This window comes from Pseudogymnoascus destructans (genome assembly GCF_001641265.1).
Source record: "Pseudogymnoascus destructans isolate 20631-21 unplaced genomic scaffold scaffold_7, whole genome shotgun sequence".
Classification (NCBI taxonomy): domain Eukaryota; kingdom Fungi; phylum Ascomycota; class Leotiomycetes; order Thelebolales; family Thelebolaceae; genus Pseudogymnoascus; species Pseudogymnoascus destructans.
In genome coordinates this window covers 1373182-1435452 of record NW_020167526.1, presented here as the reverse complement: position 1 = coordinate 1435452, position 62271 = coordinate 1373182, and the positions used below count along the sequence as shown (strand labels likewise).

At 50.1% G+C, this 62271-nt stretch overlaps 12 protein-coding genes across 12 annotated transcripts; 6 read left to right on the top strand and 6 right to left on the bottom strand.

Moving 5' to 3' along the window:
- Nucleotides 1-235: 235 nt before the first annotated feature.
- Nucleotides 236-5616, bottom strand: VC83_03135 (uncharacterized protein; the record flags this gene model as incomplete). The annotated part of the gene is made up of 7 exons (XM_024466784.1): nt 236-1342; nt 1401-1709; nt 1861-2058; nt 2116-2697; nt 2749-3663; nt 3721-5454; nt 5503-5616. The coding sequence occupies 7 exons, from the start codon at nt 5614-5616 to the stop codon at nt 236-238; spliced, it is 4959 nt and encodes a 1652-aa protein (XP_024325272.1).
- A 7523-nt stretch (nt 5617-13139) lies between these two features.
- On the bottom strand, nt 13140-14904 carry VC83_03134 (uncharacterized protein). Its single transcript, XM_024466783.1, has 2 exons — nt 14592-14904; nt 13140-14540 (listed from the first exon to the last, which is right to left on the bottom strand). Exons 1-2 carry the CDS (start codon nt 14680-14682, stop codon nt 13405-13407), a joined length of 1227 nt encoding a protein of 408 aa, XP_024325562.1. The 5' UTR covers nt 14683-14904; the 3' UTR covers nt 13140-13404.
- Nucleotides 14905-16013: 1109 nt separating this feature from the next.
- VC83_03133 (uncharacterized protein) lies at nt 16014-20547 on the top strand. The gene is made up of 3 exons (XM_024466782.1): nt 16014-16446; nt 16504-18665; nt 18720-20547. The coding sequence occupies exons 1-3, from the start codon at nt 16241-16243 to the stop codon at nt 19823-19825; spliced, it is 3474 nt and encodes a 1157-aa protein (XP_024325246.1). The 5' UTR covers nt 16014-16240; the 3' UTR covers nt 19826-20547.
- Nucleotides 20548-22787: 2240 nt separating this feature from the next.
- On the top strand, nt 22788-25990 carry VC83_03132 (uncharacterized protein). The gene is made up of 7 exons (XM_024466781.1): nt 22788-23025; nt 23095-24181; nt 24325-24379; nt 24429-24508; nt 24561-25052; nt 25115-25300; nt 25348-25990. The coding sequence occupies exons 2-7, from the start codon at nt 23784-23786 to the stop codon at nt 25619-25621; spliced, it is 1485 nt and encodes a 494-aa protein (XP_024325245.1). The 5' UTR covers nt 22788-23025; nt 23095-23783; the 3' UTR covers nt 25622-25990.
- An 846-nt stretch (nt 25991-26836) lies between these two features.
- Nucleotides 26837-28123, top strand: SDH2 (succinate dehydrogenase complex, subunit B). Its single transcript, XM_024466780.1, has 3 exons — nt 26837-27400; nt 27475-27626; nt 27677-28123. Exons 1-3 carry the CDS (start codon nt 27019-27021, stop codon nt 27995-27997), a joined length of 855 nt encoding a protein of 284 aa, XP_024325561.1. The 5' UTR covers nt 26837-27018; the 3' UTR covers nt 27998-28123.
- VC83_03130 (uncharacterized protein) lies at nt 28124-29027 on the bottom strand. Its single transcript, XM_024466779.1, has 3 exons — nt 28806-29027; nt 28363-28755; nt 28124-28315 (listed from the first exon to the last, which is right to left on the bottom strand). Exons 1-3 carry the CDS (start codon nt 28982-28984, stop codon nt 28297-28299), a joined length of 591 nt encoding a protein of 196 aa, XP_024325560.1. The 5' UTR covers nt 28985-29027; the 3' UTR covers nt 28124-28296.
- Nucleotides 29028-29497: 470 nt separating this feature from the next.
- FAP1_2 (FKBP12-associated protein) lies at nt 29498-31796 on the top strand (the record flags this gene model as incomplete). Its single annotated transcript, XM_024466778.1, has 2 exons — nt 29498-31240; nt 31290-31796. 2 exons carry the CDS (start codon nt 29498-29500, stop codon nt 31794-31796), a joined length of 2250 nt encoding a protein of 749 aa, XP_024325357.1.
- Nucleotides 31797-31849: 53 nt separating this feature from the next.
- On the top strand, nt 31850-32887 carry FAP1_1 (FKBP12-associated protein; the record flags this gene model as incomplete). Its single annotated transcript, XM_024466777.1, has 1 exon — nt 31850-32887. The coding sequence occupies one exon, from the start codon at nt 31850-31852 to the stop codon at nt 32885-32887; it is 1038 nt and encodes a 345-aa protein (XP_024325358.1).
- Nucleotides 32888-50077: 17190 nt separating this feature from the next.
- On the bottom strand, nt 50078-51340 carry VC83_03127 (uncharacterized protein; the record flags this gene model as incomplete). The annotated part of the gene is made up of 2 exons (XM_024466776.1): nt 50078-50387; nt 50586-51340. The coding sequence occupies 2 exons, from the start codon at nt 51338-51340 to the stop codon at nt 50078-50080; spliced, it is 1065 nt and encodes a 354-aa protein (XP_024325322.1).
- Nucleotides 51341-53308: 1968 nt separating this feature from the next.
- VC83_03126 (uncharacterized protein) lies at nt 53309-55376 on the bottom strand. The gene is made up of 4 exons (XM_024466775.1): nt 55263-55376; nt 55156-55210; nt 53516-55105; nt 53309-53465 (listed from the first exon to the last, which is right to left on the bottom strand). The coding sequence occupies exons 1-4, from the start codon at nt 55287-55289 to the stop codon at nt 53377-53379; spliced, it is 1761 nt and encodes a 586-aa protein (XP_024325323.1). The 5' UTR covers nt 55290-55376; the 3' UTR covers nt 53309-53376.
- Nucleotides 55377-55515: 139 nt separating this feature from the next.
- On the top strand, nt 55516-57958 carry VC83_03125 (uncharacterized protein). Its single transcript, XM_024466774.1, has 6 exons — nt 55516-55725; nt 55919-56056; nt 56108-56218; nt 56270-56397; nt 56452-56980; nt 57029-57958. The coding sequence occupies exons 1-6, from the start codon at nt 55651-55653 to the stop codon at nt 57743-57745; spliced, it is 1698 nt and encodes a 565-aa protein (XP_024325324.1). The 5' UTR covers nt 55516-55650; the 3' UTR covers nt 57746-57958.
- Nucleotides 57959-58244: 286 nt separating this feature from the next.
- Nucleotides 58245-61039, bottom strand: VC83_03124 (uncharacterized protein). The gene is made up of 2 exons (XM_024466773.1): nt 60198-61039; nt 58245-60142 (listed from the first exon to the last, which is right to left on the bottom strand). Exons 1-2 carry the CDS (start codon nt 60530-60532, stop codon nt 58714-58716), a joined length of 1764 nt encoding a protein of 587 aa, XP_024325325.1. The 5' UTR covers nt 60533-61039; the 3' UTR covers nt 58245-58713.
- Between the last annotated feature and the right edge of the window lie 1232 nt (nt 61040-62271).

The following is a 62271-nucleotide window of genomic DNA, read 5'->3' as shown; positions in this document are numbered from 1 at the left end:
ATAGTCAGAAGCGTGTATGAGCGTATGTTAGGGCTATAATACAGGGTTATAATATCATTACAATATAGAGTTTACAGTGGAAGCAGTTTCGGGAGGTTCTAGGAGAGAATCGGATCCATTTTCTCTATTTACTGTATTCTAATATACACTGTCGGAAGTAATTCCAGACGTAACCGTTTGATCCTCCACTAATGGCCATATACCAAACAACAATAGTACTCTGCTGCTGTTTGCTTTATCCTGACCCTGAAGGGGTTTGGCAAGCGCTCAAAGGGCTGTTAGAGGAAAGATGGGTATCAATATCCGTGGTATCCCCACTGACTTTTCCTTCGGTATGGACAACCGGAGGGTCCAACGGAAGAATCAGTTCTGGTAGAGCAAGCTCTTGTACATGTTCAGAGCTGGCTGCAGGGTCACCAATGGTTGCAGCAGCAACCTCCTCTACCAACGCTGTAATAGGAGTTGCTGTAGCAGCTTCGCCCCTTACAAACCGACGGAGTGCAGCACTCCGATCCTTGTCGGTAGCAGTGCAGTACACTGGGGCAGAAAACGGCCCGTCATCCTCTTCGTTGCGATTGAGTAGAGCATTGTACTTGATGTGGGGTGACACCTTCATGCCAGTCCTAGTTTGTCCAGAACGGTGGGCAATAACGAGTCGCAGGCCTCGTTCAGTGATGGCGGAGTCAAGAGACTCTTGAATCTCTTGACCCGTATATAGATGATCTGGATCCATGCTTAGGAGAACAAGGAAGTCAAGTTCGTCTTGATCATAAAGGGCTTTATCCTCTGGCGACAACTTTACCCAGGCCTTCCTGAAGTCCGAAATGTATTCGTCTGGTGTAATACCCTCCCCCTCGTCGCTGTTGTCAGAGACCGCATTACTGTGGTTGGAATCGTTATCAGTGTCGTATTTCGCAGGAGAATAGGTTGGATCAGCAGATTCAAGTTGATGAGATAGGTCGTCAACTTCATCATCGGTATTCTCAAGCTCTTGTAGGACACGCTTCCGCTTTCGCATGTTCCGACCCGCTGGCAAGGCTTCCTCTTCTGGTGAAACCAAATTAGGATCCTTAGGAATAGAAACCTCGCCCCAAGCGCGAAGCTTCAATGGTAGGATCTTTCGGCCACACAACGCCTTTCGGCCCTCTTTGGAATTGTGTGCAGCCAACACTTCATCCCGACTGCTAATCAATGTGTCTGCAATAGCCTGGAATGACATAGGTGATTGGAGCTTGGTCAATACATCTATAATGCTCTTGTCGATCTGTTTGGTTTCGCGCCAGGCATCATGAGAATTCACAACCGAGAGCCTCACAATTGTAACCTTTTCCTTTTGAGACACCTATATAACGATTAGACCTCTTCTCTGTACATGTTCCAGGTAAGAGGGGGGCACTTACTCTGATAGGTCGATAGTGTACCTGCAACTCTGATGGCAGGTTGATAGCTGTGGTAATCGAGCACACACGATGACATGCTCCATCCAGGTTAGCGCCTTGCGAGGAGACCTGGTACATCATAATCAAGACCGTAAGGTTGGAGTGGGGGTTGTTGAACTCCTGAATAAGCGCAATGCGCTGGGCATCGGTAAGGCCAGCATGCAGAACCTCTGCCCGAATGTATACTGACTTCAGAACTGTCTCGATAAACCATGCTGACACTGGGATGTCCTCGGAACACAACAGTTTGCTCCGTCCTCCGTCTGGTTTCTGTTTGAGACAATGATCTGCAGTACGAAAGAAGCGACTCGATGATACAGTGGCAACCATCAATATACTTCGTACACAGGGCTTTACAGGTTTACAACTGGCGCACGCTACTCTGCGAGCTGGCGATCGGTTAATCAAGGACGCTACTGACCTTCTTCGCCACCTTACCTTTGGTAGTCCGAAGCTGCGTTGGATTCCTTTGGTAGTCCGAAGCTGCGTTGGATTCCTTCAAAATCCAACGCAGCTTCGGACTACCAAAGGTAAGGTGGCGAAGAAGGTCAGTAGCGTCCTTGATTAACCGATCGCCAGCTCGCAGAGTAGCGTGCGCCAGTTGTAAACCTGTAAAGCCCTGTGTACGAAGTATATTGATGGTTGCCACTGTATCATCGAGTCGCTTCTTTCGTACCGTTGTATTCTCCAGGGTGTCGTGAAATCGACTTAGCATAGTCGAAACTGCATTAACTGTCATCTTCCTCAATGGGCCAGTCACACAAGGAAAGCTCTTGATCTCTGACGATGGATCAATACGGCTCTGTTTCTGTTCTGTCCACAGCGCAAGACCTTCTTCGTAATCCTTTACAAAGGACTGATGAAACATCTGGTACTCAGCAGCTTCAGCTGAGTTCATTCGGAGCTGGACAGTGGTAATTTCGTACGGCGGCATCAGATTCTTCAGCGACAAACGTCCTCCGTGGCAGTCCGTAGGGATTGATGTTGCAGTTGACCGACGAAGGAGAAGCAATTGCTCCAAGCATCTGTACAACTTGTTTATAGTTGTCTTGTCCTTACTGTTGATAAGTGTTCGGACACGATAAGGGTCTGTAGCGATGAGGTTCTTCCACGACGTGTGCAGTACATCTGGCAGAAGTAGGAGCTCGAAGTCCTTGTAATTGCCGTTGAGTGAATCTACCCATGTAGATCTCTCCTCTGTCGAAGAGAGGGACTTTGATATCTGAGGCCATAGAATGTTGAGAGGTCCAAGAATATCCTTTTATCAATTAGCCTAGCTCTGTACATGTACAGGAGTGGTCTGACTTACAGAGCTCTGATTCTGAATTGGTGTACCAGTAATAAACCAATGATGCCGCGCGTTCAACCTTGCAACTGCCACATGGATGTTAGTTAGAGGATTTCGCACTTTGTGGCCTTCATCCATAATAACGGTGTGAAAGACACCCTTCCATCTTCCAATCCATTCTGACGGCTTAAACTGGGTAGTATCGCCAGGCTGTCGACGCGGTTTCTGAAGTGTTCGAGCGGCAAGCGTGTCATAAGACGTAAGGATTACTGTCTTGGCAGCCATTCGGTTGTTTTGGTCAAATATAAAACGGAGACCGGCCGGAAACTTCTTCGGACTATGGGGGTGGCTTCGCATTGCCTTGGATGAAATCCACCGTAATGAGGAAGCTCCGTCTGGTGGCGAGTCCCCGTATGCAAGGATCAGGTTGATTCCCTTGAAGTTCTTTGTTATGTCGAGCCTCCATTGCTCTATCACCGGCCCAGCTGGCGCCAATATCAAGTGCGGTCTGTAATTACCTGGCGTCTCTGGTGTAAAGAACTGGATGACCCACTCGAGATACAAACATGAGGTGTAGGTTTTCCCCAAGCCCATATTATCGACAAGTACCCCGCCATATGTGCGAGCTGTTTGAAGTTCGTCGGCTTGAAGTTGCCCTTCCTTTGTTGGAGCGTGTGTATAACCGTAAGCTTTGAGGATCATCCACAAGAACCCGGTAACCTGGTGGCCAAGAGGCCGGATTTGTACTGTTGGGAGTGACCGTAGAACATATTTGGCAAGAGTGTGCTCCTTATCATGCCATGTGTCGAAATGAGCGTCTGCGATTATAAGGCAGGCATCGAGAGGAGGGCCTGTCTGGGACTCATCCCCCGTGAAGAGCTTTTGCATCTTATAAAAGTCTTCCATACTTGTTGCATCCTCGCTTGTTACTGGAAGCTATATCGCAATTAGCGTTAGTGGTGTCTCTGTACATGTACAGAGTTGGATGCTTACGTCTGCATTTAGAGTTGTAGAAGTGGCAGCAGCCATTCCACTCTGAATCTCTTGCTGAACAATTGAAGGCAGGCCAGCCAAGTTTAGGGCCTTCTTTGGCGCAACATTAGCAACACGTAGAGTACCGATAACCTTTCGGATAAATGCCTCAATGCCAGCTGGGGTTGATACGTCGACACCAAGGTGCCATGCTTGCGATTCTGCAGAGTTGCAATCACCAAACAATTTCGTAGGAGTTACCATGCCACGGATCCCGTGATGGTTTGATCCTGAAAGGACCCCTTCCAAGTATGATAGTGCAGGTTTATCGCGCATCATCTTCGCTGTGTGTGGACCTGTTGGGACCTCAGGGCCTTTCCCCTTTATGTCATGTTGAGTGGGAGGGAGTGGAGGCGAAGGGCCTACAACGGCTGTAAAATCTTCTCCGGTAGTAGTCTCTCCAGTAGATGCGTTATTGACTGTAGCTATTGTGCTCTCGTTGATGCTACAAACCTGGATAGGGCCCCCATCGAACTCATAAGGATACGGCCCATCCTCATCTGCATCAACAACTTTGAGGGAATAGTCGATGCGGAAACAGGTACCAGATTGAAGGATGTCGAGCACATCAGTCCATGGTATAACAACATCAGGATTGTCATTGTCGTAGATGATCCATGAGCCCTCCTCTGGAACATGTACAGGGCCGCAGTCTGTATCAGGAAGAGTAGTTGAGACCAAGGTAAGGGTGCTGAAGTCGCATCTGAGCCGCGGGAGCAGAAGCTCATGGCGTAGGTGATCACGCCACTGGGGTGCGATCTCGAAGTCTCGAATCTCATGCTTGTAGTCAACGCTGTCCTTCAACAATCGGATCTTCTTTCGCTTCAGGTATGAATTCATATGACGCAGAAGATCCTCATTATCGTCTGTTCCCTCCTCATGGACAAACTGGAGGGTAACCTGGAGTGGGATGTGCTTGTCTTGGTTCATAAGACCAATGATGGAAGTCGCTCCAGGAATCTCAACCACAGTATCACTGCCCATCCAAGATGGGAGCCTGTCTTGAAGTACACTTCCAGATTCTAAATAGGTGCCCTTTGTAAGTTTGCCTTTGATCGTAGCAAACTTCGACGTTGTAGTATGATAAAGTAGGTAGCGAATACACGTATAAGCTCTTGAATACCGCTCCATGGCATGCTCGCTATGTAAAACAAGCGGGCCAAGTGTAGGGGCAAGCACTGCCTTCATGTCGAACGCTGGGACAAAGAACCCCTTCACACCTGACTGATGAACGCGTAGATTGGTAAACTGCGCCTTTAGCTCAGGGTCGTCATGGGTCAATAGGTCCACATCTTCAAGGGCATTGGCAACGTGGTGTATAATCCCAGCAAATAGCAGTGTAAGTGCTCGGGTTGTGTTCTCCGTATCTGCGTTGTCCTCTTCGGTTCGAGCATCGAAAGCTGAAATAAGAGTGTCGATATTGGCCTCAAATTCATATGCATCAGCATCGTCGATTGAAGCCTCCAATATGGAAGTTGCATTGGTCTGTAGCTTGTTCTTCAGAGTGGTTTCGAATACCATTGCTCCCTTCATTACAGGCCATGACCATTTCAGGTGGCGTAAGTGGATGGTGTCGGTATAGCCAAGGTATCCAGCAACTGACGATTCGGCCAGCCTTGACATGTCGTTGAGTGGGTTCCCCGGTGCCCACTTTGTCACCTGATACTGCAAGGCTGCAGCGCGCTTCCTTGAAGTCTATTGCTGTATTAGTCCCGTGTACATGTTCAGAGAGGGGCACCTTACCTCATTCTTTGCAGAGCTGCTTCCGGATGGGTTTGGCTCCTTTTGAGCCTTTGGTTCGGATTTCTGAGGAATGCCATGCGTCTTTGCGCGTTTGGAAGGGGGTGTGGTCGACATAGTAATTGTTCTAGAGGTATTAGAACCATGCCTCTGTACATGTTCGGGATATTCTAGGGTTCTCACCTTCAATTCACCCGGGTGAATTTCAAAACAGCGCCAGTGAGGTTGTTGGTGTGGAAATGAGGTAAAACAAGTTGGTCGCACAGTGTGTTGGTGTTGGAGTGAGTGAATTTGAGTATTGGCAATGATGCTCTTCGATATTTGGCCAGGTTTGGCCAGTTGGCCTCACACCAGCTTGTAGATAGCTTCGTTTGGTCAGTAAGATGAATGTAAAAGGAAATAAACAAAGTAATAGATAGTTGCACTTACTCGAAGCTATTCCAAGGGCCAAAGAACAGCCAGACAGCACATGTTGTTGTTGTTGTTGTTGTTGTTGTTGGTGGTGGTGGTTGAAGGAAGAAGTTGAGAGTTGATATCCGGAGGTTGATTTGGCCAATAGACCCCACCAAAGTGATGGAACATGTATAGAGGGCGCTTGACAATCCGCTTACTACTGGAAGTGTACGTCCCAAGTACAACGAATATACTGATTTGGATAGAGTTCGCTATTTGGAGAGGGTACCATATATATCTCATCTGCCTTAAGTTGCGGCAGGGTGACAATTTGACGGGCTGAGGTTTGGGTAAATATAGGAAGGTTAAGCACTGTATCTGAGTTACTATTCTGAACCAACTTATTTATAAGAATGAAGACGTGGGGCAACTGATCAGGACTAGGGGCATAAGTAAACAAGCCAATTATCCTGCCAAACGTGCTGTCAATAGTTAGCACTATATCATTCTGCTGTAGTGTTCGCCGTCAGGAACTATCTATAATAGAATATGTCAATTTCTCATACCAGCGGAAACGGGTATTACCAAACAATACCGAGTGGTAGCCATATTTAGTAAGGGTTCCTTCGAACATATTTAAAAAGGGTATGGTAAACTGTCGAGCTTTGATAGGCAGTTCCTGTAGGACGCATGCTTTGCTTGATAACTCACCCTGTACTCGGGCATCAATATGCAAGTTGTTAGAATGTATATTCCGGTGAACCCCTGACTGTGATGTTAATACTCGCCTGTCAGCAACAGTTAGTAGGGTTTCGAATACAGCTGGGCAGCTGTCCCGAATCCTCATAATCTGAGCAGAGATCTCTATACATGTGTGGAGGAAGGCACCACACAGAGTATACCATAGCGTTGAGAATATACACTCCTGGATAAGTAAGTCACGCTCGGGTCGTCTATGATTTGTCCGAGTAACTGCCTCCTTGAAAAACTTGTGCTTATCCTCTCCCCAGAACACATTTGTATTCCAGACAACCCCGTACTCCTCCATCATTTGGTTAAAATGTAACGCAATATGGTAATTCGGAAGTCTGCCTGCATAACCAGGAATACAAGAACTATCTTGAGTATTGTTGCCTTGGTCGTCCGTACTTGTCTCAGTATCGGAACCACTTTGGACATAACTATTCGAGTATAGAGGGATAGACAGCGCAGGGCTTCTCCTACTACGAGAAGGTTGTCTAGTTTCTACACTCTCTGACGACTTCGCTGCAGCTTTCATAAGACATAAAAAACTAGCTCTCCCCTCCAATATGACATTGTGGAATTCTAGCCGCTCCTTACTCGTGAGGCTAGTTGAGGACACGAAGGAATTACTCCGTGCAATATGACCAAAGGCACGGACAATGAAATCTACATCAGTTCTGGTATGTATAGGCCGGTGTGTCACTGGACATTCGCGGGCAAGGGCTAGCTGGAACGTATGCCGTATATGGATAGTCTTTAGCCAACCGCGAAGTATTAATGGCACGATAATTGACGCCTTCCCACACTCGCTCATTGACCAGGACCGTATGTGCTTCTCTGGCGATTGGATTCGACTCCAGCCAGGCGGGAACGTATATGTCTGGAACTGTTTAGTAAACTCAACCTGGGCAACTGGAGTTAGCAATGGCCCATATAATATTGGATATAGTCTCCGAACGATACCAAGGAACTCACTGTGTGCTGGATCGGGGGGGCGGCTTATAATAATGTCAAGTGCTGGTATTACAGACTGTAAGGCAGATGGCTGGTCAGCTAACCCATGTCGGCGACCAAATTGTAACCGAGTTGACTTTGAGGTAAGTTTATCCATCTGCATGCGTAGGTCCTGTACTTGGTAGTGGAACCGACCATGGCGTGCAATATCTCTTCTGAGATCAGCCCTTGTATCAAGGCTTGCATCACAGAACCGACAGCAGAGGTTAGCCCTTGGGGAAAGAAAACCAGCTGACTGTTGTTGCCCTTTCATATCACCTAGAATAGTAATGAACGGGGCCCATACTACTGTCTTTACTCCTCTAATAACCATTGGGCTTCCACGCTCAAGGGCCCCTATACATGTTCAGAGGACCGATACTGTAGCATCAAGCTGAGAACCATGGGGCCCAAGGGTTAGAGTATGACTATTCATGCTCCTTTGTCGCTGCTCAATACCAAGCCCAGCTGGCATCATATATACTCCAGTAACTGAGCGGTACATGTTGCGGTATAGTCCAAAATCGTCAATAAACATAATGAGGGGCAGTGACAGTACTCCTGACATAACTGTAGCCATAAGGTACTCTCGGCCGTATTGCTTAATCTCTAGCCCCCCACGTATTGGTGTACTCTTCTGGATATCAACGATGCCATGGGCCTTGGTAAAGATCTTAGTAACTGCCCAGGGTGTCCGTATAGTACCATCACCCCACTGGATGCTAATATCGGGTCGACGGTGTAATACCTGGTTTGGCTGGACCCAGACTAAACCCTCGTTGTCAATAATGCGCTCACTTGTTGACAGCTTTCTAATTTCCTCCTGTAGTCCACGGGACTGGTATAGTATGTCGTTCCGATGCAATAAAGGCCTGATATGAAGGAGTACTGTATTGATAGTAGTAGACAGTTCCCGTCTATCACGCCCAACAAACACTACCTGCCCTGTATGCTTGGAGGTGGAGCTACAACAGGTCTGACTTTTGCACTTATACTGGACAAAGTCTGAGGGAAATATTGGCTCTCCACCTTTATATAGGGCAAAGTCGCTGCCACAGGTCCGAATTGAAGAGCCCCATGCACGGGAATGGTAAAACTCGGATGGATTGTCTACAATCTCGGCCATTCCTTGGTGTATTGGCTGACCGAGTGTTGATGATAGTATAGTGGCAGCGATAACCCGCGGGTCAAAGAAGTATATATAGCTTTGGGACGTTGCTGCATTGCCTGATGGCTGTTTATCCATCCGGACATCAACAACTGATCTTTGGAGCGGTAGTAAAGGAAGGCGACGACGGCACCACTTTTGGAGTGTTGCAAGGTTTTCTGGGAGCTGTCAAAACTCCTCATTTGGAAGAAGTCGTAAAACTTGGAGTAAAGCCTTATAAGTCTGCCGGGTAACCCGGTGTGTATCGCACCAGAGTCCGAATGCCATTGTAAAGTCAGATACTGGCGCTGAGCGAGGGTTCAGTGCAGATAGATCAATGACCTCATTGCTTGTAAAATGAATCTTGGGAGTGTTTTCACTCTCTACAGAGTTACTATCCGAGCTGTTGTCCCCCATAGCCATGCTATTATAATCGTCACAATAAAGAGCGTCCTTTGAACATGTATAGGAAGAGCCTGGCTCCATAATTGGCATATTAGATCCTGTGTTGGCCGGTTGATCGTTGGAGATAAAGGCAGGACTACTATTGCTGTCACTATCATACATTGTGTAGTAGTCTTCTGGCTGGTTTAATGTTAGCGAGGGAGGTATTATACAGGTTTGGATGCTACTTGTTTCATTATTAGGAATAGGAAGCTGCAGGTGTCGTCTCCGTACAGCCTCTGCCTGGCCTATTTGTGTAGTCCGATGTGCAACATGTCTTCGAAGGTTTGCACTATAAGTTGGCCACTTGCGCCTTCGCCGACGATTTGGATTGCCAAAATCCTCAGCTGTATATGTTGTATCTGGGCTTAAGTCCATTATGATTCACTATATGTTGCTTGAAGACCTCCTGTTGAATACGGGGGTTATATTATAGTAAGAGCCGCATACAGAGTTGGATAATACTACTGTGTTAGTCATCTTGGGTCACGTGCTCACATATATTTGCTCCACACACGCGTAATAGAGTGTTTGGAAATATACACGTACAACCACAATACTGTGTTCTCAAACTACTATATATTATGGTATAATTACAGAGTGTATAAGAATATACAATCAGTGTTTGTGCCCCCCTCTTGTCATACTGACATTCGTTGCACTCAGTTTGCTATCAAACTCAAGAGCAAACTTAGAAATCTCCTCCTCAAACCTACAAGTCACCATACATATCTTGGCTTATCACACCAACAACAGAAGCAATACTACTCAACGATTGCTGCAAACTCTTCTACTACATCTGTTTATGCTACATACATCACGGCATATCATTTGGACACTCATTGAACAAGTTATTAAGAAAATCTCCTCCTTAAGGGGGTGGGCCAATACTACCACATGGCATATCTCTACCAACTAGAGGCCTAGGAACATGAACGATAGCTCTAGAAGCTTCTACAACCCTCTATAATTCATTACACGTCATCGCTCCTTAGTTACCCACAAGATTGGTTAAGTTATGACATAATTTGTCTATAGGTACTCTGACCTTGGACCTCCTTTTCACTTCCTATAGGCTAGGAACCCAAGAGATGGTTCTATGGGATTCTCTTACGTTCACTACATGATTAGCAAGCTAGTTGTGGGTCGCACTTGATTTCTAATACATTTACCAAGCCTGGTTAGTCATGGAAAGTCATGGAAAATGAGAGAACTACACTCCTTTGGCATAAATAGGATTGCCCTTTCCTTAAGAAAGGGCAAGCAGGCAATACAGTAAATCGACTAGCACATACTTCTACGTCTTTTCCAAGCTTCCAAGCATTGATCTTGTTATTCTCTGTTTTTGAAAAGTCAGTGAGGTGCTAACCTCTGACTTACCCCTGAGTTCTCAGACTCAACATTTGTTGCAACTTGTCTAAACCACTTCACCACATCATACACCTGATTGCTGCGTTGTGGAATAGTCTAAGCTACAACCCTTTGGCTCTGTTTCCTAAGACAGTGTGTTGTCTTAGTAAATTCATCCCTTCCTTGGGTGGCTAGATTCTCATATCTGGTGCACCCACCATTACACCTCTGAACATGTACAGAAGATAGGCTAATTCTTGGGTTGTAGGTTCCTTACTATGCCAAAGACATCACGTCGACCAAGACGCATTGCTAAGGGTGCAGTGCAAGCCCACAGCCAAGAGGATTACAACTACGGAAACTCCCAGCTACAGAATGCTCGGAATTCTGGGTCTCAATACCCATATGGATTAGGCCACCTCCTTCCACGCGACTCAAATAGTCCAGGGTTGTCCCAAAGCCAGCATTCTCCAGACTCGGTTGTTCAAGGAGCCCCGTTGACATCAATGAATTCACCTACCTTGCAGTTACTACAACACGATACACCCAATACAACTAGCCCCTCAATGTCTCAAACTGAGCGTGTCCAGGGGGGGTTAATGAATGCGGCCTCCTCTCAACTCCCTACCCAGCCAGATACTACGCTATCCTTTGAGAATGGTCATTTGGACCTGACTCAACAGCTTCGGTCGAACAACAACTGTCGAAACACTGTTGCATCTACGCTTCAACAGAGTAGTAGAAGTAGTAATTCTACTGGATCTACCAACTCATTACTAGCCTGTCGACCTACTGCAAAGCATACTAAGCAATACACCCACAGTTCCCATAATAGCACTATGGGACCGTTTCAACGGTCAGCTAGCCAGACGAAGCTCTTTGACAACAATGCGTGGAAACAAATCAGGAAGAAGTTGGATCCTGAAATACGACGACTTACCCTCCGATATGGGCGAGCAACAGACAAGGAGCTTGAGGCTATAGTAAATGACGTTACACTATCTGTTGACTTCGATGAGAACTTTGCGCTTCAAGACAAGGCTCTCTATAAAGCAAGAGGCAATACAAATACCTGGAAGCACCGGACTATTACCTGCATGATGGTATGACCCTCCAACCCAAAATATAGTAGCTTGTCTGAACATGTACAGGAATGGGTTGGTAAAACCCTTACAAAACCATCCATGTCGTTTCTGCTGAATGAACAAGACCTATCTCGACTCTTTGAAGTGTTCGAGTCTATTTACAGCGTTGTTGATGCAGAGAGTGTCTTTTGCTGGGCAAGTCGATATATACTGTTCTACGAGAAGATTGAGTCAAGTGAACTGCGTCCTAACGGAACAGCGTCAATTGCTCCAGGCCCGTTCTGGATTAAATGTACGTTGTTTATAAGTGGTTACTGTTTTGTGCTAACTATATTAGACTGGTTTGTGTCACTAGCTGTAAAGGTAAAGCTCCACCTTGACTTCGAACAGAACCATGGTGTTCGGAATGGGGTACCCAGACAGGTGCTCCTCAACTGGTTTGATGCCTACCCAAGAAACCAGCATACTAATATCGGCCCAAAACGATTGAAGTTCAAGGATATGTATGGACGACGGAGGAAAATGCCCCTTATAGACGACCAGATTGCACAGCAATCTATTGGAACACTAAAGGATGACATTGACTGGGGTTCGGCAGACGAGGATGGAAGTAGTAACGACAGGCCTGAGCAATTTATGGATGATGAGAATGACGATGACGATGACGATGACCACTACGACGACGATACCAACGGTGCTTATAGCAGTAGACGTAGTTTACAAGACGTATTCGAGGAGGGGTTATAATAATATAGTATTTGCTTCATTAGTATAATATAAACACTGTCTCCTTAATTATACCCTCGTAATAATAGAGTTGACCATATATCACGTGTATTTTGCCAATGTGTCACGTGTTTATTTTTGGGATTATTTAACTCTGACAATTGTCTCTTATACAGGTGTCTATTTATTAACGCTGTTAGTGTAACCCTGGTTTCAATACTATTCCTAGCATAGTGTCTACTACTACCTTATTGTGTAAGCGTGTTCCTTTATATATTATGATTGGCTGTTGGAATAGTGCCAAGTGGGAATAGTGGCACAATAGGCTTGGCAATAGAATATGTAGCTAGGTACAGCTTACGCAGCCAATAGATTGGCTGCGTAGCATGGTGTATATTGGTATTAGACCATTTTTTACGATAAATCCTGTCCAATGGAATCGAAAAATGGGCCAACCCCCCTAAGGTACGTTATGTATGTTTCGAACAATTACATCCTCTAGTTTAGTCAATTTAGACGCTCCTAGTCGACGTTCGCTAATAGGGGCTCGGCCGTTTATTCTGTTACGTAACGTAGACTCGGGGACTTGATAGATTTTTGCAGCAGCTCGACAGCTTAAATTTTTGGATGTTCGGATAGCTTTGATAACTATAATAATTCGTGCTTCGTTGGTTTGGATTTGCATGACTGGTTGTAGAGAAAACACGTATTAGAGTTAGAAGTAGGTAGGTAGGGGGAAAGTGCGCGAGGTACTGATATGCGCGAGGTACTGATATGCGCGAGGTACTGATATGCGCCAGGTACTGATAAACCACGTTATATAAGCCGTATTAATTAATATAAGCAACTGCCTAAGGTATATAGCAGTGGCCTTTTGCTGTGAAAATAGCTACTAAGAATAGAAGTTCGCAAACTCTATAGCAGGATGTGACAACAGCAGCGAAAATGTCCACAGCAACAAGCCCCTATGCATCTAGTAAAAAGCACCAGCTAAATTGACCACATTAATAAGCCCCTATGCATCTACAAGAACGCGTACCTATCGACCGGGAAACCATGCTCTACGTAATCGAGAAGCCTATTGCGTATAATATCCCTGCACTGGCATTGACCACGAGTAGACCATTCATCATAAGCTTCGCAGATTATTTCTTCGGCTTCGGTCAGCGAAGGCTTGGCGTTTTCGTTGCCCTTGCTTTTGCGCCAGCTTGCGAGCTCCTTATCAACCATCTCCATCATGGTACCCGGGTCTGTATTCGGGAACATAAATTCATCTATCTGAAAACCCGACGTCCCATGTCTGGGATCAGGCTTTAGTTTCTTTGCTGTATTAAGGCACTCGTCTTCTGTATCAGAGAGCTCCTGATTCAACTTCCTCAGGTATCTTTTTCTGCTTTTCGCTCCGTGCGTGCTGCGTTCACAGTTCTCTTCAACATATCGATCCATTAGCTGGACAGCATGGTCAACTGTACAGATCGCGTTGGGCTCGAGATTGTTGGCCAAGGATATCCCGGCTAGCTGGCTGAGCCAGCGTGCGCTCACCAGTTGCCCATTTGGACCGTTGTCCTCGAGTTTATGGGCAAGACGCCGGAGAGCGCATCCGGCAGTTTCGTAGTCAACGGGGAGCCTGCACTTTGCACCTACGTATGTAGGGAGTGGAGTTTCTGGGGACTTGATAATCTCGCATTCCACAAGTCTATTGATACTGTGCCGCAAAATCTCATATCGGGCGGCGGAAGAAGGTTGGGGTATATTAATGTGGCGACTACAACGATCAACAAACGCGGCATCAAGTGAGCCGGAAAGATTTGAGGTGCATATAATGAACACATTAGCGTCGTCCTTAACCATGTCGAATCCGGTGAGAAGGGCATTTGTAGCGCGCACGGCATCGTGCACCTCGCTCCTTGCACTGGCCGTCTCGCGAGAGGCTGCAAGACTTTCAATCTCGTCAATCAGCAATACCATCAAAGTATTTGGTAGTTCTGCCGACTGAGCCGCAAGCTCTTCGAAGATTGAGTGGATTTTCACCGCACTCTGCCCGAAATAGTGCGATAGTAGCGTTGCAGCATTCAGCTGCAAAAGGATCGTCTCTCCGAACTTTTTGTTCATGCGTATCGAGAGTTTTTGAGCAAGGGAAGTAGATAATGACGTTTTTCCTTATTTAAATCAGCGCCTAACGACGGATAAGTGGATGGGCTTCGAAGTACCTGTTCCAGGCGGGCCCGACAACAGAATGAGGCGGTTGACAACTGACATCGGGTTACGCCCCGGCCTGTATGAGAATCTCACTAGTCCCATGGTTAGATTCTATAGAATATAAGCATGTATATACTCACGGATATTTGTCATAGAAACGACAAGGTTTTGCTTTATTTCCTCATCGAATATAAGCCTAAAAAAAGTTAGAAGGGTAGAGGCAAATATGAGCTTCCCACTGGCCTTTCCCAAGCACCGTCAAGTCTAACGCTTGGAAGGAGCATAGCTTCGCCGCATAGAGACAGGGCTTCGTGGGTCTCTGCTGCCTTACGATCTTCCAATTTATACGAATTGATCACGATCGTATATCTTTTGGTCAAGATAACTTCGTCGCCATCTTTGGCGCCCACTATGTCGACTGCCTTGAGAGACTGCAGGCAGTCTGGAAAGAAGCATTCTGCGTCTAGAAAAGAGCCACATAAGAGTAGTTCCTTTCAAAAAACAGATATATGCTTACATGAAGCGGCACCAATGATCTCGTGATCAATCTGTATAGTCTGAACGTATTCCGAGATGAAGATTGCTTCAAGCATGGCTGTGAGCTTCACCCATGTTAGTTGGGTACAAACGATGGGCTTGGGACTGCAGTTGGAATGGAACGATTGCATACCTTTGCCACGTTCCCAGTATAGTCTGGCTTCACTTGAGCCTCGATGTAGATGGTTCCCATGGGAGAGATGGTCTCACCCTTGGTGGGCTGAGGAGGTGGGTGGTCATCAGGACCGTTGATAATCTCAAAGTCACTCACATCCACGGCAGCTGGCTTCGCCACAGGCTCCATTGTGGAAAGAGGCCAAATGAGGGAGGAACCAGTTCAACAGGAAAGGGTGGGGAAAGAAGAGGTAGCTGGGGGGAGCTACTGGATTCTAGAAGGAGAAATGAGAGAGACGAATCAGAATCAGAGAGAGAGAAGAGACAGAGAGAGACCGTAATGTATTGAAGCCACCACAATTATGAGGGAGAAGGAAATCCGATGATGGGATATAAGAGACTGATACTTTTCTGGGGTGGTGTTGAAATTGGGTGTTGAAATGAAGGAAGAAGATTTGTGAGATGGAGAGAAATGGACTGAAAGTTACCAACAGTGAACTTGAACGTCACAAACTCTGTGATTGACAAACAATATCTGAAAAGGTATTCTGATAATAAAACAGAAGAGACTAGTACTGTTCTGCAGTGGAGTGGTACTGGAATGGATGAAAGAACGAAGAAGGAAGCTTGTGAGAGACAAGTTATCCTTAACCTTGACAGTGGGGGTGGTCCCTTGCAGCCTTACCCGGCAAGGCTCCAGAACCCCAGCCGTCAGATCTATGGGTGAATAAAGCTCGGGCCTCAATTAAAGTCTGGAGGCGGGAGCTTCAATAAATCATCGACATTTTGCTCTTCAGCGGATTATTGGCAGTACTCGCATTTTCACTTCCATTTAACGTCTCAATACTCCACAAGACGAATCCTACCATCAGCGTTTATCTTTACAATCTCATCCGATAGGAACCATCCCTAAATCGTCACCACCCGCACGAATTGCCCTGCACAATTCTTGCGACTCCACCTTCAACCACATCCCATAAAAAATGTGCCAGACATAAAATCACACTCAATGGATCCTCCGCCACGGCCGTCGATGGATCGCTTCCGGATCCGCGTTGCAGTCTTTTCTCCGGAAGAGGCTCATAATCTGGAGGCAGTCCCGAAACATACTTTCGTCATTGCGAGGAGCCAGGAATTCCCTCTCCAAGATCTCCCCCTCCGGGAACTGCGTGACGTTGCGATAAGAAGATACAAGGACATATACCCCCAGGAGTCGTGAGTCCCCCCGTTGAAGTTTTATCCTGCGGTGCCACTGACTTTATTTCCTGCCAGGCTGTTCCAAATCGCCCAGTCTACAGATGCCTATGGCGCCGACCTATACCTCAACGATCGCGTGGGCGACATATTCGCGGATAATGAAGTCTTGAGAGTGATCAAGGGCTCATCTATCAGAGACTCCCTGCCCCCAGACTACGTGAATGGGAGAGCCGGCACTGTCCAGCCCAGCTATCCACTACAGCGAAAGCGATCCCCCGCCACCTCGAATCTCGGAGACAATTCGAGGGCTGGCAAGAGGCAGAAGGTTTACAGGCCAGACGATCCACTCCCGTCACGCGAGCGCGACCCATCCGACTCCGAGGCAGAGATTGTACCGCCAGAAGATATACCCATTGACGAGGTCATCCCCGACTCTCAGGTAAACGAGATCGAAGATGGCGGTAGGCATATCAAGCAGGAGAAGCCCTCCCAAACAAGCCGACCAAGTTATAACCAACCATCTCCAGTCCTAGGCGGAGACGATGAGGAAGTCGTTATTTCAGACTCTCAGGGGAAAGAAACTTCGGGGCGAAATACCACCCGCCAGACCCGTCAATCACTTCGAAATACCACCGAAGCCCGGGAAGATCTTCAAATAGCTGCTAAAACTACCCCAAAACCGAACAATGGCGCAGCTCACCGTCCGTCGAATAAAGGGCGCGAGCGGTCTGATGACATCTCGGATTTCGAAGAGCATACGTCTATCACACCGGCCATCACGCCGTCCCGAGGAATCTCAGATACTTATAGTGGTTTCGAGACCGACATCGAACAGCCTTCCAGTTTCCTCAGGCAACGTGGTGGTGTTACTCCCCTGGGCAAAAGCAAGAAGGCCTCACCGATCTCTACAAAGCCGAAACTAGTACAATATAGAGGGGCAGCAACCAGGAGCAAAGCTAGAAGCAGTTCAAACAACTCAACACCTAAAGCAATTGCAACATCCGCTCCTCCAATCACTCCTCGTTCGGCAAGTATGGCTAATGGTGGCCCTATACTGCCAGGTATGACTCCTCAGGACGACAGTGCTTCAGCCGACAACGGCGATGACAAGAGTGACGGGGGTGTGGACGCAAAAGCCGAAGAGACTGCACAAGAGGTTTCAAGGCTCACATCTGAATCGGCGGGAAAGAAACGCGCCGCGGAACTAGAACAAGAGAGTCATCGCACAGTTCAATCCGAAAAGAGACCAGAAGCAGCAATGGATCAGGCTCGGATTGAAAGAGAGGCAGCCAAGAAGAAGAGTGCTGCGATAGCCATTGCCACGGCAAAGATTAAGACAGCTGCTAAGAGAAGGAAAGCTGATGCTGCGCGAAAGCGATTAGCTGAGGAAGAGAGACTCAAGGAAAATGCCGAGAAAGAGGCTGAGAGGGAGGCCGAGAGGGAGGCCAGAGCAGCTGAAGCGAAGCTGAAAAGAGATCATTTGCTTACGGAGGAAGCCCGGAGACAAACGGAAGCAACTGAAAAGGCCGAGGCCGAGGAACGCGAACAAGCCAAGAGACGAGAGGCAGAAGTGACAGTAAAGGCAGAAGCTGTTAAACGCGAAGAAGCCGCCAATAGCGAGAAAGAGGCCAGGGATATCAAAGATACAGAAGTAGCTAGCACCCGCAAGAGGTCTACGTCTGCCATAAGCCCAGGAGGGATGCTTGGTAGGGCTGTAGCGAACTTCAATTCCAAGACAGCGAGCACTAGCCCTGGTGCAAATGTGGTCGATAAGCCGCCACCTCCAGCAGCTGCCCGCGGCCGTCAATCAACTTCGCCAGCACTCACTCGAAAGAGATCTGAAGATATCAAACCTGCACCAATCCTACCCCGTCACGGATCTAGTGACATCCGACCGGCCCCGTCTGTGGAGCCGGGTTCGGCTGCTCGACGTGTTTCCTGCGCAGAGCCATCGCCGTCCGTGGCTGGGAAGACGTCGAGCAGGGCCACACAGTCCCCGGCTCCAATTCAAACCCCTAAGTCTGTGAATGGGATCCAGAGCTCGGGCGGGAGCTTCCGTCAAACGAAACTTGTACCAACAGGAACTGGAGCCAAGTCAGTTACGCCCAAGGTGCCCACACCTTCGAGTTCGCAAGCGCCAACGTCCGGGCAACAAGTTAAATCAACGCCAACTCCAACGCCGAAAACCCGAGCAGACATCACTGCTGCGCTGCTCAATACTATCAATAAAGGGAGCTGTAAGTTGCAATCCGGATCAAATTAGTAATATTACTCAAACTAACGGTCTATAGCATCAGCAGTGAAGGAGGTAGCGGCCTCAAAACCAAATGCCATCGCCATCTCCTCTGATGAGGAAAGCAGCGATGACGAAAGCGTAGGCGAACTAGAGTTACCACCATTGCCTCCGCCTTCATCTCATTCAGTTGCACCGAGCCAGCTCGTAGCAAGCGGTGACAATGCTAATGACACGGCTTCCAATACTTCCCGTTCCGCATCCGTGTCGACAAACAGGTCGCAACGTGAGAGCCGCTCACCCGTACGATTTGTCAACTCTAGCTTCCATTCCAACGCAGCCTTCTCCTCTACTCAGTCATTCGATGGGTCCCGCCGCGGACAACAAGGCCACTCAAATGGGAGCGAGACATCCGATAAAAGCACTTCTGGAGACTCAGCTTCAGAAGACGAAGCGTCTGGGTCGGAACTCTCATCAACGAAATCCAAGCCTATCATCCCTCAAAGCGCCGCATCTAAGCGCATTCTCCCACCGTCATCGAGGCTTTCACGCCTCCGCGATGGTTCCGCAACCCCTACACCTCAAAACGTTGGCGCTAGAAAGTTCAGCACTGGAAGCGACGCAGAAACATCAGTCCAAAAGCTGCTGGACAGTCAGTTGACAGAAGAGTCGGCAGCAAGCTCTGCACCAGCCAGGGCCCAAGCGTCCCCAGAACTCAGCGGCAGGAATTCCTCTACGCCAGTGCCAAGGCCAAAACTCACCAACGGCAACGCCTCAGATAGGGGAACACCACGCACGTCCAAGAGACCGGCGGGAATGGCCAGCATGCCGTCCTTGAAACTACGAGCAGAAGCCGCCTTGGAGGAAAGTCAAAAGCGTGCTGAGAAAGCCCGCCAGCAGGGCGAGGCCAAAGCAAAGGCCCTCAAAGACGCCGAGGTACCGGAGTTCGCCGGCGCAGAAAGCACGGAAGAGTCGGAGGCCGAGTCGTCCTCCAACGACAATTCCGACTCGGATGACGGAGACGAGAGTAACTTGGAGGCCGGGTCGCCTGATGACGTCGAGATGGGCGGGATGGGGACACCGAAGGCCCAGAAGCCAAAGGCCAAGGTGAACTTCTTGGGATTGAGCAAGAAGTTTAGCAAGGGGTTAGCAGGGCGCCGCTAGGTTCACGGAGTGCCTGTGGCGGGTGCATTTTGTATTTATGATTGGTACTGTTTAATGTTTAGACAGTTCTCCCAAAGGGTCAAAGCCGATTTTCTGTATGCGAGGGTCGGGTTGACGGAATCTGAACCAAGGGTTGGCGAGAAGGGTCCGTCTGTGCTGCCGGAGAGGGGAGTGAGACATGTATTACATATCATAGTGTATTGGAACCAAAGCGGGCCCGGGCTATCGAATACCAAGCAGGATGTCATTGATGATGAGCGACCGGTATGATGGATGTGCCGTCATATGGCTGCGCTATGGAATGCAGGATGAGATGAGTGGACCAACGGCACACGGAGTAGACAGAAAGGAGATGCAAAGAACTCCAAAGAAATGCAACGCAAATCCCCGCCAGGGACACCTTTTCCTTCGTCGAGCCCTGCATGCGCGAGGATATCGTGCATCTCACATCCAAATCCATCACATCTCACTAGTTGGGGAATAAATTCCACCCACGGCCCTGTTCAAATAATAGACCGTGCTTTCAGGGTGTAAAGAATTTCCATTAATGCTAACCACCAAAACCTAATATAATACAGTGCTCTTACTAATCGTCGTGACCAAACTTTTCGCTTCGCTCAAGGTTGGAGTAAGCAATACGCGGCTGCCCAACCCGAGAGGAAGCAATATGCGGCTCGTCGGAACGTGCGTCTGTTCACCGCCACTCCTCAACAAAACCTCCACCATAGTTGTCCATAGTATTTAGATAGTAATTATATGCCATTTATTGGAAGGGACTCCTCTATCAAATGCTCGTGAGTGGCTCCTAGAGAACCCCCCTGAAATCTGAAACAGCAACTACTGCCAGTTGGATTTTCAAAGTGCCTAAATCAACGATACAGTCAAGCATCAGCCGACTAGCCCAGCAGCTCCCACACCGAGGGGGCCAGAATAAGCTACTCTCTACTGCGCAGACAGAGGCCATAAAGAAATGGATCCTTGAGCAGTATTACCTAGGGCTTGGAGCAACTAGGAATATGATATTTGCTGCTGTCTGTAAGCTGCGGAGCCCACAGCTGCCCCCGTCACAAAGCTGGCTTACAAAATTTATACGGAATGAGCTTAAGGAATATCACTTTATTACTACGAAGCCAATTGCGCAGCAGCGTACGAAGGCTCAAGATGAGCCTACAGTTCTAAAGTGGTTTCAAGAGTACGGCTGGTTTATACTAGAGCGTGGTATAAAACCAGAGTCAATCTGGAATATGGATGAAACTGGCTTTCGGGTTGGGATTCCAGGTGGAGAGCGTGTGATTGTGCCACGAGCCGCAAAGGAGCTCTACACCCCAAGCCCTGGAAATCGTACGTCTATTACTATACTTGAGGCTGTGTCTGCAACTGGAAAAGTCATACCGCCTGTACTTATCATTCTGGGCAAAATACACATGGATTCTTGGTACCACGCCAACCTTCAAGGCACAGAGCTCATCATGCTCTCTGACACTGGATTTTCTTTCTTTATGAGGGATCTTACCAAAATGCGGCTACAGACTTTTAAGGAGTCTATAATTATATCAGCTTTCCAGAAAGCAGGAATTTGGCCAGTAAGCCACATTATAGCTCTTGCAAAGCTACGTACGTACTCACAGCCGCTCCTATGCCTACACCTACGCCTCTACCTATACGGGTTTCTACACCAAAACCCTCGACTTTTAGGGGGGTTGAAGAGGGGCTACAGTACTGGAAACAACGGGTTCCAGAGGGTTTTAGTAGCCCCTCGAGGGAGAGCTACAAGAATTGGCTCACAGGAACGGAAGAGGTTGTAGTAGGAGGCCAGCTTCAAGAGCTTGACCTACTGGCTTTTCGACGCCAGGTTGAGGAGTCGAAGAAGTGATAATTTCATAGAATGGCTTAATTATGTACCTTTATATACAAATTACTATGGAGAGGTACTTACGGTCGCAATTGTGAGGAGCCGCGTATTGCTTCTTCTCGAGTTGGGCAGCCGCGTATTGTTTTGGGCCTACGGCATCGGCGGCGCACCCTTTTTGCCCAACCCTCGCTCAACCCTCGCTCAACCTCGCTCAACCCTCGCTCAACCCTCTCGTCCCCGGCGACCTACCCCATCTCCCCGCGCCCGGCCACCCAAGGGCGCGTTAGTGCTGAGACGGCACTCTGGTTGCTGGCGTCGCGGGGCGCTGGTTACTGGTCAGACGCTGCTTTGGGACTACCGACCCGCTGAACTGGGCAGTGAGGCGGGGGTGTGGTTGGTGGCTGGACGATTGGGGTGGGCGGGATGGTGGAATGGGGTTATTTGATGGTATTTGATGGTATTTGATGGTATTTGATGGTATTTGATGGTATTTGATGGTATTTGATGCTATTTGATGGTATTTGATGCTATTTGATGGTATTTGATGGTATTTGAATTGTAGAATGAGACCTGCATATATATGTCTTGTCTGTGCGTACAGAGGGAGGTACACCCGTTGTTGGGCCTGTTTATATACGGGTGCTCGACGGACGGTACTCTTGGGGTCGTTTTGGGTATTCTGACCGTCTTCTTCCAGGTGTGACGTTTCGTTCATTTCGAGTTCTCGTACCCGTGTATGTAGCACAATACAGTATAATAGTACTCGAGTACTCAGTTATATTTGATTTTACCTGCTCACAAGTAGAGTGTTGTACCTCTCCCGCTAAGTTATAGTGGGCTGTACATTGCAACCACTTACTCGCTACGATCTACGATCTACGATCTACTCCGTACTCTACACTCTGATCATCAGCTTACCTTTTGCCTCTTTTCGCCTTCTTGTCTTCGCCTTCTTGTCTTCGCCTTCTTGTCTTCGCCTTCTTGTCTTCGCCTTCTTGTCTTCGCCTTCTTGTCTTTCCTCCCCAAACTGACTGATCCATCTTGTGTATATTATATATGCGCCACAAATTCTGTTCTGTTCACCACCATTGTTTCTGTTTCCACTGTTTCCACTGTTTCCACTGTTTCCACTGTCCACTGTTTCCACTTCCTTCAAAACTTCCTTCAAACTTCCTTGCATCTGCTGCTACACGTCGTATACTATACCTATAGTATCTGCACTCCCTTACACCTTGTCGCAGTGTGTGCCACTCACTATCCGATCCGAGTGCTACCTTACCTATACGCAGGTCCGCCCGGTAGAGACAAAAAGACGAGGCGCCAGTTTAAGAGTGCTCTGAAAGTGGAGGTATGAGATGAGATGATGCTTGATATCAGCCGATAACGTGAACCTTCTCCTGACTTTGGTTATTGACAGGTCCCCCATCCCAAATAATTCTGGGTCAACAAAAGAGCCTCATCGATCAGAAATCGCAACTGTACGCCAGGAAGCAAGGACGACTTGAAAAAGCTTCAAAATCTCCCATTATCGTCGCTCCTTCCCTCCTGTCAACGAGTCATCCAATGCCCTGTGCGCGAAATCTTGCTGATTCAAAAGCACACACCATCCGTCGCATCCACACCACACGGACCTTTCCAACGAACGAAGCTCCCCCCGCATTAGCTCTGGCCGCTGAGTAAACACCACCACTCCTTTTAACGACCCCTCTGCACAGCAGATCTATATAACGCGGGCGACTGCTCACGTTTTGTCTCGGACCCCGAACACAGAAGAAGAACTTTCTCTCTCTCTGCGCCTCGTGCTGATCCGTATCGACCTGCAGAGAACGGAGTCGGGTCGAACGGCAGTACAGGGTACGTCCAGCATTATTGTTGGGCTCCGTTGTGCAGATCACGCAAACCCACTGCTCCCACCAGACAGACGACGTAGATGCAAAGAGGATCAACTAGTACAACGCGCCGTGCACGATAAGCTTTATATAAACACAGGGCGGGGGATAGCGCCTTCCCTTACAGACCCCGACACCCACGAGATTTCCTCGAGTTCTTCTCGGCCGTTGCTCGTGTCGCAACTCCCCCCTATATCCCACGAACCCGACCACCACCATGAAAGTATCGCACTACCCGCATGACGACCCTACCGGACACGGCGCACAATATAACATGTCTCCTCCCCTCGGAAACCCCAACTACCGCCCTGATGCACCGCAATATCAGGCGCACCAGGACCAGCCCCACATACAGCACGCCCCCAACGACCAGCAGCAGTACGGCTACGGCTCGAATCCACAGGGCCATCGCGCCAGCCAGAGCTCGGAAGGGCAGGGAGGCCAAGGAGAGATGTTAGGCCGGGTCCCGACGCGGGGCCCCAATCCGTTGATGCCACTCGATTCGCCGTCAAATCACAATGGAGCGGATGGCACCCCAATCCTACCGGCTGTGCAGCAGCAGGCCGGAGATCATCCACCGAGCTTTAGTATGATTGAGCTGGGCAGGAGATATACGTAAGTCCATCTTTGCCCCTGGTTTTACAGCTGGCTACGGCCGTAGCACGGCTTGGGGGATCGTTGCTATTGCCCCTGCCTCACTTGCATAACCCATGCTGGGGTGTATTCTTGGATGTATGCTGACTATGTTTATCTGGCAGACTTGAGGTTATGCAGCAGCCCAAACGAGCGCGTATGTGTGGCTTTGGAGACAAGGTAGGCTGTCGATGGCTCTTTTTTATGTATCCTGTCACTAACTTTCCAGGATCGCCGGCCCATTACCCCGCCACCTTGCATAAGAGTTGTCATAACGGATGTGGCTACTGGGAATGAAATCGATACCAAGTAAGCGTCGCGAGTGCCGGTATCTCGATATACAGTTGCTGACACTTCATAGCGACATTGATCACGGTTCTTTCGTACTGACTGTTGATCTGTGGTCTGCCGATGGGAAGCACGAAGTCAATCTCGTCCGACACTCGTCTGCGTCCCCGGCTATCTCCTCAACTATCCCCACCTCGTACGCTCAGGCACAGGCGGGGGACCACCCGGTCTACTCGAACCCAATGCCAACGCCCACTGGCCCGCCTGGTATAGTCCGCGATCCTCAGTACCCGTACCATAGCAACCAACCGCTACTTCAAGGGCAGTACAACCCTTATCCTGGCCAGCCTCAGGTAAATGCATATGGCCAAACCCAGCAGCAATTCCAACAGGGGCCGCCACAAGGACAGTATGGCCAGCCCCAGCAACAGGGCCAGTATGGTCATGGGCAAGAGCGCCAAAATTACCACGCTGGATCAGGGCCAGAGCCTCCAAACCATCACATATTCTACCATACGGGTGATGCTGTCCATCCGGTTGCCTCCAACGCGCCGAGACCATCGGAGTAAGTCCTGCACCCGAGTCCAATCAGCTTCCCGATCTCATATATGCTAATAAACTCCTCAGCAATCTGATGTACGACCCAACCGCTCCTCCACGCCAAGCTGTCGCCAGCGCGCCACAGGGCATGTTCACCCGCAACTTAATTGGAAGCCTGGCGGCCAGCGCTTCCAAGCTCGCAGATCCCCACGACAAGATTGGCATCTGGTTTGTGCTACAGGACATGAGCATCAGAACCGAGGGAAACTTCCGGTATGTCTATCAATTTCCAATTTCTCTCACCTCACTAACACGCATAGTCTCCGTTTCTCTTTCACCAACGTCGGCGGCCCATCCAAGACCCCCAACGGCAACCCGGCGAACCAGATGTCTGTCCTCAACACTGGCAAGGCACCCGTCCTTGCATTGTGCTACAGCGATGTGTTTACTGTTTACTCCGCCAAGAAGTTTCCGGGCGTGGTGGAGAGCACGCCGCTCAGTAAGTGTTTCGCGACACAGGGCGTTAAGATCCCAATCCGCAAGGATGGTGGTGGAAAGGCGGGACAAGGGAGAGAGGACTATGATGAGGATTAGGGGCATAAAAGAGATGCGGGATTGGGGGGTTTATTGAGAGTTCTGTGGAGAAGACGGTGGGCAGGGACAGTTTTTTATTCGGCGCTCGGTGGGGTCGGCACCTTTGCTATTTTCGTAAGGCGGTGGCTATGTTGCAACCAAAACTGGATAGAACGATGTCCGCGGGGGAGGTTAAGTCTAGCATTTTTACATGCGAGGAAGCTCACGAATGAATGAATATTGATGGTTGTGTCAGTACTTTGCTCTTATTTTGGGGTGGTTTGGTGAGTGTGGTATTTTGATGATTTGAGTTAAATAAAAATAATCAGGGTTAGAAATTCAATTATAATCATGATTATTTACAAAGCCCATAACTTAACTTAGTTAGAGGGAGTTATGCTGGTGTACAAAGTTTTAAACCCATTTTGTGCCAACTATAAGTGTATCATCTTAATTTGTATTTAACCGTTTTTAAAGGAGTAGATTCGCCATTTGCTATATAAGAAGTAGATCTAAGGGGTAGGCCTCATTCGTCTATAGATAATATCCATTAAACAAGCGTTGTTTCCTTAGTAGCTGTGAGTTTAAGGTTTATAGACCATAAACTGCCTCGTGTTAGGCATCCTTCAATGTGTGATTATAAAGTCGATTTAGGAACATCGTATGTGTTTATAGCACCCCTTATACTTATAAAATAGCCATCTTTATAAGCTTAGAGCGCTAGAGTCATTCGACCTCTTTATGGATCGATTAGAGGTCTATTAGTTAAGACATGTTAATTAGAAGGAGGTTAAACGCGTTAGAATTAATGAGGGGTGCGTAGCTTACTTGCGTGTGCAGCTTTTACTTATCGCGTACGTTAGTCATGGTTATTATGATTATTTGTGCTAACTTTGAAAATAATAGATAAGTTACTTTTAGGTTAAATATAATATATTATATTTTAACCTAGGAACTTTAAATCTGTCGAATCGATTAATGAGAGAATATGGCAAAGAGACAATGATTACCCTAGGTTCACATAAAAATATGATAATGATTACACGTCTCACGTGCAACCAACTCCGGTCTACCCAGAAATCCTATTCCGAGCCAGTCCGGAGAAACGTGACTTTTTTTCTAGCATTGACAATTACGTGGCTTCTGATTGGCCAACACACCTGACATAAGCTGCTATACCCATGCAACATTTCCCTTCCAGAGCTAGATACCACAACACCCGAGGTCCTGTGCTGAGCGAACAGCGACACACATCGCCAACGACATCATTCCGAATTCCTCTCCTGCAACCGTAGCCACGGGTTTCCTTTTGACGCCAACAATCGATTGTGCACCTCGGGGGCACTAGCGATATTTCCAATCCCAAGCACGCGTTGATCCTCGCTCTCGCCAGGTCCTTTTCCTTACCCGGTCTCCCAATGGCTTCTCTCCGCTCCTCAGCACGCCTCGTGGCGGCGTCGCGCTCGGCCTTCAGGCCTGCGACTGCTATCCGCTCCTTCGCATCCGTTGCGCCTGCAGCTACCAGCCCAGCTACTGCCCCAAGCAGTGAGCCGGCGCCGGCGGCACCAAGGACCAAGACCTTCCACATCTACAGATGGAACCCGGATGAGCCCTCCACCAAGCCGAAGATGCAGGCTTACACTCTGGATCTGAACAAGACCGGACCTATGATGCTCGATGCGCTTATCCGCATCAAGAACGAGGATGACCCGACACTCACCTTCCGCAGAAGCTGCAGAGAGGGAATTTGTGGCAGTTGCGCCATGAACATTGACGGTGTTAACACCCTGGCCTGCTTATGTGAGTTGCACTGGTCCTTCAGCAGCTACCTGCTGGAATAGAGACTCTTGAACAAATACTGACGCGATATTCAGGCCGCATCCCTACCGACACCACCCAAGAGTCGAAGATCTACCCTCTCCCCCACACATACGTTGTCAAGGACATCGTACCGGATCTCACCCACTTCTACAAGCAGTACAAGTCCATCAAGCCATACCTCCAGCGCACAACCCCAGCCGAACACGTAAGCTTGCCACCTACCGTTTTCATGGGCCAGAGACTAACGCAAAACAGGGCAAGGAGTACCTCCAGAGTGTAGAGGACCGCAAGAAGCTCGATGGCCTCTACGAGTGCATTCTCTGCGCGTGCTGCTCGACCTCCTGCCCCTCATACTGGTGGAACTCGGAGGAGTACCTCGGCCCGGCCGTCCTGCTCCAGTCCTACCGCTGGCTCGCCGACTCGCGTGACGAGAAGAAGATGGAGCGCAAGGCTGCGCTCGACAACTCCATGAGCGTCTACCGCTGCCACACCATCATGAACTGCTCGAGGACGTGCCCCAAGGGCCTGAACCCGGGTTTGGCGATTGCGGAGATCAAGAAGGAGTTGGCTTTCTAGATAGGGTGTGAAAAAGGGGTGAAAGTTGTTACTTGCAGCGGGTTTTTTTGAAGTGTGCTTGTTGGGCGGTGGGTGGATTGGCTTTTGTGTAGAAATATAGGTGATAGTTTTACAGAGGAATGATGATCATCCATGTTATTGTAAAGTTTCCTTGTCAGAGCCAGCCTCCTGATACCCCTTATTGTACATGTTTCCTTCGCCCACGTAAATATATATACACATCGTGCAGAACAAACTTGGTTCACACGTTATGGATTCTCCGGATTCAAATGAATATCCCTGGGACGACTGCTTTAGTCTCAACCCCCTCGAGTAAGCCTATATTGATTAGCACCCATCCATCCTAGTGCCTAAGAAAGTCCTACCCTCCGTCCTTCTCCAACTTCAGCGGCGTAAAACTGCCAGACCCAATCTTCGGCTTTGTCGTTGCCACCGCCTTCTCATCGTCATCCCCGCCGCATCCACAGTCGTAGAAGTCCCCAATCTTAGAACAGTCGAACAGCTCCTTCTTCAGCCGAGTGTTCACCTCATTATGCACATGGCACGCCCACGTCGCTGCGCTCGACCGCGTCCGTACCTGCGGTGGGTACTTTTCTAACAAGAGCTGGAAATGCCGTGCACATTCGCCGCATGGGTATAATCGTGCAAAGAGGTAGACAAAGGATTTGAGCGACGTGCTGTCTTCTTCCGTCGGCTGGTCCGGGAATTTCGCCATCATCGTGTGGAGCAGCTTCCAGGCTGCATTGCCCAGTTCAGCTCTGTCGATTGGGTTAGCCGCTGCGATCAGAGAGGTGCGACGGTGTCTTACTTTATTGTTGCATTCTCGAGTTTTGGCGCTATTGCGACGCCGTGGAGCACGCTGTCGCTAGGGGCGACACTCGTATCAAACGCTGCACGTTGTTGACCCCCACTCGAGAGGAGGAATGAGAAAGCGATGAACACTACGATGGCGATGAGTGCCAGCGTCACATGTCGCCGCGGAGGCATTTCACAAAGTTGGACCTTGCAGATGTTGTGAGTCGATATGAGCCATTACACATCTTACTCTAGTTCGGCCTGAAACTGGGGATATGCCTGTCGTCGCCGCTAGCCAGCCTCGTTCGGTAGCCTCGCAGCCTCGCCACAAATCAACACAGCCCAAGTTGGAACTTCTACCCCACGTTTTGACTCATCGTCTACATTTAAAATAGCGATCAGGCAATCTCTTGCTCTGCATCTGAGATCATCTTGTTCGTACTGACAAGCGCTTTGTCCTACTAATATTCTCTTTTGCATTGATTGTTTTTCGAAAACGTTTGAAGTCGCCATATTTGGAAGGCGCAAGTTTATTTAATATTCCCTCTTTGTTCGCCACCATTCGAGAGACGATAGAGTACTTTACTCTACTTTACCGTAGAAAGTTGGATCACCGCCACTTTTTTGGACGAGACAACCTTAAAAAAGGCAATCACGAAAGTGGCAACTGCGATCCCTGCTACGTATACAGATAGAGAAGAAAGAATGTCAACACCAGGCGCACCACCAGCACAAGGTGCAGGTCAAGGCGGAAGACCTCGACATTATAGAAGACCACGGCGAGGCGGCGCACAGAACGGCACTGCTCCTGCCCCGGGAGCGCCGCGAGACTCACCAGCACAACCAGCCCAAGGAAACGCAGACACTGTTCCTCCAGCTCCAGTGGCGCCGCAGGCAGCTCCAGGCCTGAATCCAAATCCAAACCGAAGGAACAATGGGCAATCAAATCGAGGCAGGGGCGGAAGGCCGGGTCAAAAAGGAGGAGCGCCCAGGCATGTGATGGGAGGTGTTGGGGGAAGAGCGTTTGGCGGGAAGCTCACATCCGCAGGAGGAGCAAGCGGAAGCTCAGCATCTTTATCGCTGCAGGCTGACGCACCGGCATTTACACCTGGTCAAACAGTAGTTCCCAGAACCACTGCCACTCACAACTACCCCCCGCCAAATATCGGGAGGCAGCGACGGCTTTCGAAGTCGCAGGCTGCGGATATTGCAACTAGAACCCACGAGGACATCTTACACGGCTTATACGAATGTCCAATCTGCACAAGCGAAGTGCTCAAGAACTCAAAGGTGTGGTCGTGCAAGACCTGCTGGACCGTTTTCCACCTGTCATGCGTCAAGAAATGGGCGAAGAACGAGGGGTCTACGCAGAAGAACCGACAGCAACTGCAGGATGGAGAGCTGCCACCGGCGAGGCAATGGAGATGTCCTGGGTGCAATCTACCCAAAGATGATATGCCGGAGTCGTATACGTGCTGGTGTGCAAAGGATGTCGACCCAAAGGCCATTCCTGGACTACCACCGCACTCATGTGGACAAACCTGCGGGAAGCCTCGAGCACCACGGAATTGCCCGCATCCTTGTGACCTGATATGCCATGCTGGACCATGCCCGCCATGTCCTCACATTGGACCTGTACAGGCTTGTTTCTGTGGGAAGTACGAGGTTAGTAAGAGGTGCATCGACACTCATTACGACAGTGGCTGGAGCTGCGGCAAAAAGTGTGGTGATATGATGCCCTGTGGCAAGCATGAGTGCGAGAAGGGCTGCCATGAAGGACTCTGCGGAAGCTGTGAAGTTCTCGTCGAATCGCGTTGTTATTGCGGAAAGGTTGAGAAGATGATGCCTTGCTCGGATAGAGGCGACGATAAGGACAGTAGCATTGTGAAGGAGAGCAACGAGGTTGACAGCTGGACCGGATCGTTCGAATGTGGGAACGTTTGCAAACGTGCCTATGACTGTGGACGCCATTTTTGCGAGAAGAGCTGCCATAAACAGACAGGCGATGTACCACATTGTCCACTATCGCCGGATGCCGTCACCTACTGCCCTTGCGGAAAGAGTACTTTGAAAGACCTGGACTGTACGAGAATTTCCTGCGAGGAGCCCATTCCGCATTGTCAGAAGCTGTGCTTGAAACAGCTGGCTTGTGGACATGAATGCCAACAGAAATGCCATGAAGGAGAGTGCTTGCCTTGTCTCAAGGTAGTGCCCATCGTCTGTCGATGTGGACGAACGACGTCATCAACTATCTGCCACCAAGGTACGGAGACTCTCCCGCAGTGCATGAGGATTTGCAAGACAGCCCTCAACTGCGGACGACACGAGTGCGGAGAGCATTGTTGCCCTGGCGAGAAGCCTGCTGGGGAACGCATTGCAGCGAAGCGAAAGCAGAAGGTATCTCGTGGGACAACGGAAGACTTTGAGGCCGAGCATATATGCACGAGAGTCTGCAGGAGATATTTGAAATGTGGGAATCCAGAGCATACCTGTCAAGAACTCTGTCACCGTGGCGCATGCGGCGCCTGTAGAGAAGCCATCTTTGATGAGATCTCTTGCAATTGCGGTCGGACTGTGCTTCACCCGCCACTACCATGCGGCACTCAGCCGCCTCCTTGTCCACACCAATGCAATAGGCGCACCGCATGTGGCCATCCCCCAGTCAACCACCAATGCCACGGCGATGGAGAGTCCTGCCCCAAGTGCCCGTACCTTGTGCAGAAGACATGCATGTGTGGCAAGAAAATCCTTAAAAACCAACCTTGCTGGTCCACCCAGATCTCCTGTGGACAGACTTGCGGACATCGCCTTCGTTGTGGCATTCACTCGTGCCAGAAGCCATGCCATCGGGCTGGCGATTGTGAGGATGCTTTCCTCACCCAATGTCTCCATGTCTGCGGTAAGACCAAGACCACACCCGGTTGCGGCCACGTTTGCCTCGAGCCCTGCCACGCGCCATATCCGTGCAAAGAAGACAAGCCGTGCCATGCAAAGGTTATCATAACATGTGCCTGCCAGCACCTAAAGCAGGAAATACGTTGCCTAGCCACCAAAGCGATGCCAGTGACTGAACGCAAGACCCTGGCCTGCGACGACGAATGTCTCCGCCTTCAGCGCAATGCCAAGCTTGCTGCCGCCCTCAATATCCCATCCGACCACACGGATGACCATATTCCATACTCCACCACCACTCTCGACTACTTCAAAGGAAGCCCGAAGTGGTGTCAGACGCAAGAGCGCGAGTTCCGCGTCTTCGCTGCCGACACGACTGCCAAGCAGTTCCGCTTCAAGCCCATGTCCGCCGCCCAACGTGCCTTCCTGCACTCCCTCGCTGAAGACTTTGCCCTCGACACCGAATCCGTCGACCCGGAGCCTCACCGACACGTAGTCCTCTTCAAGGCGCCACGCTTTTCCAGCGCACCGATGAAGACACTCGGCCAGTGCCTCAAGCTTCGCCCCGTGGTCGAGGCGCCCAAGAACGCCCCAGCAACCACGGGTGTTCCGTTCAATGCGCTGCTACTCGCCAATCCACGCTTCGCACTCACCCTCGATGAGCTCCGCACTGCTGTTGCATCCGATCCGGCAACCGCGCAGATCGCGGGGTGGAAAATAGAGTTCCTCCCTAGTGAGGAGATCGTGGTACGCGCGAGTCTTGCAGATGGCGTCGACGAGGCAACCCTGCTGCGCCTCAAGCCTGCACTTACCAAGGTGGTGCTCGAGAAGAAGCTGGCGGGAGCTGTCGCGCTCTGCACTGTGGATGCGAGCTTGAATGTTTCACGGAGAGAGGACACCGGCTCTGCGGGAGGGTGGAGCCAGGTTGTCAAGGGTGCGCCTGTGAAGAAGAGAGTCGTCGACGAGTGGGCTGCCAGTGGCAAGAATTCGTTTACGGTTCTTGGGAGCAAAGCGGCGGGGAAGAAGAAGGAGAAGGAGAAGGTAAAGGAGAGAGAGAGGCAGGAGAGCGTTGTGGAGAATTGGGAGGATGCGGTTGGAGCGTGGGAGGAGAGTGCCGAGGGGGCAACCGCCGCAGCCGTTGCTGGTGAAGTCGATGAAAGTGAGTGTGAGTGTAGCAGAAGAAGCGCCGGCACTAGTCAGTGACTGAATGAAAGATGGCGAGTAAGGAGTGGGGGAAGTGTTGTACAGTAATCACTGCCTATAACGGATGGGTCGGTTCGAGGTTACATGAAGTAGTTATAGTACATACCCATATCACATGACGCCCCTACAATCCTGCCCCTATACCCCCCAACTAGCCCTTTAGAGTAGACTGTTTCTATAAATATACCTATACAACCTCTATTTTCCGAAGCTCTCTTTTTAATTGAGCAGGGTTAGAAAATCAATTATGATATGATTATTAATAAAGCGTATAACGTACATGTATAGCGAAAGCGCCAAACAAGCGAAAGCGCCAAAATTATCTACCCTCACGACAAACATTGCGATAAATCTACCACAACATTAGAAATCAATTGAAACTACTCGGAGTCCTCTTCCTCAGAGGTGTCTATTACAATCTGACACGTGCGCGCATTGTGCCCAGTCTCACCACACTTGCCACAGCGACGGGCACGGGTTTCTTCCCTTGGCTTCCGACCACGGCTTGCCCTTATTTCCTGCTCTACCTGCTGCACAACATCCCTCTCATCCTGTAGCTCTTGCGCCCCTTGTTGACTAAGTGATCCTCCTTGCTGTAGTCGTGTTTTCCTAGCTCTCCGGCGCTTGCTTAGTACTTCATTTGCCTGTCGTAGGTTTTGGTTCTCTCCCTTTAGCAGTGCTAATTGATGCATTATTTGCGATGCACCCTTTGTAAACTGGTCAACAGCTGCATAGATTGAGGTTGGAGAGCTATTTTGATGGCGTGAAATCCGAGTTTTAATAAATATAGACTGTGACATAGCTTCAATTGGGTTGTTTGGTGTCTGAGAAACCCAAGGTTGAGCAGTACCTGGGCGGGAGCTTGGAGGCGTTGGTGTCCTTAACTTAAGATCAAGTGTAGATATCACTCTCTCAGGGTCAAATGGAAGAAGCCCTGCCCCTCGGAACCCGCCTCGAATGTTACTTTCCGTCATTGTAGTGTTAAATGCAGCGTGGAAGGCAGGAAAGAAGTCATCCTTTGTAATATGAGAAATATGAGCCTGCATCATATCTTCAATTTGCCGACCATAGGCCTGCTTTAACGGGCCGAAACAGCCAACATCAAGTGGCTGGAGTAGATGAGAAGAGTGAGCAGGCATACAAAGCGTAATAATGTTGTGTTCCTTGCAGTACTCCTCAAACTCATCTGAGTGGTGGCTCTCATGACCATCAAGGACTAACAAGCGATAACCACCAACACTCCGGGCCTTTGTATGCTTCTCAAAGTGCTGAATCCAATCCATGCCTCTCTCGTTTGTAGTCCAGCCATTTTCAGTAACAGAAATCACCCAATCGCTTGAAAATCCACTATTCTCATACCAAGATGTAAGGTGGTTTTTGCCTGCAACAATGATAAATGGTGGTACTGCCCAACCTTGAGAACTAACGCCTTGGATTACTGTAACCCATTCCCGATTACCAGGCTGTACCTTCTTTGCTTTTGCCCACCCGTCTGAGCTTGTTACAACCATAGCAGTTGAGATAACGCCCATCATAAACCCAGTCTCATCAAAGTTGTAGATATCTGCTTCATCGATACCATATTTTGCAATTGTGTTACGCACAAGCTCAAACCAGCCATTAATAACTTCTGGATCTTCGCACTTAGCCCTCTGGTAGTCGTATTTGCGCTGAAAGCGTGTCTGGAGCTCTACACGCCGCTTAACAAAGTTTGAAGCCCAACGCGACCCAACGCGTGACGCGTCGCGTGTTGCAAGTAGTCGACTTGCCATATCTTCAACAACAGACAGCCGAGGAGGAAACCCTTTGGCAGCTAGGTCGAGTATATACTGAACAAGGACGGACTCCTCTAGGTTAGTTAATTTCCGTGAGTTGGCTTGGATATCGCGTCGTGAAGGTACACCTTCTAGACGACGACCTAGCTTGCGGTGGTCCACAGAATAGATCCTAGCAGCAACTCGAAGGCGTAACTTTGGGTCGCTTTGCATAGCCTGGATAGCTAGCACTAATTGGCTTTCATCATTTTTATGGGGCATGTTTTGTTGTTGAGGAATTTAACATTTAGTTGGGGGGTTTGGTCACCGCATCATTTTGGCGCTTTCGCTTGTTTGGCGCTTTCGCTATACATGTACGTTAAGTTAACTAATAATAACGTATGTGTATAGCGAATGTGCCAAACTAGCGAATGTGCCAAACTAGCGAATGTGCCAAACTAGCGAATGTGCCAAAATATCGCGATGATAGAACCCTGTAACTAAATGTTAAACTCCTCCACAACAAAACATGCCCCAAAAGAACGATGAAAGCCAGTTGATCCTTGCGATCCAGGCTATGCAAAGAGACCCGAATTTGCGTCCTCAGGTTGCTGCTAGGATGATCACCGGAAACTAGGTCGCCGCATGAACGGTACGCGTCTACGACGCGATATTCTAGCCAACTCGAGGAAAATAACCGACCTAGAGGAATCAGTTCTTATTCAATACATTATCAACCTAGGGGCAAAAGGATTTCCTTCCCAGATGTCTGTTGTTGAAGATATGGCGAATCGACTTCTAGCTGCACGCGACACACCACGCGTTGGAACGCGTTGGGTTTCCCCCTAGAACTCCAGACACGCTTCTAGCGGAAATATGACTATCAGAGAGCTAAATGCGAAGATCCAAAGATTATCCGTCCTTGGTTTGAGCTCGTACGTAGCACAATTACAAAGTACGGAATCAACGACATAGATATATACAACTTTGATGAGACGGGGTTTATGATGGGTGTTATTTCAACTGCAATGGTCGTAACAAGCTCAGACAGTCGTACGAGAGCTAAAAAAATACAGTCTGGCAATCGCGAATGGGTTATAGTAATTCAAGGCGTTAATACTCAAGGCTGGACAGTGCCGCCATTTATCATTGTTGCGGGTAAAAATCACCTCGCGTCATGGTATCAAAATAGCGGGTTTCCACCTAGCTGGGTGATTGCAGTTACAGAAAATGGCTGGACAACGAACGAGAAAGGTATGGATTGGATTCGGCATTTCGAGAAGCATACAAGGACTCGAACTGTAGGTGGTTATCAGTTGCTGATCGTTGATGGCCATGAGAGCCACCATTCGGACAAGTTCGAGGAATATTGCAAAGAAAACAACATAATCACACTTTGCATGCCTGCTCATTCCTCGCACATCCTACAGCCACTCGATGTTAGGTGTTTTAGCCCATTAAAGAAGGCATACAGCCACCAAATCGAAGATATGATGTGGACTCATATCACGCACATTACCAAGGATGATTTCTTTCCTGCCTTCTATGCTGCATTTAATATTGCAATAACAGAAAGCAATGTTCGAGGAGTGTTCCGAGGTGTAGGACTTCTTCCATTTGACCTAGAGAGTGTGATTTCGACACTTACTCTTAGGTTGAAGACGCTAACGCCCCCCAGCTCCCGTCCGAGTACCGCTCAACCTTAGGTTTCCCAAACACCTAACAAACCAATTGAAGCCTTATCACAGTCTACTTTTATTAAAAATCGAATTGCGCATCACCAAAATAGCTCTCCGACTACAATATATGCAGCTGTTGACCAGTTCACAAAGGGTGCATCACAAATAATGCACCAGTTCGAGTTACTACACATAGAGAACCAAAATCTTCGATGAGCAAATGAAGTACTAAGCAAACGCAGAAGGGCTAAAAAAACATGACTACAACATAGAGGGTCACTTACTCAACAAGAAGCGCAAGGTCTACAGGATGATAGAGACGTTATACATTAAGTAGAACAAGAAACAAAGGCGAGTAGTGTGTAATGGTGGGTGCACCAGATGTGAGAATCTAGCCACCCAAGGAAGGGATGAATTTACTAAGACAACACACTGTCTTAGAAAACAGAGCCAAAGGGTCGTAGCTTAGACTATTCCACAATGCAGCAATCAGGTGTGTGATGTAGTGAAGTGGTTCAGACAAGTTGCAACAAATGTTGAGTCTGAGAACTCAGGGGTAAGTCAGAGGTTAACACCTCACTGACTTTTCAGAAACAAGGAGTAACAAGATGAATGCTTGGAAGCTTGGAAAAGACGTGGAAGTATGTGATAGTCAATTTACTGTATTGTCTGCTTGCCCTTTCTTAAGGAAAGGGCAATCCTATTTATGCTAAAGGAATGTAGTTCTCTCATTTTCCAAGACTTTCCATGACTTACCAGGTGTAAGGAAGGCCATCACGTGCCACCATGTGAGGTCCCTTTCATAAGCGGCCCATAGGGCTCAGTAAAATAGGGCACAAGGTGCATAGATAAAAGGGGTTGGAGGCCTCGGAAGAAGGCCTCCAGTCAATAGTCGATGTATCTACATAGACCTATTGTGCTTACAGAATACGATACCTTCCTGCCTCCTGACCTGGTTCCCTGGACTCCCGTGAGACCCTTAGGCTTACGCTTTACAATTCTATTGACTTTACCCATATCCAGCCTACTGGGTCAGGATGGCAAGTTTGGAAAGACGGATTACTCGAGCGACCTCGGGGGGAGCGACATCAGCCACCGAGGCCACCGAGGCAGCTCCAGGACCTACGACCCAAGAAATTGACGACTTGGTGGCCGACCAAGGCGGGAATATGGCCTCGAAGTTGGCCGACCTTCAGAAGCGAGTGGAAGAAGAGAGGGCCTACTTCAACACAATGAAGGAAGCCCTAGAAGTATTCCGAGGATCGCACGGTGACGATTACAACGCCTACCCTGAGGCGGTACGGGATTTCGAGAAGAAGCAAGCCCGGATTCAGGAAGAGAACCGTCGAAAAAGGCGACACCAAGATATCGAGGACGAGTGGGAAGGACCCCAACAAGAGGAGGAGGCAGAGACTGCCTCTACCGTATCAATGGAGGTCACACCAGCCCAGAGACCAATGGGAAGGGTCAAGGAACCTAAGGTATATAAGGGTGAACCCATCCGAGAGCTCAACGAGTTCATGGCCTCGATCCGTGCTATCTTCCGATACCAACCAAGGGCTTTTCCAACCGAGCAATCTAAGGTGGCCTTCGCTGCCCAATACTTGGAAGGACACCCTATGAAGGAATGGGATAACCGGTGCGCAACCCAAGGAGAAGGATACATAGATCCCTTGGATATCGCTGGGTTCGAAGAGTTTCTTCGGGACCTCCATGTTGACCCAGCCAACCGACAACGCATCGCGGCCTTGAAGTATAACGTCGCCCTACAACGGAAAGGGCAGAGCATCCGCAAGTTTGTGGCCTACCTTGAGGACCTCGATCGCGAGATGGAACCATATACTGAATCGCAGAAGACTGTCCACCTTCTGACGAAGATTCACCCAGAGATGAGGCAGCGGCTCCTTGAAGGAGGGTACACAGAGCGTTCCTCTACCCACAGGGACGCTATCGTTAATATCCTGGCGATGTTAGAAATGACAAACCAGTGGGTAACAGAGAGAACTCCTACCGTTGACAAGCCCAACTCAAGGGAAGGAAGGAATACCTCCCAGGGCAGCTTTCCATTCTGAAAGGGCAACTCTGGCAGCCACAGGGCTCCCCAGCCCTCGGCCCAAGGAGAAAGAACACCCTTCTGGAATAGACACCGCCCACAAGACCAGCGGCCGGCGAGAGGACAGGCCCCTACCCACAGTAGGGACGCTAGGCCAATCCCTAGCGGAATCAATTGTTATAACTGTGGCAAGGCGGGCCACCTCGCGAAGGAATGTCGAGGCCCACACCAACACACAGGCCCAGGGGTGAGGAAATTGGACGCCTACACCCCCAAGAGGGCGTGACTCCCAGCAGAACCCCAGAAGCCTACGGCGCAGCGTCGAATGGAGATCGAGGTAGAGGTGCAGGTAGGGCCCAGATGGCACAAGGCAAGAGCCCTCCTTGACTCAGGATCTGACGCGTCCACCATCCACCCTCTGTTTGCCAAAGAGAAGGGTTTGGAGTGCCGGGATAGGGCACCGCCACGGGCAAGGGCAGTCGATGGAAAAGAGGTTGTGATATATGGAGCGGCCACCACCCAGGTCCGAGCTAGGGACCACTTTCAAAGGGAATGTGTGGTCGCCCAGACCCTCCTTTCCATGGACACCCCAGGAGTAGACGTCATCCTTGGGATGGATTGGATGACGCAGGTCAACCCCCAGATTGACTGGCGCAAACAGACCTGGCGCCAGCCCTTCGATATTGCGAGAGCCGAGGTGGCAGATATTGAAGAATGGGAGGAAGGTGATACTGCCTTCGTCTTGGCCTTAAACACAGATGATAGCGCGCCTACCCAATGCCCGAAGGAATACGAGGACTATATCGACATCTTCTCGGAGGAAAAGGCAGAAGAACTGCCAGAGCTGGGAAGGAAAACCCATGCCATCGATACTGGGACCCAAGAACCACCGTATGGGCCAGTATATAACCTATCGGAAACGGAACTGGCCACGCTCCGTAAATACCTCGACGAGAGCGAGAAGAAGGGTTGGATCCGAAGGAGCGTAAGCCCTGCAGGCGCGCCCATCCTATTTGTTCAGAAGAAGGACGGAAGCCTACGTCTCTGCGTAGACTACAGAGGCTTGAATAAGATTACCGTGAAGAATCGACACCCGCTGCCACTGATCACGGAGACCTTGGATCAGCCCCAAGGGTCGAGGTGCTTCACGAAGCTTGATATTAGGAACGCCTACCACCGCATCCGTATTCGCCCAGGCGACGAGTGGAAGACAGCATTCCGTACTCGATACGGACACTTCGAGTACAGGGTGATGCCTTTTGGATTGGCTAACGCACCTGCAACATTCCAAGCGTACATGAATGAGACCCTACAAGGGTTGGTTGACACCATATGTGTCGTATACCTTGATGATATCCTCATCTACTCCCAGAAGGAGGAGGAACACGCTGACCACGTACGAGAGGTCCTAGGACGCCTACGCGAGGCGAACCTATATGTGAAGCTCTCAAAGTGCGAGTTCAATGCCAAGTGGGTAAGCTTCCTTGGGTATATTGTCACGATGGAAGGGGTGGCTATGGAAAGCGACCGGGTTGCTGCAATCGCCGATTGGCCAATACCTAGGACCCATCGAGAGGTCCAGGTGTTCCTTGGCTTTGCCAACTTTTACCGGCGCTTTGTAAAGCAATACTCCTCCGTGGTGGCCCCAATGACAGGCCTTATGAAAGGGGCAAAGGCAGGCAAGCAGACAGGCCCGTTCGTGTGGGGGGAGGAACAGCAAAGCGCCTTCGGCCAGTTGAAGAAGGCCTTCACTACAGCCCCCACACTGGTCCATTTCGACCCATGCCGTAGAATCAGGCTCGAGACGGACTCGTCAGGCTTTGCGCTCGCTGCGAACCTGTCCCAATTAGTGGAAGGAACTAAGCCAGAAGAGAAGGGCGAATGGCACCCAGTTGCCTTTTTCAGCAAAAAGCTAGATCCAGCAGAGCTGAACTATGAAGTCCACGACCAGGAACTCCTGGCGATCGTGAAGTCCTTTGAGCAGTGGAGACACTACCTCGAAGGAAGCCAGTACCCAATTGAGGTCCTAACAGATCACAACAATCTGAAGTATTTTATGGAAACCACCGCCCTCACAAGGAGGCAAGCGCGGTGGGCACAGGCGTTATCAGCCTATGATTTCCACATCTCCTATCGAGCGGGAAAAACAAACCCAGCAGATGGTCCATCTAGGAGACCAGACTATGAGGGTGAAAAGGGTAGCCAGAATGTGATGCTACCGACCCTTAAGAACAAGCTCCGAGAAGCCATGCAGGCAGGAGGTATCCCGCAGATAAGTCGGACGATAACAAGCCAAGAAGGCTTTCAGATAGGAGAACCTAACCTACAGCGTAGGAAGGCAAACGCTAGCAGCGTAAGACTGGGCGATGACCATAGTAAGGACACCAAGAGTCCAGGTCTCATTGTCCCTCGGGTTGCAGTAGCTGCTGTAGCCAAGGGAGAGAGCGCCTATAGTGCTGCGTCTGAACCCCTAATAGACTTGATCAAAACCCTCCAGGCGACTGACGAGTTAGCTGTTAAAAGGGCCAAGGATATTGGGTTGGCGCGAGCAAAGGGCTCTTCAGATTGGAGAGTAGACGATGCAGGCATCCTACGCTTCAAGGGAGCGGTATACATACCTCCCAATCAGGCAGTGCGGATGGAAATCTTCAAGATTTGCCATGACGACCCACTGGCTGGGCATTTTGGATATAAGAAAACCCAAGAGTTGATCCAACGCAAATACTACTGGCCTGGCCTCAGCGAGGAAACCAGGGAGTACGTACGGGGCTGCGATAGATGCCAGCGCATCAAGCCTGTGCGGCATAGGCCATATGGTGAAATGCAGGCCTTAAGAATGCCCTCGAAACCATTTGAATCCATAAGTATGGACTTTATCACGGATCTGCCCCCAAGCGTAGGGGCGGATCAAGGCAAGGCTTCAGACTCCATCCTTGTGATTGTTGATCGTTATACTAAGGTGTCCAAATATATACCCTGTAGGAAAACCATCACGGCCCCAGAGCTGTCGTGCCTCTTCCTTGCGTTCTGGGTAAAGGACTTTGGAATCCCAGCCGAAATAATCACGGATCGAGGGAGTGTGTTCACCTGTCACTTCTGGTCAGCATTCTGTTTTCACCTCAAAGTAAGGCGTAACCTATCGACCGCTTTCCACCCTCAATCCGACGGCCAGACTGAGAGGCAGAATCAGAATATCGAAGCCTACTTGCGGATCCACTGTAATCAGCACCAAGACAACTGGGTGGAACTCCTCCACTTCGCGGAATTGACCTACAATAACGCCTTCCACAATTCCATCCAGATGTCGCCAAACCAGGCCCGATACGGCATCAATATAGACCTAAGACAAGGGATCGAGGATGACCCCACCAGAAGGGAAGTGCCAGTCGCGAAAGATCGCATCAACCTGATCCTAGAATTGCGACAGGAGCTCGAAGAGGCGTGGAAACAGACGAAGGAAGCCCAAATACGAGGCTACAACAAGCTGCACAAGCCAATGCAGTACGTGGTAGGAGAGAAAGTATGGCTTTCGGCCAAGAATATCAGAACCACCCAGCCAAGTAGGAAGCTTGGGCACCGCTGGCTTGGCCTGTATGAGATCATCCAGCGCATCAGTAAGCAGGCTTACCAGTTGAAGCTACCGCCAAGGTATAAGGCGATCCACAACGTGTTCCACGTGTCCTTACTAGAAAGGTATTGGAAAAACACAGAGGAACCCAACCCTCCACCTAGCCCAGAAATTGTGGACGGTGAGGAAGAATACCAAGTAGAAGCGGTCCTAGACCACAGGATAATCAAACGAGGCAGGGGCCAGAGAGAGGAATACCTTATTAGATGGGCTGGTTATACAGCCGCAGACGACCAATGGGTGCCAAAACATGACATAGGGCTATCGTTAATTGAGGCATATCACAGGAAGCATGCACAAGGAAGCAAGGATGGGACAACGTAATGGTATTGGCCCTACAAACTATGGGAACGATCAATCAGAACCCTGGTCAGATGAGGACGACGAGGAGGACTCGGACTCAGACGAGGATGACGAAGAAACAGGGATCGCACCCTCGTCCCCAGACGACAAGGACGGGACTGAAGGAGGCCCTGGGGGTGCTGGCGGTGGAGTGTTGAACTTCCACTTGCTAGGCTTCACAAATCGGCGCTCCAACAGAGCACATCTGGCCTGGGAAGTTGTAGCTCCAGTTACTACACCTCGCAAGCGACCAGCGGCCCAGATGTCCAGCTCTCCCGAGTCGCAGGCGCCCGCCACGCCTGTTCCTTCTGTTGTCACCTCCTCCACATCACGTTCTCGCACTATCCGTCCGTATCGTTCGCCTGAAGTCGAGGACAAAGCTGAGGATCTCGAAGGCTCCGTCGTTCCTGAGTCCGAGGCTCCAAAGGATGAGTGCACCGTGCTTGGGTGGAAGGTCGCTGCCCGCTGTGAGGTTCCTGATTCTGCAGGACGCCTTCGCGCTGGCTCCCGCCCATGCTACATGAAGTGTGCGCACACGTATTGAGGGTTGGACGATGTGAGATCTATCCGTAACGATAAGCTCCTGCAATCCAGGTGGAAAGGAAGTGATTACCTTAAAGAAACAAGCAACTGTGTAGGCCCCAAAGGTTGGGACTAAGATCGAGGGCGAAAGGCGAAGTAAGGTGATGTTGAGGATGAAGGTGGCAGGAAGTTCGATAGGAAGTTTGGAAGGAAGTAGGAGTTTGGCGCGAGACCCATAACAAAGGGGGTGGCCATGGCAACCCACAACCAAGGGGGTCACGGGACCAGCCCACCAAGCGCACACCCAAACAAGTCCACCACTGTAATGATGGGTGCACCAGATGTGAGAATCTAGCCACCCAAGGAAGGGATGATTTTACTAAGACAACACGCTGTCTTAGGAAACAGAGCCAAAGGGTTGTAGCTTAGACTATTCCACAACGCAGCAATCAGGTGTGTGATGTAGTGAAGTGGTTCAGACAAGTTGCAACAAATGTTGAGTCTGGGAACTCAGGGGTAAGTCAGAGGTTAACACCTCACTGACTTTTCAGAAACAAGGAGTAACAAGATGAATGCTTGGAAGCTTGTAAAAGACGTGGAAGTATGTGATAGTCGATTTACTGTATTGCCTGCTTGCCCTTTCTTAAGGAAAGGGCAATCCTATTTATGCCAAAGGAGTGTAGTTCTCTCATTTTCCATGACTTTCCATGACTAACCAGGCTTGGTAAATGTATTAGAAATCAAGTGCGACCCACAACTAGCTTGCTAATCATGTAGCGAATGTAAGAGAATCCCATAGAACCATCTCTTGGGTTCCTAGCCTATAGGAAGTGAAAAGGAGGTCCAAGGTCAGAGTACCTATAGATAAATTATGTCATAACTTAACCAATCTTGTGGGTAACTAAGGAGCGATGGCATGTAATGAATCATAGAGGGTTGTAGAAGCTTCTAGAGCTATCGTTCATGTTCCTAGGCCTCTAGTTGGTAGAGATATGCCATGTGGTAGTATGAGTGATGTCATGTAATGAATCATAGAGGGTTGTAGAGATATGCTATGTGGTAATATCGGCCCAGTAACTAAGGAGCGATGGCATGTAATGAATCATAGAGGGTTGTAGAAGCTTCTAGAGCTATCGTTCATGTTCCTAGGCCTCTAGTTGGTAGAGATATGCCATGTGGTAGTATGAGTGATGTCATGTAATGAATCATAGAGGGTTGTAGAGATATGCTATGTGGTAATATCGGCCCAGTAACTAAGGAGCGATGAAATGTAATGAATCATAGATGGTTGTAGCAATCGTTGAGTAGTATTGCTCTTGTTGTTGGTGTGATAAGCCAAAATATGTATAGTGACTTGTGTAAGGACACAGGGAATACGGCTCTCCGTAGGTGCATATGGGAGTGAGAGTCGGAGGTGATGCTGTATTCTATCCTATAGGTCTACTACGAAGGATACAAAAAAGATGAAGGTGTCACCCTGTATGGCTGTTCCCTTAAAATACCCGAAACCGCTCCGACTCAGCTAGCTCCCTGTTTGCCTAAGGCTTCCTTACGTTATGTGCCTAAGGCTGTCAGTCGCGACTGACCCGTAACGGCCCCGAGTCTCGATGGCGCCACGTGACGGCCGTAACTACCCCGAGTAAGGAGGCATCCTTACACTACCCCCCGCCTTGAGAAGGTGCTTTGTCCTCAAAGCACGCAAGCCGAGTAGCTGCCGCGACGAGCCCTTGTTTGGGTTGGTGGGTGAGGTGCGGGCGCCAAGACTAGAATGCCCTTTGTTTGTCCAGAAGGCTGATGGTGGGCGGCCGTATAGGCACTGGAAGTGGTCTGAATCCGTTTGCGCAAAGTCGCGTCTTTGTTGTGTGCGCGGCGATTAGTGTTACGAGGGTCCGTATTGGTATCGAATAGGGTCCGCGTGGTATGTGTCGAGGGGGAAATTTCGCGCTAACCCGATTCGGATGGCTTTGTTATAAGCCAGAATATGAATTCGAGCTTCGCCCAGAACTTGTTGTTTTCTTCACAACAATGACGCTGAGCCCCCCTCCCGAGACTGGTAAGTGGCCCTTCCGATGGTACAGCTGGATGCTAACAGGTTGTTTTTAGATACAAAAACACAACGAACGATTTGGTAGGTGACGGAACCGCGCTGGCGCGGTGGTGATAACTTGGGTTGGGCTGACGGGAAATCGCAGATTTCCAATTTGAAGATGCCGGTTCCCCTCCTCCCGGCGCCCTCACTGTGGCTTTCCGCCAGCAGTGTATGCGCTGCGTGCGCGCCAAAGGGCGCAAGAAGGACGGAGATCCCGCCGTCTCGTGTGTGTGGAGCTTGGAAAGCTCCAAGTGTGAGCGCTGCGTGGCCCAACACGCAACGTGTGTTCCGGTGGGTTCTCGTTTGGTTTTCGGTTTTGTGGTTTGTCTGTCTGCCCGTCGCTGACCTCTGGAGATAGATCTCCTGGTTTGCTGGCCCGGAGTACCAGAAGCTCCTGGCTACCGAGGCAGCAACCCCTCCCGTCCCCGCCGCCATCAAGGCCGCTGCGGCGGAGATTGGGCGTGTGGTCACATTGGCCACCGCCAATATGCCGAAGTTCCGCTCCCTGGCCGAGCTTTCGGCCTATATGGAGAGTTGCGCCCTCCGCGCCGCCGTCGAGGACGGTCTGGAGGTAAGTTTTCCGTTTCCCTTGTGTGTTTTTGGTTCTTGCGCTGACGACCGTAGCGGGTCCGCCAGGCCGTGGCCGTCGTGGGCCAGAAATCGGCCCTGATCCTGGTGAACCAGGAGAAGGAGATCGCTGCCCTTGATGGGGTGGCTTCTGCGGTGGATGCGGTGGGGGAGTTGGTGGAGAGGATCCCCGACGTCCTCGCCGCGGCGGCGAAGGTGGGCGGTGGTGGGGGGAAGAAGAGGAAGAGGGGGGCGGAGGTGGAGGAGGAGGGGGTGACCGTCGACCTTGGGTGATAGGCCCTGTGTCGGAGGGAACTCGGGCGTGGTCTTTCGCGTGGGGTCACTTCGACCCTTCGTCTCTCATGGTGGTAGCCGCTTGTTGCGACGCCGGTGAGACGTTTGGGAAGGGTGGCTTCCGCAAGGGCTACGGCTCTGAGGGTGCCCTGGCTTAGAGGGTGTTTAGTTTAGTGTCGTAGGTAGCAACGACGCTGTTTTCCTCTGCTTTGCCGTGCCTCTCGTGATCGTAGCTTGGTTTGCCTGTCTCCCATTCCGTGATCCAGCCGGGTAGGTCCTGCGGCGGTCCTGGCAGGTTTGGGTACTCCGCGTGGAACTCCCGGATTTTGTAGGGGGAGTTCTTAAAGTTTGAGGCGGGGTACCATTCCGGGTCCGGATCGTATCCGACCCAGGATACCTGGTATTGAAGTTGTTTTCGCCGGATCCTTACGGCGAGGATCTTTTCGACCTCCCACTCCTCTAGGCCGTCTACGACTTCGCTGCTTGGCTCAGGCGCTGCTTGACCGGGCAGCGGGTTATTCGGAGCCTTGATGAGTACGTCTGGAGAGAAGACATCGTGTATTTGGGAACCCTTCGGTAGGTCTAGTCGGAAGGCGTGTCCGATTTGTTCCAGTACCGTATAGGGTCCGACCCATTGTTGCCCCAGCTTACGGCTAGGGCTGTGATTTTTCAGATTCTTGGTCGATAGGTAAACCTTGTCTCCTACGTCCCAGTCAATGGCTCGTCGGCGTCGATTCGCGTATTTAGACATATCCTCTTGTGCTTTGGCCATGTTTTCCTTTGCGTAAATCCATGCCGAGTGCATGCGGTTTGCTACTGCTTTGGCTTCCTTCTGGTTCATGACTTCCCTAGGGGTCGTGGCTTTCGGGGTTTCCCAGTCCCAACTGGTGCGCGGATCAGTTCCGTACTTGAGTCGGTAGGGGGTCATTCCGATCGAGGCATGGGGAAGGGTCATTTGCACCCGATCCATGATGGGAATGAGCTCGCTCCAGTTATCCTGGTAATGTGATACGAAGGGCCTCAGTCTCTGATCGATATACCTATTCATGATTTCCGTCTGCCCGTCGGTCTGCTTGTGATAGGCTGTCGACAGCTTAATCTTGACCCCTATGATTCGGCAGAACTCTCGCCAGAAAGCTGATATGAATTGGGGTCCGCGATCACTAATGATCGACTCTGGGGTGTGTCCGAATCGATATATCCATTCGATGAATAGCTGCGCCATTTGGCGGGCATCGGTGGTCTTATGACACGGTATGGACACCGAACCCTTACCGAGTCGGTCCATGAACACAAGGATGCTGTCGAATCCGTGTTTATCCTTTGGGAATTCCTTAAAGTCCATCGTTAGGTGTTGCATGGGGTATTCGGGTACCGGTAGGGGGTGTAAGAAGCCTTGCTGCTTCGTCACGCTAGTGTGAGAAAGTCGGCACGTCACGCAGTTGCGCACATATCGGAGGCAATCCGCTTCCATTCCGACCCAATGATACTTCGGGGCGAGTAACTGATAAGTTTTCCTGCCACTAGGGTGGGCTACTGATACTTGATCGTGTGCTTCCCGTATGAGTTTCGTACATAACTCGGTGTGCCGGTTTACGCACAGTCGACCTTTGTATAGCAAGAGTTGGTCCTTCATTATAAACCCGTTAGGTAGGGGGTCTTTCACGCGAGTGTCGGGAAACGACCTCCTATTATCCGCGCAGAGCGCTTCTATCAGGTCAAAGGGGACCTGGGTGTTCGGGGCGTCCATCGCATTGATCGAGGCCACGTACGTTTGTGCTAATTCGGCACTGATTCGGGAGTGTAGTCGGGCTGGGCCTAACAGCACCCTCGCACGGCTGTCGAGTTTGACCTTCTGTTGCGTAATCAGGTCTTGCTCTCTTCGGCTCAGTATATCTGCCTTCTGATTGTTCTTGCCAGCAGTATACGCAATAGAGAAATTGAAGTCGGAGAGTAGCTCCATCCACCGAACCTGCTTCACCGTGAGAACCTTCGTCGACATGAAGTATTCCAGCGATCGGTGATCTGTATAGACGTCGATTCGGTGGCGTACCGATGCTAATTCTGGCCTCCATTTTGCGAACGCTTTGACGATGGCGAACAGTTCCTTGTCGTGGATCTCCCAATTGATCTCATGCCCAGATAGGACGTGACTGTAGAAGCTTACAGGATACCATCGCTTGTCGGGGTGTTCCTGAGAAAGGACACCGGCTACGACTCCATCAGAAGAGTCTGTTTCCAGCTTCGTAGGCAATTCGGGGTTGAAGTGGTGGAGCGCCTGCACGGCTAAAAGCTGTCGGCGCATTTCTTCAAAAGCGTTCTCACATTCGTCAGTCCACAGGAACGGTTCTGAGGGGCTGGTGATAGTGGTGAGAGGCTTGGCTATTTTCCCGAAATTTCTGATAAATTGGCGGTAGAAGCCGCAGAATCCAAGGTAAGACTTCACGCCTGTGACAGTTGTTGGCCGGATCCAATTCCGGAGGGGTTCGATCTTCTCGGGATCCGCTTCGACACTGGTAGTAGTCAGGATATAGCCTAAATACTTTGTCCGGGTTACGTTGAACTCGCATTTCTTAATGTCGGCTTGTAGTCCTGCTTCTCGAAGCCGTTGGAGGACCTTATGTACGTGGTCCATGTGTTCCGCGGGGTCCTCGGAGTAGATTAGGATGTCGTCTAGGTAGGCAGTACAGAAGTCGTCCAAGTATTGCATAAGAACGTCGTTCATATACCTCTGATAGGTTGCGGGGCCGTTCGTTAGGCCAAACGGCAGCACTTTGCATTTGTAGGATCCATACCGAGTCCGGAAGGTCGTGTACTCCTCGGAGTCGGGGTCCATTCGTATACGATGGAAGGCTTGCCTAATGTCTAGCTTCGTGAAGATTTTTGCTTTCGACACCCGTCCTAGTAGTTCGTCGATACGCGGGATAGGGTAGGGGTCGTTACGGGTAAGTCCGTTCAACTTCCGGTAGTCGATACAAAATCTCAGTTTGCCATCTGCCTTCTTCACGAACAGTATAGGGGAGGCAAACGGGCTATTGCTATTGACTATAAAGCCCTTCTCGAGGTTCTCTAATAGGTATTGCTTAGTCGCCTTAAGCTCTTCGGTGCTTTGTCGGTATAGTGGCGAAAAGGCATTTGGTAAAGGGGCTTCTAGTTGTATCTTGTGATCGTATATGCGATGCGGGGGAAGCTGATCAGATTCCGACTTCGAGAAGACATCGGAATAGTTGCGGTGCATATGCGGAAGCTTGTCCCGAATGAGGCGGAGCGTTTCCTCGTCCTCGGCCGCTTCCCTCTCTCGGATGATCTGGTCGATCTCGTAGATGCTTGTCGTAAAGAACTCGGAGTCGCTTCGCATCATCTCATAGTGGAAAGCGTTTGCGCCAATCTCGCAAATTTGGACCGGCGTGAAGCTGCGTACCAGGGTCTGGCGTCGGGAAAGAGAGAAGACTCCGCTCCTCCCATGATTCTTTCTCTCATATGCGGATGGTCCGTTTCTTGGAGGTTTCGCCTCCACTTGCCCTAAGGGTCCGTCTTTATAGGTTTCCACGGGCGAGGCTCGTGTCCTTGGGGTTTTGGGGTGCGGGTGGGTCGTTCCCTCGTCTCGCACCGGGCTCGGTGGGGTAATCATAATAGCGTCACGATGGGCCGTTATCACTTTCATTGGTATCGAGCATCCGCCCTCACGTCGTCTGTCGTCATGGTCGATGGCATCGTCCCGCCGGTTCGCATCCGATTGATGGGCGGGGTGACGTATAGACAGTTCACGCGAGTGGTAGGGCAAGGTGATCTCTTTGCTCCAGCTAGGAGTAGGCGGGTACTCCTTTGGCCATACTAGCAGGCTCTTTGCAGAGTCGAGTAGGATTCGGAAGCGGCTAAAAAGCTTCTTCCCAATTATCACATCTTGCGCTCCGAGATCTAGGAGCACAAAGGGGCAGTTATATATTCGGCGTCCTTCGACTGTCAAGTGTAACCGAATATACTCCGATACGTAGCTTTGGATATTTCGCTGAAATCCACGTATGGGTACAGAGTAGGGCAGTTTCCGTAGGGGCTCTGAAGCGCTTTCGACAACCGTTGCGCGAAAAGCTTATTAATGACGAGGTAGCCATTTGCTCCTGTGTCTGCGAGTGACTTCGTTTGCACCCCGAGTCCGTTCATACTCAGGGTTGTATCAACGAGAAATTGGGAGCCTCCCAAGAGCTCTCGTAAATCCAGTCCTTGCAGATCACATTTGCGTAGACCTAGGAAGGAGCCTTTCCCTAGGCCTCGTCGTTTTCCTCCAGGGACGCATCCGACTGGTGGGCGACTGCTTCCTCCCACTGCTCTTCATCCTCAGGGGCTTCGCGGTCAATCTCCTTGACGGTGGGGTTGAGCGGGCATTTGTCTTGGAAATGGCCCGGCTTGCCGCACTTGAAACAGTTCCCGGACGTAGCCGGCACGGCGGTCCGCACGCGGCCTGTAATGTCCGGCTTGGGGGCCGTGGGCGTAAAAGGAGTCCTCTGGAAGGAGACCAGAGGGCTTCTTGTAGGCCTCGGCGGTTGGGTTCTTCCGGGCTCAGCGGGTGTGAACCTAGATGAGCTCAGACGAGCGGGTCCTCGGGAGCTCGACTCGCCGCTCTTGGACGGGAAGCTTAGCTCGTTGTTCCGGCGTCACTCCTGATCGAAGGCGGTGAGTTCTCGGACCATAGTGTGGTAGTCTCCCTTCCATTGACTTTTGATAACCGCTACGCGGCTATGGAATTGAGGGGTCAACTTGTTCCACATGTACCGAAACCATTCCGACTCTGTGACCTGTCCCGTAATAGCTGCACTTTGGAAGCGAGCTTTGAACTCTGAGAAAGTCTCGTTGGTATGTCCTTTCTCTCCCATTTGGAGGTCGTCGAAGAGGTTCCGGGCCTGTTCCGTTTCGTTGCCAGTGAGGTAATATGAACCCAACAGGTCCATCATCTCGTCGGCACTCCGAAACCCATGTGTCGCGGATAGGTATTGGGGTTCGAGGTATTTCTTTGCCAGGCCAGTCGTAGTCCCCCATATCAACGCTCTTCTCGAGACGTCGGTAGGGTAGTGATCCTCATTGACTACGAGGCGGTCCCGAATGGACGCGCTCCATTGCATAAAGGTATGTTCTATCCCATCGCTGAGCGGCGTAATCTTCTCAGAGATGGTGGATTTCTTGTAGCGATTCGGAGGGTCTTCGGAATACATCCTCGGAATCGATGGAGAACGAGTGTTTCGAAGAGGCGGCAACTGAACTGTCTCGGGGGTGTTTCGCATAGGGGAAGTTCGTCGCTCCTCAACTTCGACGGTGTCCACCTGTGGCGTGGACGGTATTCTGGTCTGGGTTGCCGCTAGGTTGGCTATCATTTCCTTGATCTCTTGCATCTGGATCTCGAGGTTTGCCATTCGATCTGGTATGTCATCGGTGGGTGCAGCGGTCGTAGCTGCAGCGGTGGTTTGTCTCGTTGACATTCGTGACGGTTGACCATCATTGTCTTGGGGGATGTTTGAGGTCATTTTCCTCATATTGGTTCGGGAGTGTATCGGTGTCGATACGAAAGAGTTTGACTTCCGGTAGCTCGTAGCTATCAACACTCTTGTTCACAATTGCCTCTGTGCTTGAGGGGGTTCTTAAGGATCTCGTATCCTATTCGGCGCCAACGCGTCGGCGACTTTACCAGCTTGCTCTGCAGGATCAAACCCTGATCCACTGGTTGTCCGTGAGTTCTCTGGGGTCACGGCTATTTGAAGTCGTCAGGTCTCTACTTCGAAATGTCACTGAGTCGCGGTCGGTGGTGTTTCGACAGTTCTCCTGAGTCGTTCCGTTGTGGGATATTATTTAAGTACGGCCGTCCCTGGCAGGCGTGATCTTTTTTGTATAATGTAAGGACACAGGGAATACGGCTCTCCGTAGGTGCATATGGGAGTGCGAGTCGGAGGTGATGCTGTATTCTATCCTATAGGTCTACTACGAAGGATACAAAAAAGATGAAGGTGTCACCCTGTATGGCTGTTCCCTTAAAATACCCGAAACTGCTCCGACTCAGCTAGCTCCCTGTTTGCCTAAGGCTTCCTTACGTTATGTGCCTAAGGCTGTCAGTCGCGACTGACCCGTAACGGCCCCGAGTCTCGATGGCGCCACGTGACGGCCGTAACTACCCTGAGTAAGGAGGCATCCTTACATCTATAGGCTTGCCCTATGTTAGGAGGGTTGGTTATAGGCCTCTGTTTTGCCTAGGCCTAGACTTCCTTCCTAACCAACTCTACAGTGTTAGTGAGTGTGTCACCTATAAGCTAGTGGATAGTGCTAGGGAAACCTAGGACTACATAGTTGTGCTAGGTCTCTAGTTGTTTAATTGCTGTTGCTTTAAAAATGCAAAGGATGGTTTCTGAATTCTCCTAGTCTATAAGAAGGTCCTAGGTAGCTAGATCTGCTAGAGCCTATCCTATGCGTGTAGGGGCAATAGTTAGGACTAAGGCTAGGGTGAGGCTGGTGATTTTGGTGCTAAGTTCCTAGTGTAGTGTGAAGGGTTAGGTCACTAGAGTAGAGCACCCTGCTCTACTATAATAAGGAGTCTATGTCCTGCTTTGAGCAGTCCTATAGCTATGGCTAGAGCCTGTGGCGTAGGAGATTACATTAGCTAATCTGCTGCTAAAACAGATGAGCTAGGGACCCTAGCTCCCTAAAGAGAAGCCCCTGGGTTTTTCAGGGTCTTAGCCACATCCGCCTAGCTAACTGATTTCAGCCCTATAGAGAGAGGTAGCTGCTAGTAAGGCCTGGCTTCTAAGGTGGATAGGGGCATAGTTGGAAGTTTCTACATATAGAGAGGTAGTGAGAAAGCTAACTACCTTGTTACAAAGGTTGTGGGCGAAAGTGCACTGCTCTAGGAGCTTATAGGAGGACACAAACTTGTCTACTATGCTAGCGAAATCATACATAACTATGCGCTATATCTTAGCTTCCCTTTTAATAGCATCAAGTTGGCCACTAATGGCTGCTGTTACTTCGTGACTGTTAGGTGTGCTTTCACCTAAGCTAAGGCGGGGAGGAGGCATAGTATTAGTACTAAGTGTCCTCTACTATCTCTTAGAAGTGTGGTTGAGGTTAGATGGTGATTATGGTTCCTAGGGGCAGTAAAAGCGCTGTCTTAGGGGCCTTAATCTAGCCATTAGGGAGTTGAGGCCTCTATTACCACCTAGGGAGTTATAATGCGTAATTGACTAGAAGTAGAGCCTTAAGGGTCTAGGGGAAAAGTTGTGAGCAATTTGTCAATTTGAGAAAATAGTTGTAGGTGCTATCGCCTGCAGAGCGTGCAGCTAATACATACATATGTGAAGGGTGAGTAAATTCAAGATGTTTGATTATTACTGTGTATATTATATGAAACTTGGTAGAGACCAGAATATACCGTATTTATAGTTGCTGGGTTGAGCGGATATGACGTACTAGTACACTTGATTTCTTAGATCACGTAATGAAATGAGCCTATAAATGTAGGTCTGATGTTTGATGTTGTAAAATATAGTATATATATTGGATTGAGGTGCAGGCTACCTGCTACTTACGCCACAAACTGCAGCAGTGTCTTCAGCATATCATTAGTTGTCCTCTGCTCATCCGTCTCCAGCTCGCCCGTAGTATCCAGTTGTTCTAGAGAATTTTAGCCTCATCCAGATACCGCGGAAACACATATCACATACCTTTAATCGTACCCCCCAACACACTCAACCCCTCATCCCTCTCCGCCAACAACTCCTTAATCTTCCTCTCGGCCCCCTGATCCTCCGCCACTAACCACGCCAATATGACATCCACTGTCTGCAAACAAAACAGCCCCGCATCCAACCGCCGCGACAGCCACTCCCCCTCCCTCTCCTCCCTCTCCTCCTCATCCAGCCCCCTTGCCTCCTCCTTAATCACCTCATCCACCGCCCCCACCCGTCCCGCAAACTCTCTCCTCATCCCCACAAGCCGCGCAATCTTACCATAGTCCCCCTCCACAAACTTCGCCAGCGTCCGGATTCGCGGCCCCTCATCCGCCGGTAACGACCGGAGCATGCTCGCGAAGATCCCAAGCAGATGCTCCGTAGTCGACCCATCTGCCCGCTTCATGAAGACGCTAAATATGATTTTTAATCCTCCGCCCTCTACGAGGCGCGCACATGCTTCCGCCCCTTGGCCTGCAAGGGCGTGGTCTAGCATCCGCAAAGCGCGCGGCCGCGCCATCTTGCCCTCCTTCACCAAGATGAGGGCCAGCTCTACGCCCTCGGCTTCGAGGAATGCGGATTTCCCAGCTGCGTCATCAACGGTACATGTCAAAGCGTCAAAAACGTTCTCAATGAACTCCTCCTCCTCTGTGCCGTGCGCGGGGTCGCGCTTACGGTATGGAGCGAGCAGCTGGAGTAGGGTATCGACGCCGTTAAGTGTGAGGAGATGCGCGCGCGTAGCGGCAGCGGATTGAAGGAGGATAGCAAGCAGTTCGGCAGAGTATTGTTTATTCTGCGTTGTCGGGTTCTCCTTGGTCTGGATGCGAGTGATGAGGTATTTGAGGACTGCGGGGTCTTGGCCGATTGTTTCGGCGTGGGTGGGTTGCGAGGCGAGGTTCTCGAGCACGCTGAGAACGTGGTAGACACCTGCGCGGTCGGGATCGTGGGATTCGTCGAAGCGGGAGAGGTTGGATGTGAGGAGATCGAGGAGGCCGGATTCGAGCATGGCGTCGACTACGGCGCTCCATTGCGAGGGATCGGCTTCGACGTCTTCGTCGGTGAGCTCGCTGATGATTTCGATGGCGTCAATGGCGATGTCGGTGTTCTCGTGCGCGAGTAAACTGACGAGGGAACTGACGCAGCCGAGCCTGGCGAACTCGGGGTATAGCTCGGGGTGCTCTGCCAATAACGAGAGGGCCTTGACGTCTGCGTCCAAGTCCGCCTCAGACCCCATAAACTTCTGTGGGTCGTTCTCGAACTTGACTCTCAGTTCTGCATTCTTTGATATCCGCTTCTCGAAATTGAGCGCCAGCTTCCTCACCCATGCTATATCTATCTTCTCGGGTGCAACGTTCGCATCCTCTTGCCCCTCCATGTAGTCCAATATCTCCGACGTGTCTTTTGTAATTCCGCCACCAAAGAAGCGCCCATCTTCATCATCCGGTATATCTGGGCCATAGTCCTCATCATAGCCATCAGGAGGCCTCGATGGCCCGGCTTCTACATCGTCATCATTGTCTCCATCTTGGGGCCTCCCGCTGGCGGTGCCATTGGTCGATAGTTTTGGGGATTTGTAGTGGACGTCTGCTATCAGTCAGCATAGGAACGCGTTTATTTTCCCGAATCGCATGTACTTGGGTCTTGGATGGCTTCCAACTTCCTCTTATTGTGGCTTGGGATAGCTGGCTTCTGAGCGTGAAGTTAGACTCACTACTCCAATAACATTGAACTGAGGACAAACCTTGAAAAGCTCGTCGATGCTTGTCATACTGCAGACAATGGGCCAGAGCCGCAAGTAGGTTCAGGTTAATAAGTAAGATTTTTTAATCCATAAACCTCTTGGGCGAACCTTTTCTCTTTAGGCAAGTGAACCAATTCAGTGAGGCTACGAACATAATAGCCTTGCTTGGGAGGTTTATTCGGATAAATGATTTGCCGACAGATCCCGCAGTCTCTCTCCAACGCGTCCCTCGTCGCTACTCTACGCGGTACGCGGGTTGTTGATCTCACTTCACAACACCTCACTCGCTCAAAATCACTCTCTCAAACTTTCTGGTGAATCATGGGCAGATAACATAAACAGTTGCATCAAAGCTAAAGTTGTATGGTCAACGGCACTGCTTCCAACCATGGATCATGATACCCTTGGAAGCAAATGCTTCCAAAAAGGGGACCATCTTGGTGCTCTGGAACACTTCAACAAGGTAGGTCTATTTTTAATTTAGTCATTATTTCGCGGCTCATGCTACCCTGTGTCTGGCGGTTGTCTGTTTCCTGTCCAATATCTTCACTTCCGATGTACGCTTTATACAGTTGTCGCCCTGCTGCAACTGTTGCTTTTGTCGGAGACTTTAGTCACGTGGTATCGATTGATAACTGACGCTGTGTATTATATAGGCTGTCAAGTCCTCTTCACCAAAGTTAGTGCCAGCTATACTGAACAAGAGAAGCCTTGTATACATCAAATTAGAAAAGTTTCAACAAGCACTACGCGATGGCCGTGAAATTATCAAGCGTGTGCCAGATATGGCCATGGTAAGACTCAAGACTCACCCCTAATTTTACTGAAGCATGCTAACCAGTAAGGGGTATTTGCGATGTGGTCAGATTGTTCAACTTATGGGGCAGCGCGATAAAGCTTTAGGGATTCTCGAACGTGGGCTTCACAAGGTACCTGTAGGCAACGAAGATCGAAAGGTATGCACCCACTTGTTGTCTGTTGAAGTCTCTGAAGCTAACTATGATAAGATCCTGTCTAAACATTACGAAACCTTGAGGAGGCAATCACGGGCAGATAATCGTCTTGATCCCCTGCCAGTACTTCCGCAGGAGATTGTTCAAGAGATATGGGGTCTTCTAGATTTGAAGTCTCGCGGGTAGGTTCATATAACACAATGCCTTAATTCTTTGCGGTTTCTGATATGACATAGTTGTTGCTTATCTGTGTCCAAGGGTTGGAGGAAATCCATGGAATCATACCCACCGCTATGGCAGGATTTGAAGATTTTTAACAATAAGATGTCAGAAGCAGCACTTACGGTGTGGTTAAAACGTGCCGAACACAGCGGCTATAGCCTGCGTAGTGCGGTAATAAGTTCACATGATTATGGGGACAAGTGCCGCAATTATATCAAGCGGGTCCAGCGCCGCAACAAACTAGAGCGGCTTGAGTTGCGTATTGCCTCTCTGGGTGCAAATATCCCGGCGATGCTTCCGGTCCCGTCCCAATATCTCAAAATGCTGCTTGTGTCGTCAGGAAGCTGGGTGGATATTTCTGATGTAAAGCGGATTATGGCCCATTACACTCATCTAGAACATGTTGAGTTTCATGCGGTATATGAACGTGATAGCCCATGCTCCTGGCCAGAAATGCCAAATCTCCAATTTATCGCTCTTCGATCTTCAATAGCCCTCAAGAGCATGCGTTTAGGGCCAGCTAGAAGCCTAGGTTTGGCATATGTAAGTTTATTTTCTCCCCCATAGCGGCGCAAAGTCTCACATGGACAGAATGACTTAGTCAAGGCATCACCAAATATGAAGTCAGCTTCAATTACAGGCTGGGCATACGAGGCAGTTCCCGAGGTGGTTGATATGTCCAGCTGGACAAAACTAATGTACCTATATATTTCGGGGACACGATTTGATTCCATGCCTGTGTTCCCAAGCACATTAACCCACCTAGAAGCGGTGCATGTCGGCATCATTTCAGACAGGTTTGACACCGATGAAAAGCTCGTCGTCCCGTTGTCGAAACTAGAGTACCTCAGCGTTGAAGGTGGCGACCTTTTTGCCATAGTCAATGATATGGCTAACCCTGGATTGACCTCCGGCTCCCTCAAGACACTGAAAGTAGGCTGCATCGGTTCCATACGTACCAACACCCACAATGACTGGAGCCGAATGTTACCTGCACCTTCTGCGGCGCTGGAAGCCCTCTCATTCTGCGAGCGTATCGGACTCCCGGAAAAAACTATCATTGCGGTTCTGCGCCAGTTTCCAAACCTGAAAGAAGTTGATTTATCCCGCACCGAAGCCACTGGATCTACTCTGCGCGAGCTCTTCGAGCGCGAGAATAAGCCAAAGTTTATCAACATGAAGGACTGCACGAACTGCTACCACGATGCGGTTGAGGCGGCACGAGAAGCTGGAATCGAAGTGTGGCACGAGCTTGCACCGAAGAACAATAAGACGGATAGCAAGTTCCGCGATCAATATTACGACTGACCAACGACAATCTATGACTAGATATCGAGATGGTGCAACAGGGAGGATACCTAACGGGGTGGCTCCGGATCAGTTTGATATTGTGCTTTGAGGGCGTTTTGCTTTGGGGATTACTATAATCATGGAGGTGGAATGATACCCTGTTTACTGATTTTGGGGATGAGGGGAGATGGGAAAGGGGAAAGGGGAAAGGGGCGTTTTCTATGAGCGTATATACATGAATTGTTTGGCGGGTATTGGATTGGGTCTTACTGGGCATTTATTGTTCATGTGCCAGGAAGTGGCTAGCAAGAGCAAAGCAAATAAGAACGGCTGACCTTCAATCAATGAATCTTTGTGAACTTGATGGCGTCGATGAATACTAATTATTTAGCTTCATTTTTGCGCTGAACTGATGTGCATTCAGGGTAGTTAAAGCTTTACACACCCCAATTAATTTCCAGGCACATACCACAATATCACAATCACAATTATGAGGCAAGGGCAATAAGTAGTAGTATCTCGTAACAAAGCGAGTGTATATCGACATTCATCGTTCTATAAACAAACTCTCTCAACCCCCCTCGACTTCTCCGCCACCCCACCCCCAAATAAATATACAAACTAATGCTCCTCCCATATCCTCTAAAAAAAAGTGTATATACCACCCACCCGTCTCAAACGAGTGTAACCCAGCCCCAGCCACCAAAAAAACCTGGCAGATCCAAGGCCGGAAAAAAATAAGTACGGTAAGGAGAGAGACGCCAAAAAAAACCAAACCCCGATCCTCCAAATATAAATATCCTATGCTGTATAAACGAATGAATACCCAAAAGGGTCACTGGTTCGAACATGCCCCCAGAAAGAAGTGAAGTGAGGTGAAGAAGGGTCGGCCCAAGGAGGCGTCCCTCATGGCGGTGGAAGTGTATAAATACATCTCTCACACCTAAAAATGGAAGATGATGAGAGGAGACAGGACAACGGGTGTCTTAGTTGCCCTTGCCAGCGTGGACAGCGTGGCGAGCACCGGTGGGACGCGCGAAGCCGCCAGATGGCCTCTGGTGGGGGTGCTTGGGTCCGTGGCCGTGGCCGTGGCCGTTGTGCTTGGTGCCGTTGGTGTAGATTCCAGTGGAGCTAGGGAGCAAGATTGGAACAACCGAAGAGGCAGTTGGCTGGTCCTCAACTGGGGGAGCAGAGGCCACGGGCACGGATCCGTTAGGAGAGTCGCCCTTGACAGAGTCGTCGACAACCGCGGCGTTGGTGGCAGGCGCCTGGCCCATTTGAGTGACGGTCACGGTGGCCTCGGCAACGGTCACGGTGGCCTCGGCAACGGTGACGGTGACGACGCTGCCGCATTGGTTCTTTGCGATGTTGTCGACTACTGCGGTTGGCTTTACCTCTGCGACGGGGGAAACGGTGACAGTCTGGACAACCTCTGGTGATCCCACATTGTTCTGGTTGGCAGCTGGGACCTCGTTGGAGACCAGTGCCTTGTTGGAGACCGGTGCCTTGTTGGAGACTGGTGCCTTGTTGGAGACTGGTGCCTTGTTGGAGACTGGTGCCTTGTTGGAGACTGGTGCCTGGTTGGAGACTGGCACCGAGGAGCTCTGGCTGGTAGAAGCGGATGAGGTGGCGGCGTTAGATGCGGAAGCTGAAGCAACTGAAGAGGCGCTGGAAATGCTCTTGTCGGCGGTGCTGCCAGTGCCGTTGCCGGAGCCGACAGCGGCAGCATTCATGGCGCAGTCCTTAGAAGCGACGACCTTGGCGCCCTCTCCGGAAGGACTGTTGCACCCTGGGAGAGCGGCGAGCTTGCCCTGAACCTTCTCACTGATAGTCGGCTGGATCTTGCAAGTATCGACCTTCGCGTCATCGAAGAATTGGAAGACGTGGCAGTCCTCAACAACACCGCTCAAGTTGGTGCACTCGGTGACGGCCTTTTGAAGGGTTGGTACGTCCCAGCCGTTGACGAAATCTCCGTGGTATCCGTAACCAGTCTCATCGCCGTTGGAGAAGACAAAGGGGTGTTTGCCACCGATAAAATTGTCGGCGAACTTAGGGGTATCCCAGACTACCTCGTAGAAGAGGGAGATGAAGCGCTTGGGGTGAGACTGGGGGCATGCGCCGTTGTCGACGCGATCAGGGTAGGCCATGTGGGACTTGTGGTCGGGCGAATCGAGGTTCTTGCCATCCCAGCAAGAGGGGAAGAAGACTTGAGCACGGAGACCATTGGGGCAGTTGATGTTGGGGATCTCGTTGGTTTCCTTGGTGTCTGTTCCAAGGCAGGCAAAGCTGATGGCACGTTGCTCCAGGGTGTTGGTGAAGGAACGGAGCATAGGATCTCCCGCCAGCATACGGAAACCTTCTGGGAAGGCGAGCAGGCCCTGGTCGTACTCTGGGTCCAAGGGATCGGCACGCTGGCTATAAATTGGTAATTAGTATTTGTAGAACGCAAACTGAGGGGTTGTTGACTTACAGATAGTAGATCAGAGCTCCGCCGACCTGATCGACACTGGTGAAAGAGCCGTCCGATCCCTTGTAGTAAAGGTTGGGAACCCAGTAGTTTGAGAAATCCTTGGTAACTGTGCAAGACGAGCAAGTTGAAGATTGGGTGTCGGCATAGGTCATGTCGTTGCTGAACCCATTGCCTCCCATGATGGTGTGAGAGTGAGCGGAGATAGTGCCTGGGTTGACAATTGGATCGGTACGTTCGTACAGAAGCGGTGCTCTGCAGGGGAGACGCCAGAAAGCATCAGCAGGAGCAATAGCGAGAAGAGCTGCCACAAGGGCACTGGTGGTGGTTGAACGCATCTTTGAAGGAGTGCGGTTTGGTAGATGGTAACAGTGTTGGCCAGCTAAAGAGGGTTGTATGTTCAGGGTTGTATAGTTGTGCAAAGGACAGTGGTATCGAGAAATCAACCAGTCAACTGGGATCAAATCAGGAGCAAAGTTGAATGTTGTTGTTTCTAGAATATGCAATCGTCGGGATCGTGGGATTCAGTCAATGAATGTGAATGTATAGGACTTTTTATCAGTAGCCACAGGCTATGAATGATCGTATGAACAACAAGGAGTGTAAAGAATAAAAAAGAGAGAACGATATCAATCTCTGGCCAAAGGAGGTTGAGATGTAAGAAGAAGAAGAAGAAAAAAAGAAGAGGACAAATGTGTGGGTGGGAGAGTTTGAATATATATCAGGTACGGAGTACAGTAGAGTACAGTAGCTGATAAGCGCAGGCGAGAGAGTGAATTCGTATGGGTTGGTGTGGTGCAGTCCTCAGATGGCGGTTCCACAACATCATGAACACTCTATCCTATTATCCTATGGTTTCTTATTTCGTAACTGAGCAGCCGCCAACAGAAACAAACTCTTCGGAACAGGGGGAGAAACAGGGGTATCGTGAGGGTTCAGCATCCAGTGATTCACCTTTAATCAACACATGTCGATATGGGCCCCACTGACCGCTGCACAGATACTCGATTACCTGACTCGTCTGAAAGGTGAAAGGCGGTAGCATCCACGGCGCGACGCTGTGTTTCGTTTCGTTTGATACGGCATGTGGGTTCTGTTAACAGAGAGTTTCTACGGGGCAGGTTCCAGCCCTCGATTCCGACTCCCATTCCGTGGGTGACCTAACTGAGGCCTAAGTTACGGAGAAGATATCCATACAGTGGTAGTGTACCACAAAGTGTTGAAGGTCAACCAGACTTTGAGTGCTCCTACGTTTTGGAAGTCCAGAACTGGAAATCTGGGTCAAGAAATGTCGGCTTTGTGTGCAATTGCCACTGTATACAGGTGGGCAGGTGGGCAGGTGGGCCAAGTGGGATCGTCTCGGCCATAACAGCCTTGGTTCCTGGCCCTAACAGGCCTTCAAAGACGGTTCAAAAAGGCCGAGATGAAACATCGATTGCGGGTCCCGTTGGAAGGTTGAAAGCTTATTCCCCGCACATAGTACTCCGTGCTCGCTGATTTGTCTGTGTAGGACTGAGCCATGGTCGAGCGCTTTAATTTCCACTATCCTGACCGCTGAGGGCCCGCCGTCGAGCCCCGCCACTGGCCGTTTCTTTAGCATTGAAACAAGCCCACAGAAAGCACAGACGTAAGGATCTGCAGTGAACCCCACGCCCACGAGCCCAATAATTGGGCGTCTACGGGAAAAGAAAAGCGGCTCCGACTCAACTTGGTCGGGAGGTGCTGGTCTTGCCCTAGCCGCACCTATCGGTAAAAAAACCACGACCTACTCGCGGTACCGCCAGGTACCCGACCAGAGCAAAAGCGCTTCTCTCTCTGTGGGCAAGTCCGTAGCTGTCCAAGGTCGGATGGCCAGTCAGCATTTGGTGACGAAGACTCTTGGCCTTTAGCTGCAAAGTCACCGACGAGTACTGGGGAATCCCGCTCCCCCCAAAGAAGGTCCAGCATCTGCAGTCGCCCAGCAACCACTAGCAGGCATATACGTAAATTGGCAGCCAACATTGGGGGGCATAGTGAGATATGTGATCAATCGTCACAATGCACAATACGAGGCATCACTTGATCCAACAGCTTGCGT

Coding starts and splice junctions, on each gene's coding strand:
- VC83_03134 (XM_024466783.1), bottom strand. CDS start 14,682: ATGGGACTAGTGAGATTCTCATACAGGCCGGGGCGTAACCCGATGTCA. Junction 14,541..14,591: donor GTCGGGCCCGCCTGGAACAG/GTACTTCGAAGC, acceptor GATTTAAATAAG/GAAAAACGTCATTATCTACT.
- VC83_03133 (XM_024466782.1), top strand. CDS start 16,241: ATGGATCCTCCGCCACGGCCGTCGATGGATCGCTTCCGGATCCGCGTT. Junction 16,447..16,503: donor GACATATACCCCCAGGAGTC/GTGAGTCCCCCC, acceptor ATTTCCTGCCAG/GCTGTTCCAAATCGCCCAGT. Junction 18,666..18,719: donor TACTATCAATAAAGGGAGCT/GTAAGTTGCAAT, acceptor AACGGTCTATAG/CATCAGCAGTGAAGGAGGTA.
- VC83_03132 (XM_024466781.1), top strand. CDS start 23,784: ATGAAAGTATCGCACTACCCGCATGACGACCCTACCGGACACGGCGCA. Junction 24,182..24,324: donor GAGCTGGGCAGGAGATATAC/GTAAGTCCATCT, acceptor TTTATCTGGCAG/ACTTGAGGTTATGCAGCAGC. Junction 25,053..25,114: donor AACGCGCCGAGACCATCGGA/GTAAGTCCTGCA, acceptor TAAACTCCTCAG/CAATCTGATGTACGACCCAA.
- SDH2 (XM_024466780.1), top strand. CDS start 27,019: ATGGCTTCTCTCCGCTCCTCAGCACGCCTCGTGGCGGCGTCGCGCTCG. Junction 27,401..27,474: donor TAACACCCTGGCCTGCTTAT/GTGAGTTGCACT, acceptor CGCGATATTCAG/GCCGCATCCCTACCGACACC. Junction 27,627..27,676: donor GCACAACCCCAGCCGAACAC/GTAAGCTTGCCA, acceptor AACGCAAAACAG/GGCAAGGAGTACCTCCAGAG.
- VC83_03130 (XM_024466779.1), bottom strand. CDS start 28,984: ATGCCTCCGCGGCGACATGTGACGCTGGCACTCATCGCCATCGTAGTG. Junction 28,756..28,805: donor CTCGAGAATGCAACAATAAA/GTAAGACACCGT, acceptor CCCAATCGACAG/AGCTGAACTGGGCAATGCAG.
- VC83_03126 (XM_024466775.1), bottom strand. CDS start 55,289: ATGACAAGCATCGACGAGCTTTTCAAG. Junction 55,211..55,262: donor GCATCGACGAGCTTTTCAAG/GTTTGTCCTCAG, acceptor CTTCACGCTCAG/AAGCCAGCTATCCCAAGCCA. Junction 53,466..53,515: donor GTTGGGGGGTACGATTAAAG/GTATGTGATATG, acceptor AAAATTCTCTAG/AACAACTGGATACTACGGGC.
- VC83_03125 (XM_024466774.1), top strand. CDS start 55,651: ATGGATCATGATACCCTTGGAAGCAAATGCTTCCAAAAAGGGGACCAT. Junction 56,057..56,107: donor GTGTGCCAGATATGGCCATG/GTAAGACTCAAG, acceptor CTAACCAGTAAG/GGGTATTTGCGATGTGGTCA. Junction 56,981..57,028: donor GAAGCCTAGGTTTGGCATAT/GTAAGTTTATTT, acceptor TCACATGGACAG/AATGACTTAGTCAAGGCATC.
- VC83_03124 (XM_024466773.1), bottom strand. CDS start 60,532: ATGCGTTCAACCACCACCAGTGCCCTTGTGGCAGCTCTTCTCGCTATT. Junction 60,143..60,197: donor GGAGCTCTGATCTACTATCT/GTAAGTCAACAA, acceptor ACCAATTTATAG/CCAGCGTGCCGATCCCTTGG.